We start from the raw sequence: 72,089 nt of genomic DNA on the forward strand, positions 1-72,089 counted from the left end.
CTGTATGTGCTACCCCATGAAGTGATACAGTAATTAATATGGGAGTGTATGAATGCGTAATAGATTGAAAGCAACGTATCTAAGCTAAAGAACGGCCTTGTTCTGATGAGAGCCCTTATTCCGAAACGAATTTCATTAACAACGGAGGCAACATGATGATTAAACTTTAGGTTCGAGTCAACTATCACACCTAGAAATGTAGCAGAATGTGTTTGCGGTATTGAAACATTGTTGATAGTTATTGATAAATGTGAAGTAATTTTTCTTTGAGGGGCGTGAAATACCACAAAACTGGTTTTAGACGGATTAATTTTAATACAGTTAGCGTGACTCCAGTTCTCTGAAGAATGCAGCAACGAGTCAAGATTTGTGGTTAATTCAGAAGACGTGTTACCAGTTGCCATGATGGTTGTGTCGTCAGCGTACAAGAGACATTGGGTTGTATTTAAGTAAGTCTGAAGGTCATTAATATAGGTTAGAAAAAGGAGGGGACCTAGAATTGAACCTTGGGGCACTCCTTTATTAATTAGTCTAGGAGATGACAATATACCTTCAATGCACACGCTCTGGTACCTGTCGGATAAATAACTTTTGATCAGGGTCAACCGCGGGCCTGTAATACCATAGCTTTCGAGTTTAGAAAAAAGAATGCAGTGATTAATATTATCGAAGGCTTTGGTATAGTCTATGAAGACAGCGCCGGCTATCATACCGCTGTCAGGTTGTGTTTTGATCCAGTCAGAAAAATATAATAGGGCACTTTCCGTGTAATGACCACGTCTAAAACCGAATTGAAAAGGAGACAAGATATTAAATTTGGCGTAATAGGAATGTATTTGTATTTCTAGTAGCTTTTCTACAACCTTGCTTAAGAAGGGAAGTATAGAAATAGGGCGGTAATTCTGCATTTGTGATCGGTCGCCTTTCTTAAATATTGGAACTATCTTAGCCCGTTTTAATTGAGTAGGGAAAACTCCTGTTTCAAAAATGACATTGATAACGTGACAGAGAGGCTCGCAAATTAGGTGCTTGACACATTTAATATGGGAAGAATGTATATTGTCTAATCCAGCACCTGTGTTATTTAGGTTGCTTATTACACCTAAGACTTCCTGAGGCGTGAATGCTCTTAGAAAGAAGGACTGTGGCTGACGTGATAGAAAAGGAACTTCAACGCTTTGAACTGTTTCAGACGAGGAAAAATATTCACAAAACGCATTGGCTATTGGTAAGGGGTCGCGCAGAGCTGAATCATCTTTCTCGATAGTCTTAATAGATTGTTGACTAGGTCTCGTGTTTATGAATTGATTAATCAGTTCCCACTTTCTTTTCGCATTACTACTGCTTTCGATAAGCTTGGTTTCAAAAAACGTTTTTTTTTTGCATTTTTAAGAGACTGGTTTATTTGTTCAGATAGAATCTTGTAGCGATGTAAAAGACGCGTATTAAATGGTTGTCGTTTTGTTTTTCTATATAAGTTCTCTTTTTTTCCTCAATGATTCCAGTATATGTGGGGAAACCCAGGGACAGCGAGGTGCGCGATACCTTTTGGTCGTTATATGTCTTGTACAGGATGTAACTGCAGCTGTTATGAGACTTGAGAACATATCAATGGCCTGTTCAGCGTCTGAGCTTGAAAAAATTGCTGAGAAATCTGCCCGTGTTATTTCATCATTGTAAGCCTGCATATCTAGTTTCGTCTGAACATAATTAGTTTTGTAGTCATGATGGGAGCAAAAGTAAAAAAACACCGAATAGTGGTCAGTGATGTTGACCTCTGCGACTCCCACATTCGGCGAAAGCTCAACATTAGATAGAATAGTGTCCAACAAAGTATATGGATCATGCGGTACGCATCGGGTCGGTATGTTTACAAGAGACTCAAAGCCAAATCCACTAAAGCAGTTAATGAACTCTTCATAACCTGGGCATGTACCATCAAGTAAATTAATATTGAAGTCACCCAATATTAGCGCGTTCTTGTTTTCGATAGATATTTTATCAAGCGTAGCAGAGAAAGAGTCGCAAAAGTCAACAGTTGAACAGGAAGGGGAGCGATAGACAGTGCCCACGATTATTTTCTTTTTGTTGTACTGAGGCAAAAAATTTTCAATTTCCAGCCACAAGGACTCACACTTATTCACGTTATTCCTTAAATCATCCCGCCTATTGTATGAGAGGGAGGATGAAACAAACATGGCAACGCCCCCGTGGGGACTGCTACTGCGATGGAGAAATTCAGCATTGTAACCTTGTAAGCAGAACAGTTTTTCGTCTTCTGGGTGAAGCCAAGTTTCCGAAAAACAGATGATTGAAAAGTGATGGTTTGTTAACTGTAGGAAGGTAGCAACCTCATGGAAATGTTTCCTTAGGCTCCGGACATTAAAATGTACAGCCGAAGTAAGATTGTTTCCGCCTAGTTTATTTGCCAAATCTGAAGTTGAAAAATAATGCATTCACTAGACGGCTGATGCGGTTGAAGTTTCAGAAAAAACCGACAGATCCTTCTCAGATGTTATCCTGAACACAGTGCTGTCTGTTGACTGACGTGCTCTGATGACACAATTGTTTGTCCAAAGGAACATCCATTTTTTTTCTTTCTTTAGTTTCAGCGCCGCTCCAAACAGCCTTTTGTTAGATGGTGTGAGGTGTTCACTTACATACACAACATTTTCATGCAGGGCCGAGTAACCAAGACTTTTCGTTGTCAGCCGCGTCTTCCGAGCCTTAGCGAAGAACTCATTTCGCTTTTCGCGGGAACGAAAACGTGCTATCAGATTCTTTTCGTCAGAACGTGTAGGAACCCGATGCACAACTTCAAAATCCTCAGTCCCAACAGCACAGCTGATCTCGTCGCCCTCTTTCTGCATTATCTGGATGCAGTCCTCACCTTGTGTCAGTGGGATGCCTTTTATCTCAAGATTGTTAAGACGGGAATACTGCTCTAGCTCAGCCACACGGTGAGCGAGCTGCTTGTTGCTATCAGCAAGCCGCCTGTTGCTATCAGCAAGCTGCTTGTCGCTATCAGCAAGCTGCTTGTCGCTATCAGCAAGCGTTTTGCACTGGGCGTCGATGTCAGCTCGCGCGGTCTTTAGTTCTTCAAATGTTTGATTCATAAAAGTCATGCTTGACCTGAAACTTTCAATCTCAGCCTTTATTGCGTCAAATTCGCTTTTCGAACGCAGAGCTAGTTCTGATTTTGAATCGTTGATGGCTTGAAGTATTTCTTTGATTCTTTTTTCAAACATTTGCTTGAATTCTTCAAGTTCTTTTGCAAGAGACGCAACAGTCATTGTGCACAAACGATTCGAGGGCTGTTTTTCGCGAAAAATATATGACAGTCACACTGTACCCGCAGAAAACAAGGGGCTTGCTTAGCTGCTGCACGGGTAGCGTTGCCTGCAGCCTCGAATCGCCTGTGCAGCAATGATGGCTCGGTGATTCCCACGACGGCTTATATCATCAGGTCTGCCGTGGAAGGGCGCTGCTGTGGTGCTAGGATCCGTGCTTCGTTCAGGATGACCATGTAGATGCAGATGCGCATGTGCCAGGTAGCGATCTGCAGAAAACAAGGGGCTTGCTTAGCTGCTGCACGGGTAGCGTTGCCTGCAGCCTCGAATCGCCTGTGCAGCAATGATGCATTCGAACCTTTCTTGTCCGTCCGAGATTTCAAGATGGTGGCCGGTCATGTGATCAAATTGCAGCAACATCGTGCAAAACGTGACCCCCATCACGTGACGGCGCGCGCGCAGTCGTCGAGCCGGCATGGCGGCCGGTTCAGCTTCTACGCTGGCGTTGCGCTATACGAGTATATGCACCGTCTGAGCGGGTGCCAAGACTGGTGCCACTTGGGTCGCCACTGGTGACAAAACTGTGGCCTACCCGTCTGGCGCCGAGGGATCGAGGGCATGATTCGGCGCACGAAGTTGTTAGTCGAGTTGAAGCCTGGTTTTTGTGAGGGATTCGTACCGACGACCTTCGGTTCTCGAAACCATCATAGGGGAGAAGAGGGGGAAATTGAATGTGTCGTGGCGGGCGTACCAATGGTCGCAAAGTGATGCGGGTGGTAACAAACGAGTCGTCGTTTCACGATTTACACGTTGGTATTCGAATTTGGGAGCTGGGAGTGAAATTAGACATGATGAATTTGAGCAACGGAGATAACGAAGTTGCAAGTTAATAACAATGTAAAGTATATTCGAAACATAGGTGACAAAAACTTAGCTAACGCTCTTCATTTGATTTCACATTCGCGAATAATTCTTTTTTTTAGTAAAGGAAATGGCGCAGTAACTGTATAACATCTTGGTGGACACCGGAACCTCGCCGTAAGGGAAGGGATAAAGCAGGGCTGAAAATAAGAAAGGAAGAAAGAGGTGCCCTAGTTGAGGGCTCTGGAATAATTTCGACCACCTGGGGTTCTTTAACGTGCACTAACATCGCACAGCACACGGGCGCCTTTTGCATTTCGCCTGCAGTGAAATGCGGCTGCCGCATGCTATAACTCTCTATTAAGACATTCTGTGGGCCGCACACGCGGTAATATTTAATCCCATTCCAGGCACACCACAGGGATAAAAGATATGCATTGCCCAGTTTCTTAGCCGGACAGAAAGCTCCTGAGCGCAATAAGGACGACTTCTGCCATTTAGCCAAGACAGCTGCGGGGCAGATTCGATGTCGGAGGTACGAAGCAGCAGCCACGTTTTCTTTGGCACGGGACATTTCGCTTTTTTGCCCTTCAGTTTTCCATTAGCCATGTCGGATGATGCTCTCTTAGAATTGTTCCCAGAACTGATCTGGCGTTGAGCTTAACGTAAATAAATAATAACGAATGCCTCATAATGCACATAACATCTCGGCAATTTCTCGAGTTCCATGCCGTGTGCTGGAGCGCTGGGTAAAAGTGACAAATCTAGCGGCCCTTCAGTACTACTAAAGATTCTCGCGATTTTATCTTCCGTATATGCATCGTTCCGTCTTCTTTCGCTAGCAGAAAAAAACGAAGGAAGATAATCTTCAATAAGAACCACAGCCTACTTCAATGATTCCCGGCGCGGTCTTGTAGCGCCATCGACAATCTGCTTTGGCGTCTGGTCCTCCGCGGAGCTGTCGAAGCCGCACCGTGCCGATGCCGCGAAAGTTTATTCTTATCGCGCCAAAAGCAATCGCGTTGCGCACATATAGGTAGCGAAGCGCCGCGCACACTTCGCGGTCCGAAGGCGTATACCCTGTCCGGACAGGCCTTCTAGGATGTCCTAACGCCAGTTGAAGGCTTTCGGCGTCGATCGTACGGAATGGAGACCGTGGTGCACGCGCTGGCTTTAACTGCCGTATTAACTCGGCTATTCGGCAGGTTCTCGGACAACTAGCGGGTGACTCCAAAAAGAAATATAGCCAAGTGGCACAGCGAAGGCGGGAGCATTGGCTTAATCAAGTGTCATGCTTCTCGAGGAAAGGCAGATCACCTCGCCTTTCGTGGGCCATGATGTGTGGACATTATCAGAGCTAAATGCGACCAACAGCAAGAAAACACGCGCCAAGTTCGCGCGAGCCACCTTTCCCACGTGCTGCCGGTAACGCCCTCCTCTCGCTTTATTACGCCTCCCTGCTTTTAGTTTGACTTCTTGCTGCCCATTACACGGATGTTTTATCACTTCTTTAAACGAGTCAATGCCAGCTCCTCCTGCCACGGGTTAATTTCGCTGTCTTTGGTCGATTGTTTGTCTTTCCCTGCAGCGATGGCAGGGCTCTTTCATCCTCAGCGATCGACAAGATACGCACTGCTGCGAGTAGACACGGTCGCGCTTCCCGCTGCGCCTCCGCCGCGTTCGCTTGCTGGGCCCCAGATTGAAAACGAGCGACTGCCCCTCGGGGGGCCGCCTGTTCCGCAGCCGTGTTAACGCGCTTCACACAACCGGCCCGCGAAAAATGAGGAGGGGAGTGGCGGCCCAAAGGAGGCGAAAAGCCATTTCCACTTCTCGCTCGGCGGCAGTTGAGTGCAGCGCCCGGCAGGGAGGCGCATCAGGCGCCCCCTCGTGGCAATGACCGCAAGCGTCCAGTGCGAAAAAGACACGTGCATCATTGTTAGCACCGTCGAAAGGTCGCACGCGCGGTGTGTCCAATAATGGCGGAGTGCAGCCGAGAGCCTTCTCATGTCTCCACAAGGGCCACCGCGCGCCTGTCCTTTTCCTTCTGCAGTCGCGAGAACTTGCTCGCTTATCAGAAAGGACACAAATTTCCGGGCAGTCGCAGCCCACTACCGTAAAAAACCACCCTTCTGGCATCGTCCAGCTCTTGGGCGCAGAGATGGCCCATTATGCCGCTCACGGCGTGCGTCCAGCAACCGTGGATGCACAAGCGCGTAATTAATAATGCTCGCGCGTGGGTTCAACCCGCTCGAACATATCGCCTGACACCAGAGGGAATACAATAGAACAAAGCATGTACCACTAGCGCGAAGGTCGAGGGAAGACTGCGTCGTTAAAAATTCCATCGCCTGGCCGGCATCGGGTCCCGCCACAGCTTAGGTCGCGCTGCGCTCAACTTGGCACGAGAAGCAGCGGGCGAGAGGGATTAGGCTCTAGGACCTGGTTTTCAGAGCAGCCAGATAGCGCTTCCGCCCCGCTTCTTTTTTCTTCGTTTATTCCTATCAGCGTCGACCCAGGGCCCGCTAGGCGGCACCCTCGCTGCCGCGATCCATCACTTAAACAAACAGGGCCGGTTAATGAGTTGGCCGAGCGACGACAACGAGGTTGCCCCGCGAGCGAAGCGCCACGCCTGCCCGCACCTCGAGCGTGGATGGGAGCGCCCTGATGTATGGCGGTCGTCCCGACGGCAGCTGGGCATCGCCGGGGAGACGTGTGCCGTTGGAATGCCGAAGAAAGCAGCCTGAAGCGAACTAGCATCGATGGAGATTCAAACGAGGCTCCCGGGATGGGGAAGGAGCGTTCCTTCAGCTCGAGGCGGTCGCCGTCCGACTGTCTTGGCCACAGATGACAGGGTACGAGGGAAGTGCAGTTCATTTCGTGTGTGTGCGCAGTAGTGTGAGGGCTGAGTACACCTCGAGAAGAAACGACGCAACAGCCTTGAGTGGGAGTGAACACAATTGACTCCTACTCAAAGCTGCTGCAGTTTCTGCTGTGATAATGGCGAAATAGAGAAAATCTAGCTAATAGAGCAGTTCGCAGTGCTATGCAAAACCCTGCTAGACCTTCCGCCAAGAGCAATACGGCTCGTGAGCTCACTAGTTAAAATAAGAGAGAGATACATATTTTAAGCATAAAATCTAGAAAGATAATGGCGCGACGAATGACCACCAAAACTCGCACAGGAGTTGGGCGATTGAGTTTTGGATGGCTACCGGTCTTTCGAAAAAGATTGCCCATATTATGTAATGTTCTGTATTATGTAACACAACAGCACTTCATGCGGTGGAATGTACGCTTACTGCCATGTAACCACAATCACGGTTAGGATTGGTCCACACCAAGGCAAGGGATGTCCCTAGACACCTGTCCCTATAGTTACCCTTAGCGCAGAACGTGGCGGCTGCACCCTCTGCAGTCGCAGTTGGGCAGTAAATGTCCGGTAAAACCAAGCACTAAAAAGCGGCCGCACGGAAGAGAACGAAAATAAACTTGTTTTTCGAATAAGTGTTATCATAACAAGGCATTCTTTATATATTTTAATGGAGTAAGTACATCTTGTGGTTACATTCTAGCTTTAAAGTGTGCGCCCAATTCTGTGCGCACACTTCTGTACGGCCGGCTAAGGCCGAACGTCGTGCAGCGGCCAATGTCCCTCGTACGGCTAGCACCGCAATATACATGGGCTTCACTGGCAGCCGCTCTTGCGCACCGACAGAACTCACCTGCTCAATATGTATTTCTTAACGAAGATGAGAGGTGGGTCTATATACTAGGTGTTTCATGCAACCATTAGCGAAAAAAGGTTGTGCTAAAATGCACTTCGAACACATTTATTTTTTCGTATTTATTTTGCATCTTTGGTTCCTATGCTTAAATCGCAATACGAATGCTTTTATGTATGCTAGGAGTAATATTTTGAACATTCATAGAAATGCATCTAAAATACATTTCTGTCTGCTTAGTATATTTATTATACATTAAAAATACACTAAAATATGCATTAAATACATTAAAATATAAAAATTTACAATTAGGACATTGAAAGTATACTAATATATACATGAAATACGTAAAAATACACTAAAATAGACATTAAATACATTACATTACATTAAAATGCACTAAAAGATACAATTATATATTAAAAATATTAACTTCAGCTCAGCTTATAAAAGGCGTACTGGTCCGATTCACCGGATAATATCGATGAATGTTGTGAACATGAGAGTAATGACTGAACTTTATATGAGCATCAGGAGACAAAAATTATTGTGGGACGATAGAAAGAACGAAAAAGGAAGTGTCCCTGCCCGTGCCACTGAGTATAACGGGCTTAGCATCAGGAGGCATATATAAAGTAGTTGAGTCCGAAAGAAGGAAGGACTCCCTGCTCCACTAATGTACCGTGGGTAGCATCCGGAGACAGGCAATTCCAGAGAAAACGCGTTGCTATCAAGAAGTCTATGAGAATGGAAGGTCACTTGATGGGGCGTGAACTGGAATGACGGCGCCACATAAGGAAATGCCGGCAAAAAGTGACATCAGCGAACAGGAACTGCTTCGACAAGCGGAATCCTTGGCTGCTGCTGCTGTTGTTGATAGAAAGAAAGAATAGGAAAGCGCACGGGCCTGCCTACTGGCTCAAGCCGAGCCACGCTCGCTTCCCTGTGCTGAAAGCAGGAGAGTTAAATGATAGGAGAGGAAAGATAGAAAGAAAAGGCGCCCGCTAATATGCCCCGGGCCGATCACGGAGGCAGTGCAATACCGGGCCTAACCGTGCCAGAATAGTTCAATTCAAGCACTCCACCATATTTCAAAAATAAGTTGAATATCTTGGGTCCAAGGACCCGCAGCAGATATCAAATCAGGTATCAGACATCATGGTGGATACCACCACCGCGGCTGTGTGTGTGATACTTTGCTTGGCTTACATATACCCCCCCCCCCCCCCCCCCCCCCCCCCCAGAGGAGACACATCTTGCCCGGTGAGGCGCTTTTTTCGCGAAGACTGTGGGCCACTAAAATGTCGCACAAGCCTCGTAGTGATCGCGCTCGAATCTGCGGTCTACCTAGAGCCGAATTGTTAGTCGTAACTTGCGTGAGACACATGTCTGGAGTCGAACTGTCAACCAAAAAATACAAGGCGTCTAGGGGAGCCGATCGGCCTTGACAGTGGGGGTCCTTATCGCTGGCATGTTCGGGCCCGGAGGCGCGCATGGCGTCATTGCTGGTACATTGCTATCACGCTGTCCACACCTAATTTAAATAAGTGGTGATTGCCGTTCCGCTAGAAGTTAACATAAATGAATGGACGCCAGAAAAGGGAGTTTTCACTGTTAACCGGAAACGTGATTTTGAGCACTAGGTTGTTCCATGGGAGCTTGAAGTGTGCTGCGAATATGCTGACGCGGACTACCCATTTGATAGAATTGATGTGTGCTATGCACGAATTATAATTTCGCATTTACGAATTAGTACACTTTAAATGCATTGCCAACATGTCATTTCCCTAAACGCGATTTCCAGCATTTACTGTTCAACGGCAGCTTGAAGTGTGTTGAAAATACGTTTACGCGGACAGCTCTTTCGTCAGAATTCAAATATATTTTCGACGAATTGATGTCCTATTTGCGAAAGTACACTTTCAATACATAGCCAACATGCAAAGGTCATTGGCTGAAACGCGATTTCAAGTAATAGATTGTTCTACGGTTGCTAAACGTGTGCTTCAACTATGATTTAAATGACAGCCCGTTTTTTAAAATTGGAGTATACTTCAGACCAATTCAGTTAATATTTACAAAAGTGCACTTTTAATACACTGACAAGATGCTAAAACCGCATACATATTTCTTCACGTGTTTGAAACCTGCTCGAAACATGCTTTAAGTGACGAACACTTCAGACTAATTTCATATTTATGAAAGTACATTTTAATATCCTCACGATATGCTAAAACCGCATTATTATTCTTTCACGTCTTTGAAACGCGCTCGAAACATGCTCTAAGTGACGTATACTTCGAATGAATTAAATTCATATTTACGGAAGTACACATTTAATACACTGTCAAGATGCAAAAACGCATGCATATTTTTTTCACTTGTTTGAGACATGCTCGAAACATGTTTTAAGTGACGTAAACTTCGAATGAACTAATTTTATATCTACGACAGTATATTTTTAATATATTGTAACGGGGGGGGTTTGTTACGAGGTACTGGGGCGACGGGAACGGCAACGGCAGCAGTCTGGGATCAGATCGGCAAAAGACACACAAGCGTAGCGCTGGCAAAAACTCTCGAGAACACTGTCACCTCGTCTTCGTCTTTTCAAATCATCAGACGCGTCTTCTTCTTTAGCCTTACAATCACCCCGGGGACAAGAGGAGCCATCCTGGCGACTTAGGATGATGGCAAGACGGCGGGGTCATAGTAGGGCTTGAGGCACTGGACATGAACGGTCTCCCGTCCTCGGCGGCGGAGATCAGGAGACGGCGTGAGGGGTTCCACGATATAATTAACCGGAGAGGTGCGCTCCAGCACACGGTAGGGACCATGGTACTTCGCAAGAAATTTTGAGGAGTGACCGGGAGTTCCTGAAGGGATCCAGAGCCACACAAGTGCACCAGAAGTGTAGTTCGGTGGGGTTTGGTCTTGGTCGAGGCGGGAGCGCTGGCGATGCTGGGTGTCAGTGGTGAGTGACCGGGCAATTTGGCGGCAGGCTTCGGCGTGTTGCGCGGCGTCGGAAACAGGCCGATATTCGGATTCATCAGGGCGGTAAGGGAGGATAGTGTCGATAGTAGCAGAGGGTTGGTGGCCGTAAAGTAGGAAGAAAGGAGAGAATCCGGTGGTAGACTGCGTAGCGGTATTGTACGCATAAGTAACGTACGGAAGGACGAGATCCCAATTCGTGTGGTCAGAAGCGACGTACTTGGAGAGCATGTCTCCGAGTGTGCGGTTAAATCGCTCAGTGAGGCCATTGGTCTGCGGATGATAGGCGGTGGTAGTTCGGTGAATCGTGTTGCACTCTTTGAGAAGCGCCTTCACCACCTCAGATAAGAACACGCGGCCTCGGTCACTGAGCAGTTCACGAGGTGCACCGTGGCGAAGGATGAATCGGTGCAAAATGAAGGAGGCGACGTCCGTCGCTGTGGCAGCCGGAAGGGCAGCAGTTTCGGCATATCGTGTAAGGTGATCCACCGCTACTATAGCCCAACGGTTGCCGTCTGCAGTGTATGGAAGCGGACCGTATAAATCAATGCCAACGCGGTCGAACGGGCGTGGAGGGCATGGTAACGGCTGCAGCTCAGCAGCAGAACGATGGGGAGGTGTCTTGCGACGTTGGCAGGGAATGCATGCGCGCACGTACTTCATGATAAAGGTGCACATTCCGCGCCAGTAGTAGCGCAGCCGTATGCGGGTGTAGGTCTTGAAAACGCCCGCGTGACCGCTGTGGGGGGCAGCATGGAAGTATGCGCATATCTCCGAGCGTAAGTGACGTGGAATAACGAGCAGCCACTTGCGACCTTCGGAGTTGTAGTTACGGCGAAAAAGTAGGGTGTCACGGATCGCAAAATGGGCAGCTTGGCGGCGGAGCGCACGTGACGGTGAAGCAGCCGTCGGGTTGGCGAGAAAGTCGAGAAGGGAAGCGATCCAGGGATCCATGCGTTGCGCTGAAGGCATGTCGCTGAGGCGAAGCAAGGGCAGAGAAGCGTCGGAGGTGGAAAGGCTGGCGATCTCGGCTGGAAGGGGGCAGCGTGACAGTGCATCGGCGTCTTGATGCTTGCGGCCGGTGCGATACACGACGCGGATATCATATTCTTGCAAGCGAATGGCCCACCTAGCGAGGCGGCCGGAGGGGTCTTTCAGGTTGCAAAGCCAACAGAGCGCATGGTGGTCGGTCACAACGTCAAAAGGGCGCCCATAAATGTACGGTCGAAACTTCGCGAGGGCCCATACAATCACCAAACACTCTTTTTCAGTTACGGAGTACTTGCGTTCTGCTGGTGTGAGTGTGCGGCTAGCATAAGCAACGACGTATTCGTCAAAGCCAGGTTTTCGTTGGGCGAGGACAGCGCCGAGGCCAACACCGCTGGCGTCCGTGTGAACCTCGGTAGGAGCGGCAGAGTCGAAATGGCGCAGAATGGGCGGCGCCGTGAGGAGACGGCGCAAGGTGGTGTATGCGTCGTCGCACGCTGGAGACCACAGCGATAAATCCGCACTTCCAGACAGCAGTTGAGTCAAAGGCGCCGCAATGGACGCAAAGTTGCGAATAAACCGGCGGAAATATGAGCACAAACCCAGGAAGCTGCGCAGGTCTTTGATGGAGGTAGTTTTGGGAAAGTCAACCACAGCACGAAGTTTCGCTGGGTCGGGACTGACGCCCTGCTTAGAGACAACATGACCTAAGATGGTTAATTGACGAGCGGCAAAACGGCATTTTTTTAAGTTCAGCTGCAGGCCGGCGTCAGAGAGGCAGGTCAAGACGTGCTTCAAACGGGAGAGGTGGGTGTCAAAGTCCGGGGAAAAGACCACAATGTCGTCGAGGTAGCAAAGGCATGTCTTACACTTAAGTCCGCGCAAAATGGTGTCCATCATCCTCTCAAAAGTCGCGGGGGCGTTACAAAGCCCGAAGGGCATCACCGTAAATTCATACAAGCCATCCGGTGTCACAAAGGCGGTTTTGGGGCGATCGGCTTCTTTCATAGGAACTTGCCAGTACCCGGAACGCAAATCAAGAGATGAAAAGAGCTCGGCCCCTTGCAAAGAGTCCAGAGCGTCGTCTATGCGCGGGAGGGGATAGACATCTTTGCGCGTAATCTTATTAAGGCGGCGGTAATCTACACAGAAGCGTATGGAGCCATCCTTCTTTTTGACGAGCACCACAGGCGACGCCCATGGGCTGCTTGAGGGCTGAATGACGCCGCTCTGGAGCATCTTGTCGACTTGGTCTTCAGTAACTTGGCGCTCGGCGACAGACACACGATAGGGACGTTGTCGCAGCGGTGCGTGGTCACCTGTGTCGATGGCATGGGTGACAGTGGAAGTTTGGCCCAAGGAACTTTGATGTGAGTCAAATGATGAGCGAAACTGATTAAGTAAAGTGAGAAGCTGTGCCCTTTGCGGCGCTGGAAGGTTGTTGTCGATGGAGCGAAGGAATGCTTCGGTTGAGGAGGGATCGGGCGCAGCAGTAGGTGGGCTGAGTGCGGCTATGGAGAGGTGCGGCGCGTCGTCCGTCTCTTCGCGGATGAGCAGAGACGCGAATGGTTGTACCGTGCCGAGACATTCACCTAGGCGCAAGGCGTTGGGGAACGAGAATGGGTTAGACACGAACAGTACGGAGAGGCCAGCGGATATAGTCAGTACAGCGTATGGCAGAGGCAGACACTTGCGGTGCAGAAAGATAGGGGACGGAGTGAAGAGGACAGTGTCGTCGCGAAGAGGGCCGCAAGAGAGGGGTACGAGGACTGAAGAGCAGGGAGGCAGGTCAATGTCTTCGGCAACTAGGGCCTTAACACAGGCACCAGGAGGGGCAGTGTCCAAGACAGCTTCGGGCAGGTGAGAGAACTCGACTTCAGCTCGAGCACAATCTATGATAGCAGCATGGCGCGATAGGAAATCCCAGCCCAGGATAACAGCATGAGAACAGCAGGGCAGTACGACGAATTCGACGGCATAAATGGTCCCCTGGATTACAACGCGAGCGGTACACGCTGCTGACGGCTGGATGTTCTGAGCGCTGGCGGTGCGCAGTGAGAGTCCAGCAATTGGCGTCCTTACTTTTCTTAAAGAACTACACAGCTTTGCGTCCATGACGGAAACGGCAGCACCAGTGTCGACAAGCGCCATGACAGAAACGCCGTCGACGGAAATTTCAATGAGGTTAGCGGCTGACGGATGAGGCCTTTCGAAGTTCGTTGTGGACGCAGTTCTCGCCTCAGGAACTGCGGCGCCTAGTTTTCCTCCTGGGTAGCGGTGGGGCGACGTCGCATAGGCGAAATAGACCGGCGTCGTGGAGAAGAGGGCCGGCGGGTGGAGAGGGTAGAACGGTCCGGCGAGGAAGTACGACTTTGCGGCGGCGCAGCTGGTACAGAGTACTGACTCGGTGGGGGCCAGTACCCAGGAGCTTGGGGAGGAATTTCCGCGTCCGGGAGACGACGGCGGCAATGCCGAGCTACATGACCTGGGAGACCACAAAAGAAGCAAATCGGCCGATTGTCCGTTGGGCGCCAGGAATCGCTGACCCTTGGAGTAGGTCGTCGGTAAGCCACTGGCCCTCGCAAATGCGCCGGAGGCGCACTATAGATTGGCGGCTGCGGTCTTGCTACGAAATCGGCATATGTCACTGGAGCCGCGACAGGAGGCGGTCTCGCGACGGCTTCGGCATATGTGAGCGGAGCCGCCACAGGTTGTGGTCTGGCGACAACGTCAGCGTATGTCAGCGGAACCGTGACAGGTGGTGACAGATGAGCCGGTGAAAGAGCCTCAGCAACTTGCTCTTGAATTGTATGTCGGAGCGCTGGAGTCAGATATGATGGTCGGTCGTGAGCGCTCGGCAGAAAGGAAAGTTGACGTGCCACTTCTTCCCGCACGAAGTCTTTAATCTGCTGTAGCAGCGAGGGGTCAGGAGCAGGCGTGAGCCCAGCGAGCGACTCAACCTGCTGTGGCCGCTGGCGTGTCAGAATACGCTGCTTGCGCAACTGCTCAAAGCTTTGACACAGCGTGACAACTTCAGCAACGGTACGCAAGTCGCGCTAGAAGCATCTGAAAAGCGTCGTCATCGATGCCTTTCAAGATGTGTTGGATCTTGTCGGCTTCCGACATACGAGCGTTGACCCGCTTGCACAAGTCGACGACATCTTCAATGTAGCTAGTGAAGCTTTCACTAGCCTGCTGAGATCGTTCACGCAATCGCTGTTCGGCTCGGAGTTGCCTGACAGCCGGTCGACCAAATACGTCTGCAAATTTAGTCTTAAAAATGGACCAGGTTTGAATATCTGCCTCATGGTTGCGATACCAGAGGTTAGCCACACCGGCGAGATAAAAGATGACGTTGTTTAGCTTCGTCACATCGTCCCATTTGTTGTATACGCTCACCCGCTCGTACGATGTGAGCCAATCTTCCACATCGTTCTCGTCAGTCCCGCTGAAAATGGTCGGGTCCCGTTGACGAAGAGAGCCGGCACAGATGACAGCCTGGCCCACTTGTACGGCCTGGTGTTGGACGTCCTCAGGCATCGTGCGCGCCGGGAGAGCACGACTACGGAGCTCCAGGGCCGATGTTTTTACCCGGCTCCTCCACCAAATGTAACGGGGGGGGGGGGGGTTTGTTACGAGGTACTGGGGCGACGGGAACGGCAACGGCAGCAGTCTGGGATCAGATCGGCAAAAGACACACAAGCGTAGCGCTGGCAAAAACTCTCGAGAACACTGTCACCTCGTCTTCGTCTTTTCAAATCATCAGACGCGTCTTCTTCTTTAGCCTTACAATATTTACAAAATGCTAAAACTGCATACATATTTTTCACGCGTTTTTAAGTGACGTATACTTCGAATGAACTAATTTTATATCTACGACAGTACATTTTTAATATATTTCCAAACTGCTAAAACCGCATACATATTTTTCACGCGTTTTGAGGCAAGCTCGAAACATGCTTTAATGGACGTATTTTTGGAAAATTTTAAGAACATATTTCGAATACAGAGCATAAAAATTCAGGAACCTATTTCCGGCTTATTTTAGTGCATTCATGAATACAAAATATGTTTAAAATACATTATAAATATCTCGAAGCTATAGAAAAGAAAATAATGGTTGCAAGGTTAGGAGATAGGAAAAATAGCAGAGTAGGTGAGGAGCAATGGAAGTCAAAGACATCCTAGTCAAAACCAAGAAGAAATGGGTATGGGCCGGCATGTGATGTGAAGGAAAGATAACCAATGGTCGTTAACGATAATGGAGTGGATTTCAAGTGAAGGCAAGTGTAGCAGGGAGTGGCAGGAAGTCAGGTGGGCCGATAGATTGGGAAGTTTGTCTAGACAGGATGGCTGCAGCTGTCCCAAACTGGGATAATTGGAGAGGTATAGGAAAAGCCCTTGACCTATAGTGGGCATAGTCGAGCTGATGAAGACACTGACTGAACATATCTTTACGCAATACTCATCACTGTTGCATTTCACTTACTTTTAGCCTTAGCAGAAATGCAGTTTGAAGGTGCTCCCACTGCGCAGTACCCATAAGGTATTTTTGGGATACTTCTCCAGCAGCAACAGCGATGCGCACACAAAGCTGTCTACGAATTTAAACTTTTATTACAGAATTTTTATCTCCACCCAATACTTGATGTGTTTCACACGAACTGCTGCATTATCACTCATGAGAACAACTACAACAGTAGAGCAGAATGGCGCATGGAAAGTTCAGATCGACAGGAAGAGGTGCCTTCAATCAGTAAGGCAGCCAGGTCTGTGAATGTTCCTAAATGTAAAACTATCGCTAGCACAACAGTATGGAAGGTAGCATAAAAAAACCCTTGCGCAACTGACACGACTGTTTCAAAAGGGCCAGAAATATGCGCAAAAGTCAGCAAGAGATTACACAATGAAAGTGCAGAGGGCTCTCCAATAAAGTTGGGGAAAAACAGGGTTATTTTATGGCAAGCGGCATTCCTGACATAGGAACATAATCGATTGCACACTATCGCGGGATACATTGCGTACCAGTGCCGTTCCATCCCTAATAAGCAAGAAAAATCAGAGGCAGAAATGCCAGGAAAAGCTGCTGTATACATTAGGGCCAACATTTCCCAAACACCACGTGGTTTAAAGAAGTGGTGTAACAGTCAGGAGGATGTATCTGGGGTACTGATGCGCCCAAACAAATCATCACTGGTACTATATTACGCTCATACTCGACCCACAAACAGTGTGGCCAGTCTTGGATGGGTAAACACATTGGGCATTCATGACCAGGAGCACCAATACAAGCCGGTGGAGATTTTACCGCTCCGTGCACTGCTTGGCGATGTAATTATGACTCGAAAAGAGGCGATGAAATTTACACTGTCTTCACACCCCAGGGTGACAAGGCTGCTCGCAAACATAAACACAGACACCAGACCTGGTGCGGTGGAAAGGTCACGGCACAGTGATGCTGAAAGCATTATTACATGCATGGTATAGTGACACCAAACACATTATATTAGGTTCTAATTCGGCACAAATGAGGGTTATTCAAAGAGAAGTTTTTAACACATTAGGATGGCGTATGGCAGGCTATTTGAACCCCCAACATCAGCCCACATACTCTTGCTCACACCTTACAAACGACTCTCATGAATCACACCATCATAACGACATTGGACGGAGATCAGACCTCGCGACATTCACCGTCTACAACTTTGGACACGCTAAAAACAGGCGGAGATACAGGCTCGTCGGCATCCTGACGACAGGCAAAGAAAGACAGCCATCAAAAAACTGTCGGATCAGGCAACGCCGTCGCAAAACGCAATTGGCTTCTAAGAGGTGGTACAATGGTTTCTATCGCTTGGGAACAAGAACGACCAAGAGGACTTTCAGAGGTATGAAAAAGGGGCAACAAATTAAATACAACATGCTGATAGAACTTGGGTCACCTTACCGGTCACGTCAGAGGAGTTAACAGCTCATGCAGCAGTCCTTTTTTCCTTAAACTTGTACAGTCTCCAGAACTACCACCGACAAAAGACATGGTTGACAAGAGGGGGATTGCATCAACATTTACGAAGCTTGAGTTATTGGTTGCAACAGAAGAAGCAAGTGGGAGAACTGCAGCAGGACATGGCTATTTTCTTCCGGAAGTCAATAACTTAGAGGAGACACAAGTGATGGCCTTCGGATGGAACAAATGAGTTTTGGAAAGGAAAGAAAATTTCACTAGGCCGGAAACAACGAGTCATAGTCCCAATACCAAAAGCTGCAAAACATCCAACAAGCACATTATAATTACGGCCTATTTTGCTGACACAATATGTAAAAACTATTTGAAGATGATTTCTGTGCACCTGTCGTGGTGGTAGGAAAATCAGGAAAAATACCATAAATACCATGCAGGAGAAACTGTGTTGCTATCAAGCCTAGGAACGGAAACTGATTGGTCATAATGGTTAAAGAAACCATCTTGCGTCGTCTTATAGACACCTTGTGTGCACACTGGCAGCTACGAAAGTTGTGAAGGAATAAGAAAACGGTTCACATGCTAATATCTTTGAGACCGTGGAAGATGTGGGTGTCCTCTACAGGTCACGAAGGTAGTACATAACCTGCCTAAGGACAGGACATTATCCGGCTAAATGGACAAGGAATCGGTAATATACCTCATTTAGAGGAGTGCCACGAGGTTCAGTTTTAAACATTTTGCTTTTGAATGTCACGTTTATATCATTGGCACGACAATGCGTTGAAATGTCACAGGTGAAGCTCATGATTTATGTAGACGATGTCACAGTTTAGTTTAACCATAAGCATTTGAGACACAATACCTGCAACTACAAGAGGCCTTAAAGACGGGAACCGTACGGCCGCTAAGCAGGCCTGGAAGCCACCACAAAAGTCAAGCTACATTCATGTGGCTAACAAAAATGAACGAAGGCAATTGGCAACTTTTGATTTCGAAATGAAGCGCTACAAGAGGCAGACGTGCTGACAGTTCTTGGGCTAGACATACATAAGTATGGCAAAGGAACACAATGGCGCCACAAGATGTAAATAGCAACAGCAACTTCTGTACACTTGATCAAACACATATTGCCTAGGAGAGCAGGAGCCTGAACAGAGGTGGCCATATGTTTTGTACGATCGGTGCTTCAACCCTCGATGCTATATCAGGCTCAGTTATAATGACTAAGGGGACAGTGGGTGGTGTTTGACAGTTTTAGCAGACCGTATTTGTGTCTCCGCTCCGTTCACGGTACCCGCACAGCCTTACCGGAGCGCTGGCAGTAAATAGCTTTTTAGCTAAGCGGAGTCGGACAGGCGAACTGCACGAGGAGCTCCCTGGTTATAAAAAGTGAAATCAGACAATAAAATAACAGCTTTATTTTTCCACCGCACTTCAAAGAATTATTTTTGCTCGTGAACAGTTTTTGACATGTGAAGTGAAAGACATGCATTGTTTTTGGACAGACGTTTGTTAATTTTCTTATTTCTGCGCACTTGCTCCCAAACGGAGAAGTTTTTGAACGAGTTTGCCGCAACTACCTATCACAAAAGTCACAAATCTTCATCAGCGCGCAACCTCTTTCTTCTAGGTTTGCGGCTAGAGACGCCTGTGCATTCTGCAGGGGTTGTGGCACATGCGACATTTGTTATGCCGGCCGTCATGTTGAACTAGATAGCAAGCGCGAGACCAGAAGGATTTGCGAGAGCGACGCTCGTCGCACCGTTTCGCGCTCCGCTAGCACTGCGTACGAGCCGAGCGGAAGTGCCGGTCCGCTCGGGCGCTCCCGTGTGAGCGCTTGGCGCATGCACAATAGCGCTCCTGCTTGCTGGCGGAGCGGAGCGGAAACGCAAATACGGTCTGCTAAAACTGTCTATTGGAAAGAATAAACTGGATCAAAATGCGGTCATGGCTTTGCCAAAACTTAGCCCATCCCATTTCTCTAGAAATATGAACAGCTGAACACATTGGCTGAACAAATTTAACAGCTAGACGCAGCAAGATATCTAAAGCGAAATGACGTTATACGGATGGCGTTCGCGTACAATGAGGTGACAGTTCAAACAGTGATGACGCCAGACCACCCCATCTATTGGAACACTGACCATAACGACGAACAAGACACGTTAATGTTGTCACAAAGCGAAGCCATCAACTCGACCTCTGGTTGGTGTATGTCTGGGAAGATGCATAGCATATAACGACGTGCTGGTTATAGAAGAAGGAGGTAGATCGGTTTGTTCGTTGAAATAGCAATGTCGTCAGAGTATGGCCACTGCCGGTTCTGGCCAACCCTTGACGTTATCTACCAATTCGACGATTTTTAGCGGATATTTTGTTTACATGGCTTTAACGTACCAAAGCGACTCTAGCTATGAGGGACGCCGTAGCGAAGGGCTCCAGAAATTCCAACCACCTGGGACTGTTTAGTGTGCACTGACGTCGCACAGCACACGGACGTCTAGAATTTCACCTCAATCGAAATTCAACCGCGGCGACAAGGATCGAATCCACGCCTTAAGGGTCAGCGGCCGAGCTCCATAACCACTGGGCCACCGCAGCGGCTGAATGAGGTAGAACAGCAGCTACTAGCCTAAACCCCACAGCGGCGAACATGCATCGCAAATATATATCGGGCAACCCAGACCCACTTGTTATGGAGCTCTACATAGCGTGCAATGCTATGGAGGTCATGAATAACACACTGTCTATAACAGAAGCCCACAGCTACACAGATTTCTTAGCGGCCTTAAAACAATTGAAGAGTGACAAGGGCACTAAGCGTAACTCACGAGATACTTGCTCTCAATGAGCAAACAAAGAAATGCATCCAGATACAGTGGACAAAAGGTGCTGAGAATGTTGACCACAGGACAGCAGACACAGTCACACATCATGTACGGAATACTAGTAGATCCCCTGCCGGCTTCCCTTTTAATGCGAGAGTTTTAAGGCTCCCATTCTGCAGAAAATCAGGTGGCGGCGTTGTGAGTGAAAAATCCCCGGAGAAGGAGCCTAGGTGGGTCACCTAGTTCACGTGACCTTCTTGTTGATGATGATGATGATTCTAGGCTTATATGGCGCAAGCACCTAAGGCCAAAGAGCGCCAACATGAGGTTTTTGGTTGACTCAGGCTAAAATATATACAGATGATAAAACCAACACCAGGTGTAGCGGGCCTAAGAGTAGTGATATGTGCATGAACGTAGAGTGTGAAGACGGTGCCTAGATATCTGGTGGAACGCCTTAAAGTGGCGTATAGCGCATAAAACTTGTTGTAAGAGGAGTTACATATTAAAGACAAAGCCAGGCAGCTTCAGCCACAGTCCTTGCTTGAGCAAGAAAGGCGAGGCGTCTCGCAGCTACGGGTAAGCTATGCACTCTCCCTAGCAATGAGCAGGTGCTGAGGTTACTTTCAATACGAAATCTCTCGTAAGAAACCTACAATAGTTAAAAATTTAAAAACCATATCCAATGAAAACATGCGGTGATCTCCTAAAATAATGAAGGTTGCATTGGTAATTTGAATGTGTAAAGTTCAGGGAAGTGCTGTAGTCGTGTATTCAGTCTAAGGCATATGAAAAATGTGTGGACAATTGAGATGTGGGCTCCACATCTCGGGCATTGCGGTACCCTGTAATACCCTGTAAAAGATGTGAGTGTGTGATGTATATATGTCCTACCCTCAGGCTGCAGAGAGGAACTTCTTAGAATCTCTTTTGTTTTTCTGTGGCATACCTCCCAATTCATGGTTTTATTGTGTGCAGTTTATTGTCTGTTTGTTCATCCCAATCCTGCTGCCACTCTTGGCGTAGTGCAGTCTCAATATATGGCCAGAGGTCCTGGTATGTATGTTGTTTTATATCCATCCTACTCAGTTAAGCACCTGATGATGCAAGCCTATCAGCTTCTTGATTTTCATTTATTCCACAGTGACATGGTACTCAGGATACTGTAATGATAATCTTAAATGCGCGTGCAGACTTAAGGCATTTCAAGAGAGAATTTATTACAGGGTTTTACATGGTTTCCCAGAAGACAGAGTCATAATCGAACTTAAGTGAATCTGAGTAAATAACAGAGCTTGGGACTTTCTTTTCTAGGATGAATCTAAGAGCCTACATAATAACATGGTATTCCGCAGTAAATATGCTTCTGTGTCTATTCATTGTTTTTGTTTCACAAAATTGACAGCTGTAAACTGCACATGAAACTGAGTATGTATTTGAGGCATCAGTGTGAAACTCTGTGCTCTGATAGTTTGCTCGAAGGGACAGGAAATGCTGTTTCATGCAATGGTGTCCCATTCTTACCAACCTCACGAAAAGATGTGTCGCAGTCAACTGGATACACTTGCCAGGGTGCAATTATGTCTTTAGAAGAGGTTACCAGAATGTTGGATACTGGTATGTTCATGTCTTGGACAAGTGTGGCGGCTCTAATGGGTAAAGGTGGGATTTCAGACGGTTGGTTTGAAAAGAGCAGTGTACTAATTGGGGTTCGCAACAGCGCCTTGTATGGATGATCAGCATGAGACAATACCTTGGTAGCGTAAGTTATACTTGTGTACTTCCGTCGTCGTTCAAGTGACCATCGGTCCATCTCAACGTAAAAACTAGCAATAGCCCTACTGAAAAAACCTACATATATAGGACCTATACATAAACGGTTACTGTACATATGAGTTATGGGGCATGGGCGTTATGGGCCGTGGGAGTTACTGGACCTGGGAATTACCGAAAATCGGGATAAATCTGTAAAACTTATAGGTCATTAAAACAACTTGCCCATACAGGATATAGAGATTATTTAGGATTTATGTTATGTATGATGCATGAAAGATGGCAAAGCTAATGTACCCATGCCTTTCATGAAGGTGAGCATGACCATGGAATACAGCTAGGACGCCCTGCAATGTCTGTGTAGAGAGATTTTGAATTTAAACTCAAAAGGCATGACCTTTCTGTGACCCACATGTTTTATACTAGGATCACGACATGCTAAGCTGCAGAAAAAATGATTGACTGAATGAAATTTAACTTTGCAAATATTTATTGACATCATTTAACATTTCCGCTACATATCGGTTCATTTTCTACAGCCGCATGCTGGACGGCACTTCTGTGGGCGTTTTGTCCACATAAACATCAAAGGCATCTGAAAAATGAAAACACACAATGGTTTCAAAACTAAGTAGTAGATTCCAGAATTTCACAAATATAGACCTGAATTCTTCCCTTGGGCCACTGCTAAACGCTACTTAAAGGCTTAAATGATTAAGTGAAAAATTGCCCATTTTTGTCAATTTTTATTTCAATCAATTTTTTTTTTCGACTCATCCACGTAAGTCGCAGAAACCCTGATAAATTGCTACCCATTTTCCTTCATGAATAGTGCTATTTTAACTGGCTATAGAAAAGAATGCACTAAATGATGGCTTTGACAGCTATGCCACATGTGATCGAGCAGACTAGAAGCCCTCGAGAATGTGTAGGCATTACTGTGTATTACTATGGCTGAAACTCTAACTAGTTTGTCTGAAACATGTTGACCAAAGAATGAAACAGTAACCAGATACTCACTTACAACAGCCTCCAACTTCAGAGGTGGCAACGCCTTCCTTCCTTCATGAGGCTCTTTTGCTCCATCTTTTTTACGGAAGCGGTGGCAGGGGTCTCCGTGATGCTCCTGTTGTGCAAAGCGGGAACACCCACGACACCTTCGCTGCCTCCTTGCAAAAAAAGCGAGTCTCGTTTTCTGATGACTGATGACTGATGAGCACCCTATTCCCAAGGTGTATCTGCATGAAGGAAACAGAGAGCAGTGGTCAGCAAAAGATAACTTACTTTTATCAAGATGCACTGACATTTAACTGCAGAAAATCTCAAAAAATCTGATGCATTAGCAAAGGTCAACAGATTCAATGACTTTATTGCAATTCATTACAAGGGTAAAGGGGCTTCTCTTACTAGGAAACTTCAATTCAGATTAAAATGTTTGCTGTGGATCTTTTATACAATTATAACCATGCACTGTCAATGCTGTTTGATTTGGAATGTTCGAACACAATATGGAAATAAACGTATGCAGCGCAATCTTGCAGCAAATGACGAAAGCTACCACCAATCATATGCAGAAGGCACGGTTGTTGCGTCACTCATGTATTTATGTGAGCTCCATTTCTAGTTTCCGACGTATTCAACTAAAAAGAAGCACACATCACGTCGACGCATGGATCAAGTAACCACATGAAGGATTTTGCAAACAACAGAACTCCGCCGGCATGAGGCCCTACTGTTGCCAGCGAGATTGCTGCTCTCGATTGAAATGGTCGAAAATACCTTTGTGCATTTCATCCTTACTTATTACAGACGCACAGCAAGCACAACTACTATGAAATCAAATCCTATCCTCCTCTAACAGTGTCTATGAAGCACTATTTCACATGCTGTGCCATCTTTCTGCACTAGGTGATCACCTCATTCCTTAATCATTTTATATATCCCATTGTAATGACCAGTGTCCCAAGGTCAGCACTGCTTCATGCAGCTACAATATCATTCTACCACAATTTTTGAAAATTCTGCTGCCCTATGGAACGATGACTCGGAGTCGGAAAACGACGCAGCATGTGAGCTGCTGCCTCCTACATGGACTTTTTAAAAGCAATGACTGTTCTGAGCCGCCTATAGTGACCGCATAACCCTCTCTGAGATTCAGACTGATCTGGTTGCCCATAAACAGAGAAGCGTGCAACAGCACATTCGCGATCAAGCTTATTGCAGTCAGAATAAGCGCGTAAAAATAAGGGATATCTTTTTTTTCTGAACTTCTCTTTTTCAAACACCTGTTTATTCGAACTTTCCCTCGGTCACTATGGGGTTCTAATAAATACTCAGCGACTGTACTGCTTCACAGCCTGGTTGCAATAAACCCACACAGCTGTTTCCAGTTTGTCCATGGTTTGTCACAGGTTCTCCTCAGTGATCCGAGATCGCCTCAACTACCGTGGCCTCTGCGCCGTCTTGGTCATCGCAACCGTCGAGAAAATATTTGCTTCGGTGTAGCTGTGAAGTAGACCCGCATCACTTAAATAATGAAAAAAATCGACCTATTGGTTACGGAGGGCTAACAACATTTGGAGCGGGCTATACGAGCGTTGTACTGCAGGGAGAGATGCGTATCGAGCCTCGGGTACCGGCGCTCGATTCACCGTGCTGCTGCGCTCCAACGGCATATATGTTCAGAAACGCGCGGCGCTCATTGTCACTTGTATATTATAGTTTGCTCACTTACAAGCCGACTACGGTGACAGTGTATGGGAGTGCTTTTACTAAGCCCGATTGCACAGGCACCTAACAATAGCACACCTACCCTGTAAATCCTTGATGTGACATTGTCTCCGCAAGCACGCTGGCTTGGTTATGTACACTGCCACTACACTGCTGCCGTAGAGCAAATATTTCTTTTGCCCTGACTATGAAGCACACTCGCAAATTTTTAAGAGAGGGAACAGGTTGTTTACTAAGCTGGTGTGCGCAAAGCACGGAGTCCGCTGTGCACGTCGCGTGTGCGCGTCGCCTGCCGTCTTCGTTTGCATGAAGGTTGCCCACTAAGCGACGGAGCTTGCGAACGTCGCCTTGTCGCCTTTTCGCGTTGCTCACTCATTCGCGCACATGGAGCCCATTTTTAATTGTGCGCGGTGGCTTGCATTAGGAAATTTTTCTTTTTAATGAGCCAAATGAGAGGTGACGGTGCGTGCATGTGGTACCTCTCATATGTTTTTAGCACATCTGAAACCACATTCACCTTTTTTCTGCACAGAAAAAATGGAAGACTGTGCGCTCACATCGTACTTTGTACTATGTACGTGTACAGGTGCATGCAAAAACAAACACATTGAAAGTCGATAACACCCGCAGCTTGCACAAAGTAGCCAATTCGACAGTTGAAGAGAGAATGAAATCGCTCCACGGGCTGCATAGCAAGCACACAGAGCAAGAACACCATTCAGGACGTCCACTTTTGACCTTGCTGTGTTCAACGGCTGCAAGCAGCCTGAATGCACAGATTATGAGGCAAAAGGTTCAGCCCTCATGTTCGCAGATAACCTTTCTTTCCGTCATGTTTTGCAGTTTTTCACTCTTTTAATTCCGAGACCCTTCACTGTCTCTGGTATGCTAGCCGAGCTACTGTCATCTTATGTTGACTATAATTTCCCACTCAGACTGCAAAATAGTGTTCGGTGGTTTTGAACCCGCTGCGTACAATGGCTACATTGAGCCGGAGTGCACAGAATACGAGGCAAAACCTTCAGAGCTCATGTTTGTGGCTCGCCTTTGTTTATGTTGTCTGTTTTGGGCTGTTTTAATTACGAGACCCTTCGCACTATTTGCTATGCTCACCGCACTGTTTGCATTGTGTTTCAGCACTAACTGCCCATTGATAGGGCGAAATAGCATTGGTTCATAAATACCTCACTCGCTGCCACTGCACGAATTTTTCAGCGGCAAAAGAAGTGTGCCACAGTTTTATAAAATTTTCTCACTTACAACAGCGTTGTTTTTGGTAAAAATGACATTTTTGGTATCAGTTGGTCCTGCCTTATATGTATAGCATCACTTCGTATTCCCCTTCAGTGTTCCTTTAAGAAAACGGCAGAGAGAAACGTAGAGGTGAAAACAGGAAAGAAAATATAAGACCGACAAAATATAAACAGATGATATGAAAATGCCACAGGAAAGCGAGAAGATACTACAATTAGGTGAGAGGGAAGAGAGAAAAATACAAGGCAAATTGGTGAGAGGGCAAAAATACAAATAAACGAAAGCAAATCAAAGAACGGGAGAAGAGATTAAAGACAAACTGTTCTTATAGAGGAGAAACAGGCCAAGTGAAAGGCATGGTAGTTTAAAAGCTGCAGAGATTGCGGAAATAGGAGGAAAAACTGATAACAAAAATGCATGAGGTGCAAAAATGAAAAGAGAAAATACGGAATGAAAAGAGGGTAAAGTGTTGCACATTACAGGCTTTTCGGGCTCGAGCCTTGGTGAGCAAAGCTGCTGCAGAGAGAAGCGTTGACAAGATTCTACTCGGGCGGATATGCACAGTGTCACAGCAGGGCAGACCCAGAGGGCAGGAGAGACTCAGAATTATACAAGTTGCACCTAAGACGAGCACTGAGGCCATGCACAAAGCACTCATGCAGAGGGTCTGCAGGACTCTGGCGAGATTCTCGCCGCCACCCCAGTCAGGCTCATTTACAGGATAGACAACTTCTCGGTAGTGCTTGTAAACGTCACAGATGGGAGGTCTGACAGCAGTACAGTGTGCCAGCCAGGATGTAAATTGGGCTGCCGAGGCTAAGGAGGCAGCCAAAAAAATAAAGCAGCAAAAAAGGGAAAAAAATACCGAAGGCTATGAGAGAGACCGGACTGAAGAATAAAACAGGTAAAGAAAACTAATAAACTGGAGCGCTTTGCCCAGATGAAGACATTCTCTCTTCTAAATTTTGGCTAAGCAACCCAAGGCTCCCTCAGCCCGTGTTGACTTTGTTTTGTGCTGCCAAGAACTCAGTCGCCTACTCCACTTTTTACAACGGACATTACTATGTGTTTCATTTCACATTACCATACCTCGTTCGATTATCCTTGAGCAGTCTCCACAGATAAGGCAGCCATACCTTTATTGGCACCCTGAAACCATGGACAGAAATGACAGCAAAAGAAAAATATCAGGTTGAAAGTGCAGTGAATGAAGTTCGAACACGCTTGCAGTTAGCTCATAGGAGCCTAGCCCACAGCAGTTTACTTCAATATGCACGGAATAAGTTTGTGTATGCAGTGGCGACGGTACTCAGCAATTTTTTCTATAACTCTGCAGAGACTCACTAATGCAGGTGTTCTCAAAATAAGCTGCACCGAACCCCACAGCACCTGGAGATTTTTTTGAGGTTCCTCTGAGAACCAAAATCCTTGCATTCCTTAAGCTCCACCTTCCACTTAGCCACCTCACTCTTTGAGTAGTCACACTATAATTGATTACTGGAGAGAGTTTCATAACAGCCAGTTATTAGTAACTACAAAATTATACTCAGACAGAAATGAAAACCCAGGGCTTCAAAGGAAGCCCTCAAGCCAATAGCATCAACATGTTCTCGTGACTTCACTGTTAATCTACTAGCATGAGATCAATGTGTGGGTGGTAATTCTTCTATAATATGAGATTCACAGTGACACCATAAGAACCAGCTAGCGCTATTGGCTGGAGGGCTTCTTTCAAGGGATGTTCGGCACATTATTTTTGAGATGCTCCTGGCTGCGGCGGCCACGTTTCAGTGGAGGCGAAACATGTGCACATGCTGCCAATTGGTGGCGCAGGCTACGAATGCGCACAACCGCATACGCCTTCCTCATTCACGACCGCTTTCTGATCAATTTCCCTCTACCTGCAAGCTCTGTGGCAAACCTGGAGACATTCTACACATACTACTCCCCCGCCCCTCGTTCCCACATCATCCCGCACCAGAGGTGGCCCTAGATTACTGGGAGCGCCAACTCACCAGTACTGCCGATCAGGAACAGCGCAAGGTCATTACTAGCGTTCTCTCTAGGATAGCCCTCTAAGGGAATCTTTGCTTTGAAGTTGGCCCTCCCTACACGAGGAGGCCTCCCAAGTGCCATGTGGGGGGCTCCGCCCCAACCTCTGTAATATTCGCAATAAATGTTTCCACCACCACCAGTGACCTGTGGCACTCTGCAAAGTCAGAGCATATTAAGGCACTGACTTTGTAGCAGAAAGTTAGGCGCGCATATGAGATTAAGTTTGTGGTAATACTGTGGGCACAGCTGGCTAAGGACAGGTTTAACTGGAGAGGCATGGGATAGGCCTTTGCCCTGCAGTGGGCGTAGTCAGGTTGATGGTGGTGGTGGTGGTGATGAGGATGATGATGATGCTGGTGGTCGAAATTATCTGGACCCCTCTATATGGGTTTCCTCATAGCCTAATTAGGTCAGGGAAATTAAAAAGTCCATAGAACCGCAAACATATTCTTGAAATAAACTATAGGTTGAAAGGTTTTTGGCCACGGTCTATGAATTAGCACTCCGCGCTTATTTTATTTGGGAGATTAAGTTGAATATTTATATGACTGTGTTGAGAAAGGAAAATTAATTGCATGAAAACAGCTGGTTTATCGTATGTTCTGCACAACCTTTCAAAATGATGAAAAGTTACTAGACATGCAGACAACTCTTTCTCTATAAAAAATTGGTGGTGGTTTAGCTTTGGTTAAACCTAGAGTGACGCGATGGCTACAGCTGGTCGAGTGGAACTGGGTCACATGACCAACCACGTTGCGAACCACGTGATCAGCAACGGCGCCGCGCTGGCGGCAGCTGCACCGCACCTAGTGGCCCACCACGTGACAGCGTGGCGGCGCAGCCACAGGGTGGCGGCGCCGGCAAGCTGAACGCTCCAAAATGCTACCGTAATGTAGCTATCGCTACAAAAGAAAAAGTGAGGCAATACAAAGAAAAAATGTATAGGTTCACTACCCTCCCAAATTTTTTAACGATCCATTTGCAATTGGCGGCAGTATATTATTCATTTAACAACAATGAAGGGCTGAACAAAACAACTGATAAAAACACAACACCTCAGAGCTGTAGTGAAAGAGTGTTTTTGTTATGCTATTTTACCAGTAGATTGTTGTAGCTAGTGTGCACTTAGATGCTTTATGATGATCTATTAATTGTGAGTGAACTGTCCGAGATTAAAAAGGCCACTGACACAAAAGTTCATTTCAAACATTAGATGGCAGCGTAAAAGAACTGCACAGAACACAGAAGAAACAAAGAAGTCCAGGACGGGCATAAAAAGTATACTTTATAAGGAATTTCAATGCTTTAACTTTGAAGTAACGTGCGTCCCTAAAAATCACAACTTGAAAAATGCCAAGTACCTATAGGAATAAGTGCACTGTTTTCTTTTTTCCTACCTGGCTTTCCTCTTAAGCAGACCCTGCAGAACCCAGATAGTTTTTTTCCAGGTCGGCATCCTGCTCCACAAGCTGCAAAGGCAACAGGGCAGAAGATCGCATCAAAACTGCACTCAATTCACGCCAAAGGGCACAAACACCTAACAGAAGCGAAAAATCTCCAGAGAGCATTGTAATAAGTGCGAAATTAGTACGCTTTGCCAGATGACATCAAAACACTAAACCATCTGAATGTAATCCACCTGCGTGCATCCTGTTCACTTTTGCATCTGCTGTCCATGTTTTCTAGAGCAGTAACACCATTTTCAAGATCATGCATATAACTGCCCCATGCTGGTCGGTGAACCGATGCACTGCTGAAGAAATGAGTTTGCACATACTTTGGGCAGAATTGCACAGTCTTGTTAACTTTTTAACCATCGAAAAAATCCAGCTAGTATGAGTAGCAGTGCTTCACATCGAGATAGCTTGCTCAGTGCAAATAATTTCTGAAGCTTAGAGGTAATTTGTATCAAACTGACACTGAAAATTTTGCAAATGAGCAAATTACATGCCACTGGCCCATGATTCATAATTTTCTTTGCAATACCTGGCTTGGTGGCTCTTCATGAGTAGTCGCCACAAAAGAGGAACGAGATTGGCCTGTGCTCCATGCCGTGGGCTGATGAGAGAGAAGAAATGTGAAGCTCTCAAATGCACGCAACATCTCATGAAACACAAGATAATTGCACAGCTAGTCTACTTCAAAAACCCAAGCAACCAGTATGAGTTCTTAGAAAACATAGCCCAAAAAGGACACGGACGACACAGAAGTGGACAGGACAGGCGCTACCAGCTATGAAAAAGCTGGAACTGCGGGCGTTGGCCTCCTTTGTCCCTTCCCCGAAAGTATTTTTCCGCTTCATCGAAGACTGCTTCGGCATCATCGAAAAAGGTGTGGTGAGCAAGTTTCTGGACCATCTTAACAGCCTGGAAAGAGCCATTCAGTTTACTATAGAAGAAGAATTGGACGGCAGACTGCCATTCCTTGACGTCCTTGTTTCACTGGAAGGCCAGGGTCTATCTTTCAGCGTATACCCGAAAGGAGACGCACACTATCCGCTACCTATATTTCAACTCAGTGCACCCTGCCAGCCATCAGAAGGCCGTTGTTAGCACGTTATTGCAGCGTGCGAAAAGGTTGTGCACAAGATCCGAGGATGCGACCCTGGACACTAAAAAGGTACGGGATGACCTCAGAAGCTGTGGATACCCTAGGCGCTTCATCGACGCGGTAGAACGTCAGTTGTCAAAACGAGGAAAACCGGACGCCCGCCCTCCGCTCAAGAAAGAACTTCTGTGCCGTATGTCCCGGGTACAAGTGAATGCCGGGCATGTGTCCTACGGGAATATGACGTGCAGGTGGCACATGTCCCGCCCAGAAAGATGCGCCATCAGCTTGTAAAGGTGAAGGACACACTGCCAAAGGAAAGATTCCCCGGAGTTGTCTACGAAATCCCCGGCGCAGACTGCAACGGTGTGTATATCGGAGAAACTGGGAACTACCGGAAGCGATTACAACAGCACGCTCGGGATATAAAAAATAAAAACACTCGCAACAACGCATTAGCGGAGCACGCTGTCGTGAATGGCCACAAAATTGACTGTAACAAGGCAAGGATCATCGCAACGGAAAAAGTAGCAGCATCACGACTTCATCTGGAATCCCTAATCATACAAACTACGTCACACACGTTAAACCGGAACGACGGTAATCTACACCGGGTATACGCACGCTTCTTGCGCTGATTGTTCAATCATATCTAAACGACCCTTGTTTGGTGATGAATTCATTGTGAACAAGGCTTCCGTGTGGAAGCCCAAACGTCAAGAACGAACCTTTTTTCCCTGGTCGGCGTCTCTTATTTTTTCAAACATGCTGTCACTCTCAATTGTAGTTAGCATTCAACAACTCTTGTCTCGTGAAAGCATTGCGCAGTACACAGAATTCTCAACTGCGCACTGCCAGGCAAATTGTTAAAGCAATGGCTTGTCTAGGACATTGCTGAGGGCAAGTGTGACATCATTTCTGCTGTCTTGTAGCCCAGAGCAGTTTGGATGGCGAATGTTGGCAATGTGTGGAGAAAATTGTAGGCTGTCTGAGAATGATCAACAGCCCACTCATCATGCTTAATAGCTTCCTTCTTTACTATACCTGGCTGGGAACGTCTTTGAAAACAGGGAGCACGGCTGGAGCAGAAGGCACTGTTTGACCTGTGGCCTGCACAAATCTTTGATGAGAAGAAAAATTACAAACTGAAATTCATGATTCAATTTGCAGTGGACGAGTCCTTGCAGAAAATTTTCGCTATGTTCAGGACAAAAGATTGCCAAACAGCACCAAGAATTCATGAAAAACGAAAAGCTGCATTTAGCTGTATTAATAGATTTACGAGAATAGAGAGTTTTAGTATAGTGTTAGCACGATAGCAGACCTAAGGGGAATTACATCAGCTTGCTGCAAGCAACTTATCCCCAGAGACAGCTTTAGAAGAGCGTTCCGAAAACGTTAAACGCGGTCTGCTTGACATGGAGGCGAAAGGTTCTTCTAAAATGGTCGCCCGAATCGAGAGCGTATATCAAAAATTGGGCTGAACTGTACCTTAAACAGTATCGTCAAAGCAAGGTAAGTCATAGCAACATCAGTAGTTGCCAGTAATAATGCCGGCCGGAATAGAAAGGAGTGATGAATTGGCTCAAGCGGATTTCTCTCTCTTGGAAGGACGCCATCATATTATCACCCTAACTTTTGAAAAACTTGCTCGTACATTAACGCTATTTTCCTGTTAGCGTTTTGTGCATGCGCACTCTGGGCCCGCTATTCCACTGTGCACGCAATCACACAAAGCCTGCAATAATAAAAGTCTTGAATATTATTAATATTAATGCCGCTTAAAGCTGTGAAATATGATAGTAGTTCTGAAAGAGTAGGTAGAGGCATCTGTGAAAAGTGTGAACAAAAATTACTGCATTACAAATGAACAACAGTGATTACCTTAAGTGGGAAGAATGTGCTCCCGCATCCTAGGGACTCAATGTCTCCAGATGTATTCCTTCTCCTAATGCTGTTGAAATATCCTCCACACAAAAGTTAAATGCGCAAATATTAATCATTTTGTATGTGAGAAAGACTGGAATCCACAATATGATTCAAATCACCTATAACACATCCACAATTGTGTCTATGAAAAGCACACTTGCTTGCATAACTAAAAATATTTCACTGAATTCTATACCCAGCTTACCCAGCTTGTTTTCAAGGAGGTCCTGCAGTCTATCAGTGCGGTCTTGTGCCTTGTCAAGGTAGCGCTGTTACTTCTCGTAGTGGTGGTATTGTGAGGCTTCGACCTTATCCTCGAGATGTTTGATCTTCTTGCGAAGTGATTTCGAGCGCTCTCACTCTTGGTGTATCTGTTTTTTTTCACTAAGACTTCCTCTGAGCTTTCTTGTTCACTGCCGAGAAGCTCACTGAGTTTTCGCTTTCTCGATGTGGCCATCTTTTTCTTTTTGTGTTTGCGGCTGACAGACTAAGAAAATAAAAAACACAGACATCAGCAGTTAGGAAAAAATACTAAGCAACTGTCCAAAACACGAGACACAAAATTTCAGTAGATTTTGCAAGTATATCACCAAACTACTTTTTCCATTTTTTCGAAAGCTTAACACCTGATATCTTATATATTATGTGGAACACCATCTTCGAGAAATGAATGTTCTGTGCAAAATTAATTACCTTGCGTGAATGTCCATTCTTCTCTGCTGATCTGCGAATATCCACGAATATGCTGTTTAGAACAGCGATATTATTTTTCTTCATGGTCTTGACGAGCTCCTTTTCGCTCGCTGAAAGAAATGAAAGCACTTCTGAAGAGAAAAAAACGGAAAGTTTCCCTCCAAAGCGATCACGAAATATTGTTTGCTTGCCTCTTTTTCCAATGCTATATATATGTCACAGCAAATACAATTGCCGAAATAGCATACAGTTGGCAACTGATCTTTTATTGACATACACTTGAGCTTATTCAACACCTGTTACAGGTAAACACTCGCTCCCAGCATCTAAACACTCACCAGCTTACCTCCTGGTTTACTGTCTTGAGGCACGAAAAGAGCTTTTTGCGCTAGCACAATGATTCTACATATATTCACACATTTCAGGTCTCTGAGCAAATTGGGAAACCAATGCTTTCTAGTTGGTGTGCATCAAGCATAACAATGCCGAAAAACAAAAATTGCTACACTAGAAGTAATACACAGGACAGCATTGTCCTGTCAAGTTCTTCTGGTGCTCCTGTTTTCATTTGCTAGTCTTACTTTTCTACCAATGCGCAGCCTCTAAAAACGGCTGTTTGCTCCACTTGAGTGGTGCACTGTGGGCTGCTGCATTGCTAGAGTGTTGTACGTCTCAAGCAGGAGCAAGCAATTCGAACTTAGCAAGCATAACCAGTTGACACTGGAAGAGCCTGCAGTACAGAACTCATTGAAGACACAAACGATGTAGTTAGGTTTGGTTTATGGGGTTTACGTCCCAAAGCGACTTAGGGACGCCGTATTGTTGGGCTCCGGAAAATTTCATCCACCTGGGGTTCTTTAGCGTGCACTAACATTTTGCAGTACACGCCGCAGACAGGATGGAACCCACGTCTTTCGGCCGAGCCGCCGAGTGCCATAATCACTGCGAAACCGCGGCGGTCAAGGTTAGCTGCAAGTAAAAACAATATGAATTAACTTTGCCCGCTGGTAAGGCTGGAACTAGAAAAAAAAACATTCATTGCTTTGAGGTTTGTGAGGGAACACATGAGCTGTCACTGTTAAACACCACTACCATGCTCTATTTTAGCGCAACCTCTCGCGCAGGTGCTAAATGTGCTTCTGCATGACTAATTCGTGAACGGCCAGTCCCTCGAAAAATTCTGCGCTTTGTTGCACCTGGGAAGCTCAACTCAACCATTCGTTGTCTTTATTATATAGCATTCACTGTGCGGAAAAGCCACTGTCAAGTGAAATCCGTGCGCTCTTTTTGACAGCATGCAGAATTTACGCTGAAAGATGTGCTGGGACAGCGACTTGCGATCGGATTGAATGAATGAACGGCTCGACCGCGCTAACTCGCACTCCCAGACAGCCAGCTACCGCCGAAGCGATGAGTGGCCTGTGGCGGCTTCTCTGTTGAAAACGCTGTGTCCGATTGAAACACGTGTGCGAAGGGACCAGTACATTAAAAAAGGCGCAAGGCACACATTTCGACTCTCGACAACACAAACGCACCGTCAGATAGCGCTGACAAGTCGTCCTGCTACAGTTCACGCGGTCTCTCTACTTTTGCTCACGCCTGTGGAGTGCAATACATGCTCCGCGCATTGTCTTTCAAGCGGGAATGAACTGTTTGGCGTGGCCTTAAGTCAGAAGTATAAAAAAAATGATGCTGGCTAACTCAATGAAACAAAAATAAGCAGGGGAACGGAAGCAAACACATCGAACAATGGCGTTCAGGGCCACTGCACAAAACAGAACAAATGGACTTACCTACAAGCAGTACCACGTCACCGGGGAAATAATCTTCGACGACAGCACCGTCTTCCATTGTTCCAATGACCGCCAATATATTTGTTTGTTTTTGCTAGATCACTGTCACTTACTGGTGCGCAGCCCTTTATCAACTCTACGGCCCCAATTGCGCGGCCTTCGTTGTAATAGCCAACATACGCAAACTTGGGAGGCACTGGAATTTTTTATTAACAACAGCAAAAAAAAAACAGTGAAACATGCACAGGTTGGCTGTGCTAAGTTGCGCTGTTTAAAAACGCGGGTGCTGTTTCGCATGAGCAAAAAAGTGGCACAAGTAGGCACACCATCAGTACCGCCGCATAGACTACTGTTGGACAAAACTCTGGATGGCATCGGATTCTTCCTTTCTTGACGACATGACATCTTGAGCACGGTGGAAGATTCACCGTGATCTTGAGATTTACAGAATTAGCCCCGTGTTAATGTGTGCGATTCATTTTTGATTACTTTGTTATAAGAACAAAACAAGAAGCTTGTATAAGTACAAGAAATATTTTTTTTCGACTGCCTCTAGTCATGGTTACGGCACTATGGCTTCTTCTGTTCAGCCTTTTTCTGAGTTTCGTTTGGCACCACGGCGATTGAGAGCTGCTCTGCTGCGCGCTGTCTTTATCCTGAGTCATCCACTCCATGCCAGCGTGGTGCAGTGAATAACGCCCTTATTTTGTGACTACCGAAATTCAGGTACTGATCTATGCTACTAATTAAAAAAAATTACGGAGTATTTAAACCTTGCACTTAATTACGATGGACGCAGGGCGTCGACATGAATGAAGGCAGCGGAAAGAAGCGAATAAAGTTATACCTGCGCCCGTCAGCATTTAACCGTGCCTCGGTTGACCTTTTACTATCACAATCACCATAGTACCAACGACGACACAGTTCGCAGTCTCAACTTGAGCGGAATGCGGTGTTAAATTCTGCTGCCGGTAACAGACTGCCATCGCCTAGCTCTTGCAGCTCCGCGTAAGAACATGCAAGGTCCATGGTGAGCAGTAATAGATAAATCGCCAACGCTGGGGAAAACGACAGTGAGGCAGGAGTGAAAAGTGACAGTGAGGCAGAAGTGGAGATCGGAGCAGACAGCCGAACCGACAGCGAAAAAGGACGCAGCATGAGTGATGCTGAAGAGGAGCTCTCCAGTGAAGGGGTAGAAGACTAGGGAGCGTATTATGATCTGCGCCATGAAAACACAGCTGTGCCGCAATTTGATCATTCAGAGCTTCTGGCCAAGTGTACTGAGGACTTCAGCTCAAAAACGTTGCCTGGCTCAAAGACGACAGTAGCAGTGGCAATAGTTCTGATTATGTCTTTCATTGTGGCTCACGGCTTGCCCTGGTCTGTGGCAGACGACCTCTTGAAGCTCGTTGACGCGCTGTTTGGGTTTCAGAGATGTGGTCTGCCACCGTCAATGTACCTGCTGCGAAAGCTGTGGTTGTCAAAATGTGAATCTGTGGTTAATTGCTACTTTTGCGAGACATGCACATCCATGACAGACAAATTACACCTTTTTTTTAAGCGATGTTTACTGCCTCAGGGCATAAAGACTATGAAGTGAGAGATGCGTAAGATGATTAAATAAATGAAAAACAGTAGTTGAGATTACACCTGTTCTGAGATCTATGCCATGTCAGCTCTACAATTTCAGCGGTAAAAAGTGCACGCAACTTTTCGTCTTTCTTGATCTAAAGAAGCAATTTTCTGGACTCATTACTAAACTGAAGGATGTCCTTTATCAAAATCTTTGCCAGCTGAGGCAAGATGCACAAGGAGGTTGTCAAGTGCTGCATGATATAACCAGCGGCATCATTCGCCGATCTTTGCATCAGAAAGGTGTGCTGAACTAGTCTGATGTTATGGTCACTGTGAACCCTGATGGAAGCCCTCTTTTCAAGTCACGAAATGCATCAGTTTGGCCGACTCAACTGACAGAGAATGAGCTGCCTTTGCCGACGAGACATCAAAACACGATTCTGGATGGATTTTGGTTCGCGCACAAGCATCCAGACAGGCTGTTGTTCCTGGGAAAGTTTGTTGATGAGATAGGACAAGTCGGAGAACATTTTTGGAGCATGGCTCGACATCGATCTACACCAGAGTTTATGCTACATGCATCTGCGTCGATGCGGTTGCCAGGGCATCTGTGGGCAACCATGTCCAGTTTAATAGAATTTTCGGCTGCCCGTAGTGCCTTTCATGTGGAACGAGCAAAGAAGGTATGCCAAATTCTGCTAAATATAATGCATTCACTGATAGAATGGGCATAGAAGACAAAGCTGATGGCTGTCGTTTAAACGGTCCACATATGACCAGCATTGTGAGATTAATTGGTCCATCGGTTGCAAGATTACGAATGCAGAACAAGGAGAAGCCCCTAGTCCGGCTGCACAGCAGAGGTCTGCAACTTGGCGAAAGCACAAAATTGCTGCAGCCAACAAGCTCAATATTTACCTTTTACTCTAGCATTAAAATTAGCGCTCCTTTTGACTGGGCGATAAACAGTATTTTTTTTATCTAATCACTTTATAATCCCTTTGCCTTGCTTTTCCTGGCCCACATGTATTTCTTGCCCTCGTCTGTTTCGTTTATAGAGGTTCTGATCTGTCATTGTTTTCATTATTACGCTAATGCTCGATATTGGTAGGCACCCAAGATTTATAAGCTACTCAGTGCCCTGCCCATTTTATTGTTATCACATGCAAGTACACTGCATCCCGCCTCCAATATCAGTAAACCTCTGTCATATTTGTGTTTATGTGCCGGTTGGTTTGCCTGTATGTTTCATGACGCATGAGCAAATGAGGCTGCCATGTGCTAAGCACAGTGTTGAAAAAATTACGGAAGTGCTGACAGACTGCTAGATTTAAAGGGCTGCAGTTTGGTTTTCATATTTCCTTCAGCTAAAAATCTAGCACCCGCCCTAAATCTAACTTTGCATTTGCTGGTAGGAGTAAGGTGGGGTGCAAATGAATGTGTTTACTGTAAAATACTTTAAAATGATTTTTATTTCTTTCGTGTGCCTTGTGCATGAAAATAAAATATGCTTTACTGCAACCCGTTTCCTTCTGTCCTCTTCCTTCTTACGTTGCATAAATTAGAATAGCCATGTTTTCCTTTATTAGAGCTTTTACAAAAGATATTTTCTTCATTTCTTTTCTTCCCATATTATTTACTCAGGCAGGTGGCTATACCTCGACTCCGTGCCTGGTACAAGAAGGAACAACGAAGGTGTACGTAGAAACATGAAGCGGGCATTGAAAAATGACATTCCAGTGAACGGACTCAAGGGGCCATCACCACTGGCACTCATGCCTTACCTTAACCCTTGACCTTGTGTGGTGCTACACAGTTGAATACATGCACTGTGTTCTTCTGGGTATCACAAGGCAGCTCGCGGGCTACTGGCTAGATTCTTCGAACAACCATGAGCCTTACTACATTGGTAGGTGTACACAGAGGAAAGTGCGAGTGAAGCATTGCAGTGTTTTTAAATTTGATTGCTCGAAATAGAAACTAAAAATTTGAATATGCTAACCATGGCAGATAGCTTCTAGTGCACTATCATTTCTAGACTTCAGTGTTGTGCCTCACCTTATGAAAAAATTTTTGCTACGAGGAGAAAAGCGAAAGTGTGCACTAAGACCATACCTTCCATCCTCGCAGTGCATTGCAAATGTTTCAATATAGCATTCATTATTCTTCTGCACAGTAGGAATCATTATATTCTAAAATATAGCAAACCTTCGCAAAATATTCATAATTTGGTTCTTGCGCTTCAACTCGCTTTATCGCCGTAAAGGCCCCCTGTATTTTGCTGTATATCTTATAAGAGATGGTAAGAGACATAAATTAAATACGTTTATCTGCACAGTTAAATGTGGACATTATGCAGCGAAAATGATAAGAAACTGACTGGCGGCATTGTCGGGAAGATATGGGGGTATGAAAATGTTTTTGAACAGCCTGTCTGGTAGTTGTATATTAGCACTCAGTGTGACCAAACTCAACTGTGGCAAAGCATCTTATGTTTGCAAGCAAGGTTTTGTTAAGATGCTTGCAGGTTAACAGGTTCTGCCTTTTTTTTCACATTGCCTACTTGGGTATCAGCTATATCTGTTCTGTCTTAGATTCACAACCATGAAAATCGTATTTTGTTCTTTTCAGCACATGTCTGTTGGATAAGAATTGATGCTCAATGGTAAAGCTGTTTCGTTCGTTATACTGCTGGACGCTCAAGCTTACTTGAGGAGCTCTACAAGCAACTTCTAAGCTTACGACTACCTCTCCACTTCACTCGCCTGCTCCGCGACTTGCGGGAAAGAAGGTATTGGAAAGCTATTGAGTGGAGAAACTGGCTCCTATTTTACTGCATTCCTTGTTGTCGTCACATTCTACCAGAGAGTAACTTCGACACTTCGGGCTGCTCTCAGAGGCAATATTCATTTTGCTATAAAGTGCCTCACATTGGAGATAACACATCGTTCAAGTGAAAGCACTGTGTAAATTCCTAGCCCAGAAGCATGGCAGTAGCACAGGTCATGAAATGTAACTTGCGGAAAACCACAGTAGCACAAATAAAACGGTGACGAAAGAGGAAGAGAGACAAAAAACACGCGCTGACTTCAGCACATGTTTTTTTCTTTCTTCCTCTCTCGTCATCATTTTGTTTGCATGCTTTGATTCTCTGTGATGAACCCGCTAGCCCAAATTTCTACTCCTAATCTGTTAACTTGCCTATGCTAAGTAAATACAATAAATGATAAGCGAGGCTGCATCATGAAAAACTGCCTTGCTTGCTGGCACTTTAATATCTTTCCTGGGTTATGTTTTCGGACAGCTATTTTGACTAATCATATAAGATCGGCAGGATGATGCCATCCATCTGGAATACCATCTTTCCAGCTATGGCAACTGCCCTTCAATAGAAGCAAAATATGCCCATGTGCTGTGTAATATGAGCACATTTTAGAACCTTAGGGGTCTTAATTAATCTGAAGCCTTTCGCTATGGCGTCTCTCGTAGCTTATGTGCCACTTCAGGACGCTGAAACCCCATAATTAACATTTCGGTGCAATAATTGCATGTAACAGTGCAAGGCCTGCTACATGGTTTGGTACGCACAAACAGTAAAAAAAGAACACTTCATCAGAAACAGTGTGTGGTTGCCGTTTTTTACTTTCATGAAGTTTTTTCAGATCATTATCTCTTTTATCATGCGTTTCAGTTTTTTATATGTTTGTTGTGTGCATCTTTGAAAACATGCTAGCAGAGGGCGTGTTGAAGGTTGCTTCATAATGCGACATTTCCTCAAAGCTTAAAAAGAAGAAAAATGAGGGAAGGTGAGAGCCTTACAAAATTTAGAGTGTCGAAAGGAGGAGTGTGATTTCAGGTGTCTCAACAGCACTATGGCGTGCTCTTACAGGTGAGTTGCAGTGTACAGGTTTCATGACAAAATAGTCATAATCATCATTAGCCTGACTACACCCACTGTAGGGCAAAGGCCTCTCTAATGTCTCCAATTAACCCTGTCTTTTGCCACCTGCGCCCACCCTATGCCTGCAAACTTCCTAATCTCATCCGCTGACCTAACCTTCTGCCGCCCCCTGCTACGCTTCCCCTCTCTTGGAATTAACTCCGTTACCCTTAACGACCAGCGGTTTCTTGCCTTCGCAGTACATGCCTTGCCCATGCCCATTTCTTCCTCTTGATTTCGACTGGGAAGTCATTAACACGCGTTTGTTCACTCACCTGACAAAATGGTATCAATATATAATAATAATAATTGGTTTTTGGTGGAAAGGAAATGGCGCAGTATCTGTCTCATATATCGTTGCACGCCTGAACCGCGCCGTAAGGGAAGGGATAAAGGAGGGAGTGAAAGAAGGAGAGAAATAGGTGCCATAGTGGAGGGCTCCGGAAAAATTTCGACCACCTGGGGATCTTTAACGTGCACTGACATCGCACAGCACACGGGCGCCTTAGCGTTTTTCCTCCATAAAAACGCAGCCGCCGCGGTCGGGATCGAACCCGGGAACTCCGGATCAGTAGTGGAGCGCCCTAACCACTGAGCCACCGCGGCGGGTATCAATATCATTTCCAGGTTCGTGGTAGGCAGTTTAGCATGTGAACAGTACTCTTTGCACACGCAACAAACATGCTCGAATTGTGTTGTACAGTCTCATTATTGTTTTTCTTGTCATTTGCGCAGCTTCATAGTCCTGGCATTCTTACATTACAAAAATGGATGTTGTACTTCTATGTCACTTTACTCATTTCAGAGCGACTTCTGGGAAAATTTGTATAGCGCGCTGCTAGCCTTTATGTGCCACGCAGCGTGACGTTCAAGATGCAACAAAACCTGCATATGGCGCAAGTAGCGCGTATATTTTGCCCTTTCTTGGCTCGTTCAGCCTTTGCATTTGAGAGCGGCAATGGTGAGATTATAAAATTTGTCAAGGCGGCTAAAGGTGTTCGACAACAAATTCTCGAACGAGTGATGCTCTCACAAGAACTTAACCTGCTGCCGACAACAGTGCCCTTGGCAGAAAATGTGAAAGATGTGTGCCTAGGTTGTCTTGGTCACTTAAATACTCAGAATGCCCGTCGTGTCAGTGGTGCATGTATGTTTGGTGCGCCAAAGAATCTGCCCTCCCTCTCTCCCGAAGAGGTTGCCTGCCTGGAGTCGCTACTTGGTAGTGTCCCTCAACTCCAGGAGCACTTCAGGCTTTGCTTTCTTGGAGCAATTTTTCATAGTGAAATATACCGGGCAGGGAACAAAAACTGCAGTGTGTTACAGTCGACAGAAAATAGATTTTACATTATAAAAAGAATATTTGAAATGACTGATGCCAATTCTTCAGAATATGAACTACTTTTAATTTGTTCTAAAATTATCACTGAAGGCAATGTTGGGAAATTTTCGCCGCATATTTCAGAATGTTTTTTCTGTGGTGCATTAATTGGTTCCACTTTGTGCATATGACATTAATAAGCCCTGTGTTTTCATTTCGATTGGCACCTCGGAGCATTACGTCTGTTCTATTCCGAACTTAATTAAACGCGAGTCAGTCGACGTGTGTACCTGCTTATCTATTGCAGGAATTGGAGCTGTTACATCTCACCTTTTATTTTGAATTTCCAGCATGTATAAGCATGAAAGAATTGTAGGAAATTCTGTATGTATGAGAAAGGCATTGTTAGCATTGATAGATGATGCCACTTATGTCGCAACACATTTGCATGATCTCCGGGAGTAGCTAAATGACATACTGTCATGCCCCGTTATTACGACCCCGAAAGTATGAATAACTCAATGTATTTATTTATTCTGAAGACCAAATTTTTTCAATGAAGTTATGCCTCATTAATATAGAAAACATGGGCCTTTGAGGCTCATGTTTTGTCATATAATTATGAACAGCAATGAAAATAAAACATCGACTGCCCTAGCTAGATGTTTCTGTTTCTGTATTTTGAATACCATAGTGATGACCCTTTCCTGTGCTTTCATGCTTTACGTTGCTAAGGTGCCCAATTGACGTGCCTTATGGGTGGGTATATATTGCCATGAATTGCATTGAATCGTTGAAGACTGACTTTAGTTAAGAAATCTCCCAACATGCTCCTACTGTCCAGTACGTTATACAAGTGGTACCCTTGTCTAGACTGCAGTTTCAGGCAGTACAAACAATGATTTATTTTACTATAAGACTGCATCGTGCTAAAACACATGCACTTCTGAAAAGTACGCAAGAAAAGCAACCCCTCCAGTGTTCATAACTAGTGGCAATAGCCAAATTTTGTTGTGCCATAGTGGCGAGAGTGATGGCGTTTTCGAAATTTTAAACACTGATGTGGCCAATAAACACTGTCCTTTGCCAGCTGCGCCCACCATATGCCTGCAAACTTCCCAATCTCATCCGTCCACCTAACCTTCTGCCGCCCCCCGCTACGCTTGTCTTCTCTTGGAATCCACTCCGTTACCCTTAAAGGGACACTGAGTAGAAATTGATGTTGTCTTGTATCGATAGAATAACAGCTTCTAATCACAAAAACGCCATTCTTACTGGAAACAAAGCTCTTGTAAGGTAGAAAATAGCAAGAACCAAAATACAGGTAGCGCCACCACAGGGCAATCTCGCAAGTACAAGCATGATGACGTCATAGGACAAGAGACGCCACCTTAGAGGAATTTTCCTTCCTGCATGGAAGTCGCAAATCTCTGAGGCTGACAAAGAAAGTTGCGCGGTTCAATACTGAAGTAAGTTTTGTTTTAAAACCGATAGTGCACTTTTATCACACAAGGAAGACAGACAAAAGAAAACCTGAATGTTGGAAGAAAAGAAAACCGATGCTTGGCGGCGCCACAGGCGGCCAGAAGAGTTTCGGTTTGTTATGGCGCTTCGCGTCTATGAGCTTTGCATGACATCCCAGACGACATCCCAGCCTCATGGAGAGAACAATTCAAGGCAGCTCCATTACTCAGGAATATGCACAGTGATTTTCACTAGTCAAGAGGACAAGCACTAGCCGAAGCTATGGAAAGGCCGTACGGCAGGCGCGAAAGCGTGTTCTAAGTCGCTGCTGAGGGTCCCGAGCAGGGAATGATAGCCGTAGCGGTAGTGTAACAAAATAAAATAATCGACGGGCTATTACTGACTGGCCAGGACATACTGGCTGCGGAAGAATTGGCAATCGCTCTAGCTGCGACACACACTACCTCAGAATAAATTCTGACAGGCTCCCAGACAGCGTACCGCAGTTACCTCAGGGGCAGGATCACACCACTAGCAGCTAAAATGCTGCTAGATACACCCGTGGTTACCAAACCACACATATGAACACTTAATATGGGCACCAGTTCAACAGGGCATCCCAGGAAACAAGAGCTCACATGCCTCACTCAGCCCGAGCATTTCTCCCCCGGGTACCCACCCATGCAGCACAGATAATTTGGCCAACATTGGAACCGTATTGGCTAAGTCCGGCCCCACAAAACACCAGGATTGAACCATCCTATTGCAATATTGGGCCGATTACTTGTGCTGCATGGGCAGTGCGGATGTCGCGGAACCTTCTACCCCACTAATAACTTACACCGACACACTTCAGCGCTTGAGATTATCCCGCCGGGTCTACCCTTCGCCGGCTAAGACACTAGGCAAACGGGAAAAACTACAGCTCCGGAAGCTACAGACCAACATTTACAACCCAAGAAGACTACACGAAAGAGATCCGGAGTTATTTGACTCACAATGAAAAATTCGCGGGGAAAAGGCGACCCCTACCAAATGGTATATTCCTGCAAACAAAATCAGGCGGTGGCTATTATTAACCAGCAAACGCAGGGGGGGGGGGGGGGGCGGCGGGTGGCAGCTCTGAAGAGCTCGGACAGAGCCAGAAATAACTCATCGAAAGAGCCCGGACAGCAGCCTCTGCCAATGGGTTCCGAAGTGAGAGCTCTGCCCGCCGCTACAACCTCAAAAACAATTTTATAAAAATATTCTCACCAGCACCTACACCACTGAATTCATCGTTCGCACCCCCTCCTCTCACATCATCCTCAGGTGGGGTTTTTTGTCCGCGCATCAGGCCATCACACACTGTAGACGTGCTCAAATTGATTTGTGGCCGCTGAGCGATGCTCTTCTTGACCCCTCCCCTGTTACCAGAGCGCGTATTCTCGCCGCTGACGACACCGATGTGCAGGCTTTTTCTTTCGTTCTTGTTCCCCGGACTTGTGCTGCACTCTGACGCTACTGTGTTTTATTCCCCATGTCCACTTTTTGCGCAACGCAAATCTGTCATGTTCCCGCATGCGTGCTCACAAATTTGCGATGGTTGCAGTGCCCTGTACATTGCGAACCCGTTGCCTTTCCCCACCACTTTACTTGGGGGGAATCGGTTTGCACGGCTGATGTCATCAATCTCGTGACGCATTCCAGTCCTAGATTACCCTGATGCGCATAACCTCAAATGCAGACACTACTCCCATCGAGGTCACCGATCCGACCTTACCCAATCTGTTTTTCGAATTTGTCGATGCCCCTCTGGCACCTCTCCAACGCGCCAAGCTGGTCGCCTTGCTTCAGCGGTTCCGCGGATCCTTCGACCCTTATCAAGCAATGTTGGGTCGTGCAAAAGCGGTTCGCCACCATATCGAAACTGGAACCCATGGTTCCTTGCTCCAGTGCACGTACCGCTTCTCCTCCGCTGATCGCCGCATCATTGATGAACAGGTAGGTGAGCGACATGCTACACCGCGGAGTAATCCAGCCTTCTCATAGCCTTTGGGCTTCTACACCCGGTCGCGCTCATCAAGAAAAAGAACGGCACCATTACATTCTGAGTATACTAGTAGCAAACTGCCGGTAAACAAAATTCGTCGGAAGGGCTACCCCTGCATTGTATCGATGACGTCATTGATTGCCTGCCAGGAGCTAAGTACTCTTCTCTGCACATGCTCTCTGGGTACTGGCAGGTGGCTTCGGCCGGAGCTCAATGCCAGAAAACAAATCTCATCACGACGGCCGGGCTGTATGAATTTATTGTTATGCCCTTCAGTCTCTGCAATGCGCCCGCACTTTCTAGTGCAAGATTCATAACATCTTCCGCGAGCTGACATGGCAGACACGATTCTGCTACTTGGATGTTGTCATCTTTTCGTAGGTTTTTGCACCTTATTTTCTCCGCTTCGAGACTCTTTTTCCATGTCTCAGCGGCGCTGGCTGAGCTTGAAGAAGTGTCGTTTGGGCGCCCAACAGCTGACTATCTTAGGCAACACCATGTCCAATGATGGTGTCCTCCCGGACCCTGCCAAGCTGTGCGCAGTTGCTGATTTCTCGAAGAACACATCCCTGAAAGAAAGTAGCCTTATTTAACTGTGCTCGTACTTTCGCTGGTTCGTCAAGAATTTTGCCGCAGTTATGGCCCCATGCACACAACTTCTCGCTGCCAGCCACGACTTGCCGGCCAGGTCTCCTGCATGCCAGCAACCTTTTGCTACGCTGCGCCATCTTCTCACCTCCCCTTCGATCTCGCGCCATTTCGACCCTTCCGCGCTTAAAAAATTCCGCACGGACGCCAAAAGCATCGGTAAAGGTGCCGTTTTTGCTCAACGGAAACCAGGCTTCAGTGAGTACGTCGTTTGTTAAACAAGCCGAGCGCTCACAAAACCAGAGACTAATTATTTAGTCCCGGAAAAACACGAAAGACTAATTATTCACTGCGGCGAAAAAGAATGGCGATTTTTTGGGAAGCCACTTGGTGGCTCAGTGGTTAGGGCGCTCGGCTACTGATCCGGATGAACTGGGTGAACCCGACCGCGGTGGCCGCATTTCAATGGAGGCGAAACGCTAAGATGCCCGTGCGTTTTGGGATGTCAGTGCACGTTTAAGATTTTTAGATCCGCAGGCGGCCAAAGTTATTCCGAAGCCCTCCGCTAGGGCACCCCCTTTTTCCTCTCTTCTCCAGTCCTTTACCCCTTCAATTACGGCGCGGTTCAGGTGTCCGACCATATGTGAGAATATATTGCGCCTTTACCTTTCCCAAAAACTACGTGATTTTTTTATTCTTGCGATCACAAAATTTCGCCCTTGCTTATATGTGTTTGAACCCGGGTACTGCGGTTCATTACAGCACTCAGCTACTGAACCGGCGTACGCGGGTTCGAACCTGACCGAAGTGGCCGCGTTTCGATGGTGGCTAAACGGTAAGGCGCCCGTGGGCTGTGCGAAGTCATTGCACGTTAAAGATCACCAGGTGGTCGAACTTATTCCGACACCTTTGACTACGTCACCTCTTCTTTTCTTTTCTCAGTCCCTCCTTTATCCCTTCCCTTAAGGCACGTTTTGAGGTGTGCATCGAGAGATGTGAGACAGACACAGCGCCATTTCCTTTCGCCCCCCCCCCCCCCACCTCAAAAAAAGAATTCAGTTTTCTATTCCCAACCACTCAGCGCGCCTCCCGTCTAGAGCGCTTCGTCGTCAAACCAATCACTTTGTCGTGCGTGGCCAGCTGCTGTACCGTCGAATGTACCTCCAGATGGACGAAAAAGGCTGCTCGGGAAATAATTGATCAGTTGAAAAAGATGGGCGAGTTGGTACTAATTATTCACTTTTAACTTCAGCGCTGGAAACACGGACAAAAGGATTGGCGAAAATGATATTAAAATTGGTTTTTGGGGAAAGGAAATGGCGCAGTATCTTTCTCACATATCGGTGAACACCTGAACCGCGCCGTAAAGGAAGTCATAAAGGAGGGAATGAAAGTAGCATGGAAGAAATAGGTGCCGTAGTGGAGGGCTCTTGAATAATATCTACCACCTGGGGATCTTTAACGTGCAGTGACATCGCACAGCACACGGGCGCCGTGCGATGTCAGTGCACGTTAAAGATCCCCAGGTGCTCGAAATGCCGTTTGTGTTTTTTTCGTAAAATAAGAAGATGAATGTATTCTTCCCCTCTGGGAATTAAGTTCAGTTGTAGTCAGCGCTTGTGTTGTCTATTCTGTTCTTTTTTCCGTGTTTCCTGCGCTGTTGAGAATAATAAATGCTCGTGACTCCACGCGCTATCCTGTCCGCCATTTGCGCCAGATATGACGATGACCCACAGTGCGGTCATGTCGGTCATAATACGGTCATAATAGCGATTGTCCGGACCCGTAGAGTATCAGTTACGGGTCCAAGTTGGACTTATTTTTGGAAATGTGGCGGAGAGTTTGAAGGATGCTTAACTCCCGCCACCGGTTGGCCCGGTGTTGCACTACCTCCGGGATCGGCCTTGTCTTTAGCGCGTCTTTACTATCCTGTCTTTCTGTCCCATCTTTCAACTCTCCTACCATCTGCACGTGGTAGCGATTGTGGCTCGGCTAGAGCCATTGAGCAGGCCTGTGCACTTTCCTTTTATTTCTTCCTGGCAACAGCAGACAGACAGATACGCTCATGTCGGTCATGATATCCTGTCTTTCTCTCCCATCTTTGAACTCTCCTACTATCTGCACGTGGTAGCGATTGTAGCTCGGCTTGAGCCAGTGGGCAGGAATGTGCACTTTCCTTTTCTTTCTTCCTGGCAACAACAGACAGACAGACGGGTCCCACTTGAACCCAGCATATTGGACTCAATTTTGTAAATGTGGCGGAGTGCTAGCAGGTTGCTTCACTTCCGCCAACGGTTGGCCCGGTATTGCACTGCCTGCAGGATCGGCCTGGGTCATTATACAGCGCGTCTTTTCTATCCTGCCTTTCTATCCCGTCTTGGAACTCTCCTACTATCAGGACGTGGCAGCGATTGTGGCTCATCTTGAGCCAGTGGGCAGGACTGTGCACTTTCCTTTTCTTTCTACCTGGCAATAACAGACTGACATGCCGGTCTGCTGAAAAATTTTGCCCGTCTGCGTTTTGATGTTATTGGTGGGGCATGTACCGTTTTCTCTGCCAGTATGTCCGCTCTTTCCTTGTACGTCAGCGTCGCAAGAACCCAGCGCTGCACTCACCTGCTCCTCGCAACATTACCATGTCCAGCCCGGCCATTCGGCCGTTGACTAGCAATTGGCGCCATTGATGATCTCACGCGATATGCGGAAACCGCTCCTTTACCAACTGCGACAGCCTCTGACGTAGTTGGTTTCATACTTCACAACATCATTCTTTGTTGCGGTGCGCCTCAGGAGTTGCTCAGCGATCGCGGCCGCGTCTTCTTGTCCGGCGTAGTGGAAGCCCTTCATCAGGACTGTCATATCGTTCACCGTACTTCTTCGAATCATCCGTAGCCGAATCGCGTGACCTAGCGCTTTAATCGGACCCTCTGCGACATGATGGACAAGCACATTACTTCCAATTATTCAAACAGGGACCGTGTTCTACCCTTCAATACAAAACTGCGAATCGATCTCTGTTGCCGTAAAAGCATTTTTGATCCGACTGAATCGAAAGTTTGGAGGCCAATACTGTCTTGACAAACGTGCGTATAAAAAAAAGTGAATTAACTGGAGTTGCTCAGGAAGTCGGCCGCCCCTGATGGTTCACGACCGGGCAGCAAATGCCGATAAAAGGGAGACTAGTCAAAACAACCGCGTCTAGCAGGTCGACCACAACAGTTAACATCCAACTTTGGGATCCCCTTTCTCACATAACCTGGGTGCTTTAGTTTGCTGCCCGTCGCTTGTTTAAAAGAAATCCGGAAAGTCTAATGTTGAACAATGCGCCCCCGTAGACATTGCGGCGGTGCAGAATGACTAACCTACGCGCTGAGTATGAATATCGCGTGCACCAATTAAATTTCATTCATTGCCGGGCGTAACACACTGCGAACAATGCGCGTTATGTCGTGATTCTGTGTCTTTGGCGTACCTTCTTGTGTATGCATCAAACTGAAAAACGTCCTAACAAATGTTTCATTCCAGCAAAGTGATTCGGTGTATATTGTACGGCCAGTATTTATCTCGAGGCCGTATTGCTTCGAAAAGAAATCCTCAACAGCTTTCTTATTTTTCGCAGTGATTTTCGCATGCTTATCTAGACGCAAAATCTCATCACCAAGGTAGCATAGCGTCATAATTAATTACTTGCTTTCCCTCAAGGGATGTACCGCCGTCACCTTGCGGACTACCAGGCCTCAGTTGCAAAAACCGTGTAAATGTCGTAACCGACAGGTTGCCGCGAACTGCAGTGATTGGGAGTCGCCATTAAGTTACTGAGTATACAGTGAAGCAGAACCAGTGTTTTATACATCTTTATAAATTATACCCAGATTGTCTGAGAAAGAGAACTGGGCAATACCGAACGGCAGAGACTGAGCCATCTAGTGGGTATATAATCACCGCAAGTTTTCGTATTCAGCGTACAAAGCTAAAATGGTGGCGCAGATAGGATACCTCACCGTTGTATTCACAGTATGAAGATGAATGCATGTATGCATACATGCATGCATGAGTTTTAGCAGGGTAATCATTGAAAAATCATGATAGTTTTACACCAAATTGTTATCTAATACAAATATGTTTCCAGCCCAAAATGTAAAATAAAATCATCTTTCAGGCAACGCGAGCACTGTCAAGCTTTTTAAGCGACATGGACCTTGCTTCGCGTTTCTCATGTTAGAAAGTGTGCCTTGTTTTTTATATATGTATTTTTTCATCTGCCTCCTCCCATCATCATCATCCATCATCGTGACCCACTTTTTTCTAGTCTTCCTGTTCCCCAGTACAGAGTAGCATGCCAGATCTTTATTTTTCAGGCCAACCTGTCTGCCTTTCCAGGCAATAAACCCTCCCTCTCTCCTATAATCATCTTTCAGTTTGTTTTGTTTGTCGGCGTCTGTAGCATTCCTCTACGCACTGTGCTCTCTCATAACAGCACTTCCCTTCTCACACGCGCTGCGTTGCAGTGACCACGGGCCCGAGTTACACATTTGTTTTCCGTGCGCCGTTCGCGACCACATGAATATAAAAGATCATTCATGCATTGCCGAGAAGCCAACGTCATCGCATCATTTGGCACTCTACTGCCGCCGAAAGATCATTTATTTACCAGATGTTTTTGTGCTTTGCGGCCACTTTTTAAATCGAAATAGTTTACTCGCCTAGCCGCACATATTTCACCGCTGGCTGCAATTTGACCATTTGACCGCAGCTGCTCCGTAACCTTAGAAACGCCGACGACCCGCGTATATATCCTCTCATAGCTTCTTTACCACTCCCTTTAAGGCGCGGTTCAAGTCTCCACTGAGATGTGAGAGAGATACTGCACCATTTCTTGTCCTCAGAATCCAATTTTCTATTTCCTCTTTATTCCTGTCATCTTTCTCTCCCTCCTTTATCCCTTCACTTACGGCGCGTTTCGGGAATCCACCAAGATGTGACATTTACTGCGCCATTTCATTTCCTTAAAAACCAAACAAATGAGCTGACGGCGTTCGTTGGGATGTTTTATTTTTAAATTGGTTGTTAAGGAAAGGAAACGGTGCAGTATCTGTCTAATATCTCGGTGGACGCTTGAACCGCGTCGTAAGAAATTGGATAAGGGAGGAAATGAAAGGAGAAAGGAAAAAAGAGGTGCCACAGTGGAATGCTCCGGAATAATTTCGACTACTTGGGGATCTCGAACGCACCCGCTGAGGTGGCTCAGTGGTAAGGGCACACGGCTACTGTGCCCTAGTGCCCGGTTTCGAACCGGACCGCAGCGGAGGCGTTTCGATAGAGGCTAAACGCCCGTGTGCTGTGCGATATCAGTGCTCGTTAAAGTTCACCGGGTGATCCAAATTCTTCCGGAGTCCTCCACTACGCCACTTCTTCCTTTCTTCTTTCAGTCTCTTCGTTATCCCTTCCATTACGGCGCAGTGCTGGTGCCCGCCGAGATGAGACAGTTACTGCACCATTTCTTTTCCCCAAAAACCAATTTTTCACGGCAACCGCTTTCGAATGCGAAGAGCCTGCGGCACGCCACAAGATGTGGTGCCCCTCGGTCATGGCGTCCGGCAGGCTCCCACGAACGCGCTACTTAAAATGCGCAGCTTAATCCCACTCTCGTGTAGGAATGCGCAATCAATTTGGTGCCATTGCTCGCATCTGCCAACACATATCATAGTCGCGCCAGTTTGTCGGCTGCGTTGGGTACGCTGAAAGAAAAAAGCGGTACTCGCAAGAAATTAGGACTTTAGAATATCATTAGAGACATGTGCTGTGCGGTTTGAGTGTTTTTCCAGTGACTCTATGTAAGGGCATGTTAGAGACCGTCTGTTGGTGGATATTATTCCGGAGCATTCCCACCGTGGTACACCTTTCTCTCTTCTTTCACTCCCACCTTCCTTTCCTTACGTCGCGGTCCGGGTGTCCACAGAGATATGAAGACAATATGCCATTTCCAATCATATGCTGGTGGTGCTGGTAGTGGTTTTATTAAAAATAATAGCAAAAAGGAAGGAAAAGATTTTTAGTAGCCCCGGCATCTGCCATCGATACTGAAGCGACTGAGCTGGGGCAGCGGAAATAAAGGATAGCAGGCAGAATGGACAAATGAAATGAAAGAGATGAGGGGACCGGAAGAGAGGGTGGGGAGAAGTAATATGTACAAACTATTTACACAATAATAAATGTGTCCAGGTTGTGCTCGTGATTAGTTAATTTTAGAGGAATTAAATCACACATGCGCACAGCACTGTGTTGGTTACAACTGGAGTGGGGCGTCCAGTTATTAATCGTTCAAGGTAGAACTCCCGGAGCGTTCGGTCACTGCGTGTAACTACCTGACGGAGAACAGACGGGACGTCAAGCCCGTGTGTTCGAGGAATGCACAAAGGCTCACCAAAGTTCGCTCACGAGTGCGCGCACTGCCGTGCGGCCACAATAGCGTCTTGATTGAGTCTGGTAGTATGCCCTGCGCCCTATAGGCCGCGAGCATATCGCGACGAGCATCGGCGAACGCGGCACAGTGAAGGAGCAGGTGTTCTATTGTTTCCACTGCACCGCATCCGTCACACACATCACTCGTCGCGACTCCGTGACTCACCCGTCGTCCCCCGGGCCACACGCAGCTAATACGTTCGCGGAGAATCATTGCAACGTTGTGACCGTGTAAGTGCGCGACAGCCGGTGACACTGTCGATGCGCTCACCTCCCGCAATGCGTGGTTCGGGGTGCTGATTTCGGAGATGGTCATGGATGGCCGCACGCATGTCCTCCAGCGCAAGGGGCAGGTCGCTGGCAGGTAGTTGGTGTGCAACGGTGGCGAGGTCGTCCGCTTCTTCGTTGCCTGCGATGCCGCAGTGAACGGGCACCCACTGTGCACGCACGGCACAACCTCTCTGCGCGAGGCGCTCGATGCGCGAGCGAATTTACTGCACTAGTGGGGTACCGCGGCCGTTAGATTGCAGGCGGCTGAGGGTGGCGCGGGAGTCGCACAGCAGAGAACTCCTAGGCGGCGGAGGGCCGAGGGTGAGCAGCAGGTCCAGCCCGAGCCGGATCCCCATCAACTCCGCCGTGGTGGAGGAGCACAGGAATGCTGCGTGTTGCTGGCTGTGCAGTCGCAGGGCGGGGATGGTGGCCGCCGCAGCAAGGGAGCAGCTGTCGCGGGCCACTTAGCCGTCGGTGTACACGAGGAGATGGTCCTGGAGCGCCTCGTGTATGACGGCTCTGGACAGCTGCTGCACAGCACACACGGGTGTGCTCCGCTTTCCCGCAATGCCGACGATCTCTCGCTGTACCTCCGAGGCAACAGGCCAGGGCGCGCAGGAGCCGTAGGGGGGTGGGCCTTGTGTCAATTGCTCATACTCGAGCAGCGCCGCGCCCATTCGTGAGCGCGGGTGCGAGCGCATACGCTGCAGCAGTGAAATGCCGTCCGGTGCGCGGTGAAGCCGGTCGATGTGATTCAATGCCATGCGCGCTGCTTGGAGCTCAAGTGGCCACGCTCCTGCCTCGGCCAACGTTGCGGCGCATTGCGAGCTTTTGGGCAGGCACACGCGCAGGGACTTGCGGTGCTGAAGCTCGAGTTTCTTCCAGCACGGCTTGCGCACCGTGACGAGCAGCAGCGCATAGAGCACCGCCCCAAAAGTTGCGGGATTGTATAGACGCAGCGCGGCTTGCTGGGAGATGCCCTGGCCTCGAGCGGTGAGCTTGTGCATGGCGGCGGTGATCTGCAGACAGGCCTTGGTCGCCGCGGGGCGGAAGGAAAGGCGCCAGTCGATGTCCAGGCAAGGTACCGCACCGATTTACGCCAGGAATCGGAGTCCCGTCCAGTGACAGTGGCGCAAGGTGCGCACGCGAGTGCGAAACGCTGGCCATGGCCACCGATTTGTCCGCGCTCAGCGACAGACCAAGGCCGCGCAAGCTGACATCGATTGCGGTCAGGGCTCCCTGAAGGCACCCCCGCACGCGGAACGCCTCGCCCGGTGGTCCCCGGCACCACAGAGCTATGTCGTCTGCATATGTGGACATGTACGCATGGTGTCTGCCGCTCGTGGGGAGGGATACCGACACCACCCACATGGTCACATTAAACAGAATTGGTGATAGGACAGAGCCCTGCGGCACGCCCATGTCCATCGGGCGAGGCTTGGAGAGCTTACCCCCTATTCGTACGCGCATGGTGCGCCCGCTCAGGAAACCATGAACATATCGCAAAAAGCGCCCGCCCATACCAGACCCCTCAAGCACCGCGAGAATTGGTGCGCAATGAACGTTGTCAAAAGCGCCCGATACGTCCACTAGTAGCAGCAGCGCAACCTGGCCTGCCGCCCTGGCATGCTCCAGCGATGTAACGACGTCCGATATAGAATCAGCCGTGCACCGCATCCCACGGAAACCCGTCTGCCGCTCGTCAAACAAATCAGCCTCCGCAGCCCGCTCGTTCAGACGCTGCAACGCCATATGCTCCATGAGCTTACCTGCCGCCGATAATAATGCCACTGGCCGGTATCCGCTCAGCTCCGTAGGTGGGCTCCCTGCCTTTCGGATGGGACAAACGACCGCGGTTCGCCAATCCTCCGGTAGCTCCCCGCATTCCCACACCAGGTTGATCTGCTGCAGGAGGATCTGTCGTTGCTGCGTATCCAGGTGTCGCAGCACCTGGTATGTCACCCCGTCCGGTCCGGGCGCCGAGCGGCGGCGGCAGCGCTGCAGCGCATTGTTCAGTTCCGCCGCGGTGAACGGCGCATCACATGGACCTTCCGAGGCGACGGGCGAGGGACTGGCGTCGCTTCTGGGGCTCTCAGGAGCAGCTATGTTAACGGCGTTTGCGGGGCTGAGTGGCGCGAATCGATCGGCAAACCGCTCTGCCAATTCTACAAAGCTGAGCCCGCTGGAGATTTCGAGGGCGGCCAGCAGTTGACGGTTTGCCTGTGGTTCGATGATGCGCCACAGGGTGTCAAACAGCCTCCGCGAGCTGACATCTTCCTCCATCCTTTGGCATAGTGAAGCCCACTGCCGGCGGTATAGCTTGTCGGCGTGGCGGCGCGCTGCCGCGTCCAAGCGCTTGTAGACAGTCCAGTCGGCGGCTCTGTCAGTCCGTCGCGACCGTCGCTCTGCGCGATATCTCTTCTCGCGCAGATTGATCAGCTTCATATCAGGTGTGGGCTGCCCTGCCCTTACCTTTGCTCGTTGGGTGGCTGCGAGAGTGCTTCGTACTAGACTTGAAAAGAAATCTGCGCCAGTGGCCGCCGCCACGTCGACCGCCCGCCTGAACGCACTCCAGTTGGTAATGGAGTAGGCACGTTTGGGGCGCGCCTCCAACGCAGTGGGTTCGATTAGGATGGAGTAATGATCCGAGCTCCAGAGAGATGGTGATCGGCGCCATGTCGCCTCGATGCCTCTGGATGCGAAGGCAACGTCGATTCAGGAGCCGGTTGTTCCGCGTCGTCGAAAGGTGGGCTCGCGGGTGTTCAAGGGGGTGAGTCCCAGCTGCGTTGCTGCGTCGTGCAGGTCGTCTCCACGCGCGGAGTGGCGCGCACTGCCCCATGGGGGGCGTTAAAATCACCACAGATGATTTGGCGTGGGGCACAGCACGAAGACACAGCACGAAAACACAGTGCGTTCCGCGCGACAGCTGGACGCACATAAACACTGGCCACCGACGTGTCAACACCACCGGCGCGCTGTCACCACCACGCACTCCTGGGCGTCAGATGTCGCCGCCGTCGAGCCGACGAGGGTATGCTGGACGTCCTGCCGCACGTATATCGCGCACCTTGATTTCCCGGGACGATGAGATGTGACACAACAGGGCACTGCGGCACAGTGGGTTCCTCGCACGTGGTGGCTGAGTGGAAGCCAATGCAGCCAGGTAGCCGCATCTGGGGCTCCCCGTCATGTGAACGTACGTACGTCTCCTGCAGCGCGATAACTTCCAGCGAAACCTGTGCGATGCGAACTCGCATTTCGGCGTACCGCGCTGCAAGTGAGCGCACGTTCCACTGCAGGATGGATAGTATGCGGGAGGGAGTCCGGCGGGTAGCCATCATGTTGGCTTATCTGTGCGGGAGCACCCGCTGCTTCTAAGCAAGCCCGGTGTCCATCGGTGCCCTCCGGGAAAAGTGCGCTGAGGGCGCGCAATGCCAGCTTTAGGCGAGCGATCTCCGCGTCCCATGCGTCAGGGGTCTGGCCATGAGAAGCGGCCGCAGGCTCGGGCCGCGCTGTACGGGACGCCGGGCAACCGGATCGCCGCTGCCGGCGCTGCCGTTGCTTCGGTGACTGCTGCTGCTGGGGTGTTCCCCTGATGGCCTGCGCATAAGAAAGCGCGCGCGGCGTCTGCTGATGTTGCTGGGCTGCCGCTGTCTCAGCCTGGACGACGGCTCGGACAACCCGCCTGGACATCGGTGCCATGGATGTGGCCATTAAAGTCGCCACGTGACGCTCTCGCTGCCAGTGCGGGCATGCCGGGTCAATGGCTGCACGCCGCCCCCCGCAGCTAATGCAGCGGGGCTTGCTCGCGCAGGTACCAGGCTCGTGCGGCCCGCCGAAGCGCGTGCATCGGGCAGGAGCACGAGAAACCTCAGTGGTATACCCCAGCCTGGCGCACTTGGCACACTGGAGTGGCCGGGGACGGCAGGGGCGGACGCGAGCCTGCGCTTCAATATGGTGATGAACGCCGGGGGTGTCGGCGCCGCAAAACGGAGAGCGAGTGTGCTGCCCAACAGAGACGCCGACACCATCAGTACCGTTGACTCCGCCGCTGCTAGCAGCTCCTCTGCCGTCCTGCGCCCGTCCTCACCGAAGACCAGGCCGGAGCTTTGATTCCGAGAAGGAGGCTCCTTGGCGCAGACCGGCACGCCGCAGATGACGGCTGTGGCTAGCAGGGCCTGGAGAGCATCGCTGCTCCCCACGTCCACTGCCACCACATTCCGCCGCATGTTTACCCGGACGGCGAGGACGCCCGGGCGGGATCAGATCTCCTCGGCCAACTCGCAGCCCTGTTCCCTGGTGAAGGCGGTGCCCCGGTTCGCCGGCCCAAACAGCACCGTCCCCACCAGGCAGGACGGGATCTCTACGGCAGCCGCGGCTCGCTCCAGGGCAGCTCTCCGACGCCGCTGCGCCTTGGTAGTGATAATGCGCCACGGGACCAGGCTGGCCCCAGCATCAGCGTCGCCGCTGTCTGCGGCGCATTGCTGCGGCGCGCCGCGGAGTTGGGCGCGCTCGCTGTCAGCAGACGAAACCCCAGCCGCAGCTTGGTCTCGTGCGGCGGGATTTGATGAGGTCGCACCCGGTTTTCTTCCGGACGCCGTCGCCCCAGCAGCAACAGCAGCAGCATCAGCAGCAGGCTGGAGGTGGGCTCCATGGTGTTCGAGCTGGGAAGGCCCTGCTCCTTCGAGTGTGGAGGGAGAGGGAACAGTGGCGGAGGGAAGGCTTCGGGCTTCCCGCTTTGCCACCGCGATGTCCCTTTTGGTTTCCGAGTCCCTCTTCTCCTCGGACCCTGTTGAGCGTCGCCGTTTCCAGAGAGCAGACTCGTCCGTTGGGGTGCAGATGCTCTCCCCGGCTGCAGGTGTCCGTGTTGAGCCCGCAGCAGCAGCATCAGGGGGAGAGGTCATCACAGCCAGTTCCCCAGGTGTAGCAATGGCGGCAGGAAGCGCAGGGGTGGTCAGAGGCGGGGAGCGAGCCGCCATAGAGTTCTGCGTCTGGTGAGCGAGCAAGGCTAGAACGCGTGGGTCCGCCGGCGACACGTCCAAGGTCCCGATGATGGACTCAAGGTTCTCCGAGGTGGTGATGAGCGCCGCCGTCAGGCACCTCACCGTGTCCCGCAGATCAGCGATCTCGGCCTGCGTTGGCCGAATGGTGCTGGACGACCTTGTACAGCACACGAACCCCGCTGAGTGTAAATGATGTGTGCCGCCTCCTGGAGTTGTGCCTATCAAACACATACTTCTCGTCAAACGGGGAATTTTACCGACAACTGAAAGGAACACCAATGGGAGCATCCACCTCTGTCGTCATGGCCAATTTAACAATGGAACACGTCGAACAGCGAGCCCTCAACTCATTCCACCCGAAACCAAAGATTTTCCTCAGGTATGTCGACGAGTGCTTCGCCGTCATAAAAAAATCTGAGACTCAAAATTTCTTTCGTCATTTAAACTCCATAGAACTTGACATTCAGTTCACGCTAGAGGTGGAACAAGAAAACTTCCTGCCGTTTTTGGACGTCCTCGTGCCCCGAAACGACAATACCCTTCAATTCTACGTATACCGTTAACCAACCTACTCAGGCCGGTATCTCCACTTCTCTTCGAACCACCCGACAGTCCATAAAGCATCAGTGGTGAAGACGCTGTTCAGAAGAATTGAGACACACTGCAGCACAGAACCATTCGACATCAAAAACACAACATTCGCCAAGAAATCAACGCACAAAGACCAACGCCACCACCAAAATACGTCACTTTACCTTATGTCGAAGGTGTCAGCGAAACCATCGACCGAATCCTGAAAAAATCGGGTCTCCAGGTTGCGCACAAGCCCACAAACACTGTTGCGCTTTACCTACCTGTTCCCAAAAACCGGCCGCCGAGAGAAAGAGCCCAAGGCATTGTCTACCAAGTTCCATGCGCCGACTGCGACGCTAGGTACATCGGCGAAACCAAAATTTCAAAGAAAGAATTCGGCAACATAAGAACGACGTCCGCAAATTCGAAAGAGCGCAATCCAGTAGCCGAATATTCCGAAGACTCTGATCATAGAATCAACTTTGAAGAGACCCGCATCCTCGGAACCGAAACAAATTACCATAAGAGGCTCTTTCTTGAATCCTGGCATATCCGAACCACCCCGAACAATCTCAACCGCACAAAAGAAAACCTGCCCCCAGTATATGCCCAGGGACTTCGCTCTTCAACGCAAAGAAAAAGTCTCCATTCAGCACCTCCCTGCTGTGCGCCAGCATGACTAACAGCCTACCCACCCCCCCCCCCCCACGCCTTGCGCGACACAACTGTCTTCCCCCCCCCCTGCCCTCCATACTTAAAAGACGCTAGCTACTGCCCTCAGTCACCCCTGATGAAGGAGCCGAGTCGGCTTCGAAACGTTGGGCTAAAGTTAACATTTTTGGTTGGAGATGTGCAGTTTATTATACGGATTCCCTACTGACGCCTTGTCTACAAGCTCTGTGCGCTTGGTGCAGAATCTGCACTCCAGAGGCTTTACTCTTCATTTGCAATGGGTGCCCTCTCACATAGAAGTCAACGGTAATCAGGTGGCCGACAATCTCGCCCATAAAGCTCTCTCAAGGATTCCATCAAAAAAAGTACCTCAAGATTGAAAAAGTCTCGGCAGGAAAACGGTGCTCGATCACTTCAGTACCATGGGGAGTGCGTCTTACAAGCCATGTGTGACCAAGGGACTGAGAACATCTCAGGCGACCCTTCTACATCGAATTCGCACGGCCTCTGCTCGCACTCCTGCATTGATGCATAAGACCGGCATAGCATCGTCTCCGCTCTGCTCTTTATGTGGTGTGTGAGGGGATATCGAACATTATATTATGTACTGCCCAGAGTACAACGCGGAAAGGCATGTGATGTTCGCTTCCTTTAAGAAGACAGGAACCCGTCACAGCACAGTTCAGGACATTGTCTACCTGAGTGGAAACGAGACATGCAGAAGGGAGGCTGCACGCCTTCTTTTAACATTTCTGCAGGACACGGATCTTGTTTCTAAATGGTGACAGCCGGAACGGACTATGGCCTACTGTGATTGAATGTGTGCGTAGATGGTGTCTTCCGGAGTGGACTACGTTATACTGTGAGTGAATGTGTGTATGAATTGTGGCACTACAATGGCCTATGTTCTACTGTGACTGAATATGTGCATAGATGGTGTCTTCTGGAGTGGACTGTGATGCGGACTGTGCGGATTGATTGTGCGCATAGATGGTGACTGCCGTGAGAGAATTTGTGCTATTATAAGAGACTGTGCACATAGCGGGGTAGATGCGACAGGCTTTAGGACATTGTTAATATAGAAGGGACGCTACGGTGGAGGAATTGCCGGCAGATAAAGCGAGGCAAACCCTACCTGCAGCATTCAGCACCTCAACTCAACTCAACTCAAAATCGAGATCCAGACTTCAAACACAGTAGCAAACGCAGAATAACTGAAGTGTACGGAAGTGAATATAAACATGAAGACGGTAATAAACTACATGCTATTAATCCTCATGCAAGTTACTCCCAACCTGATTTTGGCGTTCAGCCTACAGTGAATGTCAAGAAGCTCTTACAGAGATCTTGGCCAGCCGCTTCAATTCCTGTCCTCCTCTCAAGGGGAGGCGTTGTGCGCTTTCAGGTTGACTCCGATGAACAATAAAGGCAACAGTTCATGATCCTATCCGCTGAAGACAGGAGACGGTAACACCCTATGTCATAACCGGCCACACTTCCGAAAACAAGAGAATCTGCACAGAGACGCGACTGTAGAGTATAAACAGTGGAGCCACGTCCGAGGTATTACTCCTGCACTACACCAAAATTCGACGGAGCATGCGCCTAACGGCGAGGAAAGGAAAACTTCTACAGCACGGTAGCCAGCTTCGGCGCACAACCTAGCAGATCTGAGCATTCCACACGAGCCGACGACCCAGACCAGTTCCTACGAGTCGTATGATGAAGAAAACAAGTCGGGAAAATGCACCCGATGCGGCTGATGATTTGGGAAATCTGCGCAGGTTTCACCACATCAGGGGTGCGTCATCCAGGCTAACGTAAATGCTCTCAAGACTTTCAACAATTGCCCCAAACTTTCATTTCATCATCATCATCATCAGCCTTACTACACCCACTGCAGGGCAAAGGCCTCTCCCATGTCTCTCCAATTAACCCTATCCTTTGCCAGCTGCATCCACCCTTTGCCTGCAAACTTCTTAATCTCATCCGCCCATCTAACCTTCTGCCGCCCCCTGCTACGCTTACTTTCTCTTGGAACCCACTCCGTTACCCTTAAAGACCAGCGGTTATCTTGCCTTCGCATTACATGCCCTGCCCAAGCCCATTTCTTTCTCTTGATTTCGACTAGGATGTCATTAACCCGTGTTTGTTCCCTCACCCACTCTGCCCGCTTCCGATCTCTTAACGTTACACCTATCATTTTTCTTTCCATGGCTCGCTGCGTTGTCCTTAACTTAAGCTGAACTCTTTTCGTTAGCCTCCACGTTTCTGCCCCGTAGGTGAGTACCGGTAAGATTATGCTGTTGTACACTTTCCTCTTGAGGGAAATTGGTAAACTGCCACTCATGATCTGCGAGAATTTGCCATATGCGCTCCACCCCATTCTTATCCTTCTAGTTATCTCCCTCTCATGATCCGGATCAGCTGTCACCACCTGCCCTAAGTAGACGTATTCCGGCACCATTTCTAGGCTCTCGCTGCCAATTGTGAACTGTTGTTCCCTTGCTAGGCTGTTGAACATTACCTTGGTTTTCTGCATGTTAATTTTTAGACCCATCGATCTGCTCTGCCTGTCTAACTCGTTGATCATGATTTGCAGTTCACCTCCTGAGTGACTCAGCAAGGCAATGTCATCAGCAAATCTCAGATTATTTAGGTATTCTCCATTTATTCTTATTCCCAACTCTTCCCAATTCAGGCCTCGAAATACCTCCTGCAAACATGCGGTGAACAGCATTGGCGAGATCGTGTCTCCTTGCCTGACGCCCTTCCTTATTGGAATTTTATTGCTGACTTTATGGAGGACTATAGTAGCTGTGCAGTTGCTATATATATCTTCCAGTATTTTGACATACGGCTCTTCTACCCCCTGATTACGCAATGCCTGTATGACTGCTGAGGTTTCCACTGAGTCGAATGCTTTCTCGTAATCAATGAAAGCTATATATAGAGGTTGGTTATATTCTGCGCATTTCTCTATCACCTGATTGATAGTGTGAATATGATCTATTGTAGAATATCCTTTACGAAAGCCTGCCTGATCATTTGGTTGATTAAAGTCTAACGTTGCCCTGACTCTATTAGCGATCACCTTAGTAAATACTTTGTAGGCAACGGATAGTAAGCTGATCGGCCTGTAATTTTTCAAGTCCTTGGCGTCTCCCTTCTTATGAATTAAGATAATGTTTGCATTCTTCCAAGCTTCTGGTACAGTCGAGGTCATAAGGCATTGCGTATACAGGGTGGCTAGTTTCTCTAGCACGATGTCCCCTCCATCCTTCAACAGATCTGCTGTTACCTGATCCTCCCCAGCTGCTTTTCCCCTTTTCATTGCTTCTAAGGCTTTCTTTACTTCATCTTTCGTAACTGGCGGGATGACGTATTGCTGTGCACTGCTGTCTTTCTCATTAGCGCTCTGATTACATTGGCTACTGTACAGGTCTGTGTAGAACTCTTCGGCTACGTTAACTATCTTATCCATATTGCTAATGACATTGCCCTGCTTGTCTCTTAATGCATACATCTGGTTTTTACCTATGCCTAGTTTCCTCTTCACTGTTTTTAGGCTACCTCCGTTCTTTATAGCATGCTCGATTCTCTCCATATTAAACTTCCTTATGTCGGCTACCTTGCGCTTATTTATTAACTTTGATAGCTCCGTTAGTTCTATTCTAGCGGTAGTTTTAGATGCCTTCATGTTTTGGCGCTTCTTAATCAGATCTTTCGTCACCTGAGATAGCTTCCCGGTATCTTTTCGAACTGTCCTACCGCCTACTTCTACTGCGCACTCCGTAATTATTGATGTCATGTTATCGTGCATTGAATGAACATCAAGATCATCTTCCTCAGTTAAAGCCGAGTATCTGTTTTGCAGCGCTATCCTAATCTCCTGTGCTTTCCCTCTTACGGCTAACTCGTTAATGGTCTTCTTCGCTAGCTTCTTCCGTTCCCTCTTCAAGTCTAAGCTAATTCTAGACCTTACCATTCTATGGTCGCTGCAACGCACCCTTCCGAGGACGGCCACATCCTGAATGATGCCAGGTTTAGCGCATAGTATGAAGTCGATTTCATTTTTATCTTTCATTTATATGTGTGTTTCTCTCTACTCTACTTTGTTTCACAATACTGTACACTCTATACCCTGTTTTTTTTTGTGGGACGAAACATGCGTCGATATCTAGTGGGTTACGCTGTGGTCGTCCGTCTCGCCACATTGGCTAGGAGAGCGGAGTACAAAAGGAAGCGCCCCGCAATGAATGTTGCTCTTCTGTTGGAACTCACAGTGTAAGCGTCTGGTAATTCAAAGCAGCCGCCTTCGTGGTTTTTGCTAAAAGGCCATTTAGAACACCATTTTTCGTTCCGGAAACCGTGCGCTTTTGGGTACAGCCTCCCTGGACATGAATTCTCTGACCTGAGCGTGCTCAAATCAGCCGACGTTTATGCCCCGAAAATATTTTTGCTGGTCCACCGACGTCCAGCAGATGCGTCGAGCCGTCCCATGTAGACAGCCTGAGAAAAAAATTGCAGGTTTGAATGGAAAAAGGTTAGCGGATTTGATGAAATCCAGTAAAAAACGATGGTACGGTTCCTGCGTCCAGGCAATGTATGAAGCAGGGTTGCTTGGTGAAAGACCTGCTACCATCAGGTGCTGAATCCTTGTAGGCTTGACAGCTGGGCAGTACCGCAATAAGTGATGTATGTCGGCTTCAATGTCCCCGTGTTTACATATCAGAGACCCTGGCCGAGGAAACAAATCTCGGTACTGAGGCCACTTCCGAGTGACGGCTGGTGTGGGGGCAACCCCGATCCGGATCCCCCTAAGCGCAACCTCCTCTGCACGGGTAAGACCGGGGGGGAGAGTTACCGCACAAGGAGGGATGAGAGCACGTGTGCGGCACCGGAGGAGTTCCTTTCGCGAAGAAAGGAGGGTAAAATTGTCTAAATGAAGGAGCCGAGGTGGTGAAAACCAATATTAATATTGCTAAAAGGCCCTTTAGAACACCATGTTTCGTTCCGGAAACGGCGTGCGCTTTTGGGTACAGCCTCCCCGGAAATGACTTCTCCGACCTGAGCGGGCTCAAATCAGCTGCCTTTCCCGCGCTCTAGTACCATTAAGAAGGGTCTGGCCCTGAACCTCAGCCACACCGACCTGCAGGGTAGTCGTGGGAGCACCTCTCGTGAGGACTATAGACTGCAGGAGAACGCTAATGTTTCGCCGCATGGGTAGCAACCGAGCATGGCCGCTGCACTGTTTCAAACTGCCGACCGCTGGAGGCTGCGTCCAAGAGGCGACCCCCGTGGATTCCCCGGGCGGCACTTTACAGTGACCAGCGCGCGATCCTAGAACTTGCGCTTGCATATTTCGGCGTTCTGAGGGCGCGCAAAAATGGCCGAAATTTGACGCGCCACTTCCCGCGGCGTGCTGGGGGGCAGCACACAATTTGTGCACGAAGAAGCGCCGCTCGCTTGCGCGAGTGCGGAATGAAGACTGTTGCATGGCTTGCCGAATCTCTTGAAAGCGAAGGCATAATTAGTGTTGAAACGGCGAATGTACAGAGGTCACGTGGAAATTCGAACCTTAGTTTTCTGCCCATCATTTAACAGCCTTTTTTCATTGTCCTGGCTTCTCGTCGATTGTTACCCAAACTAACCTTTCAGTAGAAAGGTGGCAAATTGTGCGAAGTCAGTCGGATTCATGCTGAGGAAAGAAGACACGATCCGAGTGATATTTTGGAACTAAATATTTATTGCAAGAACACTGAATGTGAACTCATATCGTGAAATATTTCTAAAAAGAAAAAGAAGTAAGGTAGGAACCCATAATATATTATGAATGCGCTGGGCAAGATATTCAGTGAGGAGAAAAGCTGAGGAACAAACACGTAAACCACTAAATAGAAAACATTGCTGTCACATTCAGCTAACACCACGAGGTGTTACACAAGTGTTATCAATTAGAACTGTTAGTTAACGTACATACCGCTCGCGGTGTCTGTGTCCTGGTGTCCCATCCTTCGTGCTGTTTTAAATAAATATGTATGTTAGTTATTTCGCAGCCAGACGAATTCATAGCGTTCTATTATAAGACACTCTCTGTACGTAGAAACATAACATGCCTAGATAACCTACCGCGAAATTCGTTCTTTATGCCTTACTGAAATATCTGCTCGCTCATATGGGGGACTAAGATCTTACATTCCCAGCAGTGGACAACAAGGAGGGAAGTCTTTGATCCTGAGAGAGATCCCAGATGAGGCTATCTGGACATCGCAATCAGATCTGCTTGTGAAAAACTTGTAAAAAGAAATGCATCAAAAGGTGAAAAATTATTACGACATAGCAAAAAAGAAAAAAAGTGACGCTCTCTGAAACCGTCTTTTGGACATACTCATCAATGTGGCGAGGCGCTGTAATGCCCAAGTAACTTTTTTGACCCCCAACAAGCTATCAAACGTCAAAACAGAAAAATAAGCTACTTGAAATGACAAAATAGAAAAGATGTAAAGCTTGTCATCTGTGAAGGTTCGTTCATTAAAAATCGTGCATGGTTTAGGAATAGGTTTTTGCGTACCAAGATCTTCATAGGTAAATCAGGGCGTTGCCTGAAAGTGCGATTGAAAGAACATAAAAAATAGCACTTTCAGGATGTCTTTACATCTGGTAAGCCCAGGCCAGGAACGTAAAAGTTGTGCCCCTCTTTATGAGCAAGCACCGCTTTAAGTAACGCATGAGGAGCAATTTTCAAGCGAGTTTATAGAGGCTTTTTACATGTTTGTACTGCATTTCATACATTAGGTGCAATGCTCTGAAAAGTGCAGAAATAGACGGCATGAAATATAAAGGAAGTCGTGTTACTCTGCGCTTGCTTTGTGGCTGAGTGGTTTAAGACACTGGAACGCTGGAGCGTGTTCTCAGCAATAAGAGCGCATTTAATCAAGCTGATATTAAAATTTTGCGCAATAAAATACAGGGAAAGCAGTTACTACTTTTCGCTCTCCACAAGGAACGCAATACTTTTTGGTTGCAGATGCAGGCAGCGCAAACAAGAGCGCTAGCTTTGACCGCGTTGCACCTGATGTATGAAACGGAGTATAGTCAGAGAGAATCTGTAAGCATACCATCAATTGCTCTTACTGCGAAGTAGCTACCTTATCTAGACCACAGGGGGAACTAGTTCACTTCTGGTGATACTTTATTGTGACAGTGATGTTTTCTAGCTGGTGCACTTTGTGTATTGTTACTCAACGTTTCTCCTGGATGGAATATCTTGTCCAGCGCTATTCGTATTGTCATTCTCGTCCCGACATTTTCAATTATTTATTTTTAGAAAATATTCACGAGGTGGATTTACATACCATTTTCTTCCAATGAAGATTTAGTTGCGAAATACCACACGTATTCAGTCTTGATGGTTCCTTTCGTCCTCGTCTTTCGCGCTAAGTACAGCATGAGTGTAAGCTTTTAGCGAAGCGCAAATTGTGCGTAATGTTGCTAGCCGCTGTTCGACATGAGATGGGGCAGCGAAAGTACGTTGACTGCACCTGCGTATTTCGCGCTGATAGCGCATGGCCTGTCTCTTGTGAGCCGGAACCTTATTTGCGTAGCAGATTTTGTTTCCATTAATAGGACTTTTACTATACAACTTTTTACTCTACCACTTTCATTACTTTTAGCTTACTGGGGCTCTCGGTCGGTTGATAACGGTTTAATTGCAGCCAGACACAACTTCCTGCTGGCGGAAAAAGCTTGGGTCTTCTCTTGAGGTTGTCTTTGCCACCATAGAAATTTACACAGGCTGCGCCAGTATACAAAGGAACAAATAAAACATCAAATATCAATGCAAGTTATAGATCAATGCAAGTTATGAACACAATTTTAACTCTAGTAGACTCTCTACACCGTCATTATAGTCACTCTACTGCTGATAACCAATGCGAATGTGTGTTTAAATATTTTTTTTGTGGTTTGCATTAAAGATATTATCTTTTGCATCTTACAAAATAGAGCCTTCAGTGTTTCACATGTTTGCATTGGCAGGTCAATTAAGAAAATATATTTATTGCTGTCGAGGAACAATTTTTGCAGAAAACTGCAATAACACATTCGTGCTTAAATAGATCTGGAGAGTGGAAGCAAAATAAGTTAACGTGTTTACCACCTCAGATTCCAGACCTGGTATGCAGTAACTTGTCCTTATTTTTTCGTTTCATGCTTGGTGCAGCAAATGTATAAAACGCCAACAAGATAGTTCTGTAAGAGATGCCCAATTTTTGCTCTTTGTCTGTTGCATCAGTCTCGTGAAGTACACCTTATTTGCATCGAACTTAGGAAAAAGCGGTTAATTCCAAATGGGCGGTATAGACCAGCAAGATGCGAGGCACATATTTTAGCGATATTTGTTCTCCATCATTGTTCGCTTTCTTTACAGTTTCTAGGGAAGAATGTCATACGTTAGCCTAAACAAGAAAAAAAAAACAAATAATAGTGATTGCTTAAAGCAAAGAGGTAAAAAGAAGGCTGTTTTTATCAAACACCAAACACACATTGAATTTGAAGAGAAGATAGTTGACATTGAGGGTGGAAGTCTAGTTTTTACTAAACCATCCTCCACGAAACTTTCAAACCCGTGTACCTGTTCAAGGCTCTGTGTTTTGTTTAAAACTCAACATTTTTTTCAGACCTTATTTTTGGCTTAAACACTATATACTGCCCGGTGGTCGGATTTCAATGGACGCGAAATGCTGGAGACCCATGCACTGGGCGCTTTAACTGCACGTTAAAGAACTCCGGTGGCCGAAATTATTCGGAGCTGTCCACAACTGCGTCCCTCATAGCCTGAGTCGCTTTCGGATGTAAAAGATGAAAAAGCCATACCGCACCAAAACAATACCAAACATTGTAGACATTAATTTCTGTGCATTCTGCTGAAGGTGATGATTTTGAAGCCACACATGTCGTTCGCCATATCCTGGATAACATGCAAAGTTTTGCCTGTGAAAACTAGGCTAGTGTCCTTTGCAAGTATAGTTATTGTAGGTATATTGCTAATTTGAGTTATGTTGTTCATGTGCAAAAGACAAAGTACCAGGCCAACTATCGATGTTTTGTAGCAAAACTTTCATGGCCAACAGAACCAAAGCTGTGCTGAAATAACAGCGTGATGGTTCATTGGCTTTGTCATTCTATTGATATTCCCAAGGTTGAAGGTTCTATCCTGGCCGAGGCGGCGCCATTTGATGGAGGCCAAATGGAAAAACATTAGTCTGCTTCGGGGCGTCAAAACAAATTTAAGAACTCCAGGTGTCCTAAATGTGTTCGCAACCTACGGCGTCCCTCATGGCGCACATTTCGCGTCGGGATGTTATACCTCATATACCTTCGCGCAGATAGAGAAATAAACCTCAGGTGCAAAGCTATTAAAAGTTTCTCATTTGTTCCTATTTTACCGCAAGAAAGGAGTCCTTCAGTTGTATTATTTTATTTTTCTCGAAACCGTATTGCGAAGATAATAATATATTGCATTTCCGTAAATATATTTGAAACAATAGTTTGCTGACACTTCAAGAACCCTAGGAAATACTTGGGAAATGCTATGGGAAAACTCAGTCCATAATATCGGCACTCCCTTCATTGTTACTGAAATTACTTTCGACAGGTTTGTTTATCCGGGAGGACAAAAGCAGAAAATGTGAGATTTGTTATATAGACGGGCTTAGACAGGGCTCATTATTAGACTTTCATTTTAAAGGCGCAACTCCAATATTATTTCATCCGGTCGCTACAAAACAGTTAAAATCTTTAATATATTCACTAATTCAGGCTGAACTAACGCCTTCTTGCACAAACTATTTTGCATTGCGTAATTGAAAGGGTATGCTTACCTAGCCTACCACTAGCAAAAAACTTACCGATCTCTGCTTGTTGAACAAAATTACCTCCACCGTTTTTTATTAAATCACGTGATTATAACTCCCAAATGTTGGTCTTGGGGTGTGAACTGTGCGAACAGGGAACCATCCCGCAGGCATCGCTTGCAGCTCTGACTACGCTTTTTAAACATGTTGTTTGAGTTATTTCAGTTTGAACAGCGTAGTTTGAGAGTTAAAAAATGTTTCGTCTTCTTTTCACCTATATTTTTGGACTTTTACGTGCACTATATTTGAAAAAAGTTTGTTCCTCATTTCTTCGTTTTCATTATTGTCATACATTGTCTTAGGCGCGTTTATGTAATTTTAATTTTTAATCCACATTTGTCTAGCGTCATACATGTTGGACACCGCTTTTTTTGCACTAGCTCGAAAAATGTGTTCTTAAAAAGCCTTCGTTCGTTAGCGCAGAGTCAAGATGCTGTAAACATTTATCGTGTTAAGGTTTTTTTTTGTTTGAGTTCAGAAAGACCACCAGTCTTCTCTGGACGCCATTCTTTAAAGCAAACCCCATCTACCTTGCCGTAACTCTGCAAGAAAAAGAAATAATTTTTAATTTTTTTTTTCACAAAGAAACAATGCGCGTGAAAAGAAATAAATTTTATATCGGTGTTAAATGGCTGAAGCTTTATATCCCGTAACAGGTGGCGAATTCGCCTAAAATCCCAAATTTTAGCTCGGCTCGAAGTCGGTGCTGACGACTATGTTTCCTGCGGTGAAAGGACAATTCTGAATTGATAAGCGAAATATGCATTTCATGAATTTTTTAATTTTCAAATAGTTTTGGTGCATATAGTTCACCCACCCCACTCAAAAAATCCATGGCGCTAAAGAATAGGATGGATTAAAAAGATATATAAAAGGAGATAGCTGAAGTATGGCCATACCGACAACAGCCTCATTAATTTCATCAGCAACATCTGAGCGCTATTTAGTCTGCCCAAGCGGATAACGCTAACTTACGTCAAATGACCCGAAACGTCCGTCTGAAGCATCACTCAGGCTCGTCTAGAAGGAGTGGAGCGGCGCTAGGGCCCAAAAATAGCCACATAACGCAGAGGGATGGATTGAGAGCATCGTTTTGTTGAAAATGACAAAAAGGCAAATGGAAACAAAAGAGAAATATTCATAATTGCACGTCTGCAAGGTAATGCTTAAGTTGCAAGTTATCTGAATATTCATTTTGCTACAAGCATAAAAAACGGTATAATTATTGCAAACAGTCAACAAGGAAACAAAATCCGAACATTTGGCGACAGAGTGCAATGAATTTGATTTATAAAGAGAAATGAGATAAGACAAACATGGAAACCTTCTGGTCGATTACAATAGGGGATTTGCGGGGTTATTTTCAGTGCTAAGTGTTCCTGCTCACATTTGTAGGTGATCCACGCACTATACCCGCATCGTTTCTATCATCGCCACCTTTCAAGAGTGGGTGCTTTGTGCCCGCTTGTGGCAGGCTCCTACTGATTTCGAGTCATCGGCAATACTCGGCGGCCACGTGCTGCTTTTACTATCACCTACGCCTACCTGCGGAAGGAACCGTTATCATCCACTGCGCAGGAGACGGCGTCAGCAACGACTACAGGGACCCTGGACTCCCTACAAGTACCCACGAAGACAAGCGATCGCCAGGATTTGCAGCCGTGTTTACAATGCTAACTGGTACTGCTCACATTTGTAGGTGAGTGTGCCCGTTTTGATGCGGGCATAACTTTTCTGTTACTGGCTGCATACCCCACCTGTGCTTTGTTGACTGGGCATGGATATCGATATGTGCACGTATAGCCTCGGCATAGGCTCTTTTGTTGCACGCAATAGAGGGATGAGCTCACAGCCTGCGGTATGGTTGAGTTCACCAGGTATGCGCCATCGGTGGAAACTAGGTGGGCGCCTATTTACTGTCTTGGTCTGTGTCACGCACCTACTGGATTGTGCAGGCGACGTAGGAACATATCCAGTTCCGGGCAAATCGGAGCACATTCTGGCCCTTCTGAAAGAACTAGCCTCGTCATGTAAAAATTTCCAAAAGGACACATCTAGCAAACTGAAATAAATTTAAACGAACATCACAGAAATAAAACGACGGCTCTGAACACTAAAGGATCGCCTTGCGGTTGTCGATGACTTGCGCGAAGACGTCAACAACGAGAACTCAACTGCTGACGAATCTCACACCCAGTTTAAATCTATCGAGTCAAGGCAAACAGAGCGGCCAAACCTGGTCCTTGGCGACCTGAATAACCAGACGCGTAGGAATAATCTAGTTTTTAAGGGCATTCCTGAAAACTAACCAGAGAATTGGGAAGATACCGAAAAAGCATTGGCTAAATTCACATCGGAAAATCTTGACACCCATGTAGGACAAATAAAACGAACCCGCAGAGTAGGGCAGTATAAACAAGATCACGTCCGCCCAATAGTTGTAATGTTCCTGAACTTCAAAGACAAGTGTAACCCCATCTTAAAGAATTCTCCCAAACTCAAAGACATAGAGGCGTCCCGGGTTTGCATTGAAGAAGATTTTGCAACAAGGGTTCAATTCAAACGAAAAAAGACTCCGGGATTTTTTCGTGCGCGTAACGGGAATCTGATACTGTAAAATATAGGCTTCTTTTTGACAAGGATCTTTTTAGAGAGAAGCTGTATGCATATCATGGCTCGGGGGGTTGGGTAGTTCTACTTGAAAGGCGCGAAACGGCCAGCACCGAACGATAAAGTTGAAAGGCCACTGCCCATCATCGCGTCCAGCTTCCGAAGCTCGTTAAACAAGACAAGCTATTCGCTCTCGCTGAATATTGTGCTGCCGATTTTATTCTTGGCTATAACACTTGTTTATCTT

At 47.4% G+C, this 72,089-nt stretch overlaps 1 pseudogene; it reads left to right on the forward strand.

The window, feature by feature from the left end:
* Positions 1-36,574: 36,574 nt before the first annotated feature.
* On the forward strand, positions 36,575-38,869 carry LOC144128933 (uncharacterized; annotated as a pseudogene).
* The last annotated feature ends 33,220 nt before the right edge of the window (positions 38,870-72,089 follow it).

Source organism: Amblyomma americanum, chromosome 1 (assembly GCF_052857255.1).
Source record: "Amblyomma americanum isolate KBUSLIRL-KWMA chromosome 1, ASM5285725v1, whole genome shotgun sequence".
Taxonomy (NCBI): Eukaryota; Metazoa; Arthropoda; class Arachnida; order Ixodida; family Ixodidae; genus Amblyomma; species Amblyomma americanum.